The 60,948-nt window shown below is 37.0% G+C and overlaps 4 protein-coding genes across 4 annotated transcripts; 3 read left to right on the top strand and 1 right to left on the bottom strand.

Annotated features, from left to right (window-relative positions):
- The first annotated feature begins 1,617 nt into the window (after positions 1–1,617).
- On the top strand, positions 1,618–4,990 carry pou5f3 (POU domain, class 5, transcription factor 3). Its single transcript, XM_059526089.1, has 5 exons — positions 1,618–2,667; positions 2,745–2,856; positions 2,942–3,072; positions 3,754–3,918; positions 3,990–4,990. The coding sequence occupies exons 1-5, from the start codon at positions 1,924–1,926 to the stop codon at positions 4,251–4,253; spliced, it is 1,416 nt and encodes a 471-aa protein (XP_059382072.1). The 5' UTR covers positions 1,618–1,923; the 3' UTR covers positions 4,254–4,990.
- Positions 4,991–6,042: 1,052 nt separating this feature from the next.
- Positions 6,043–7,482, bottom strand: LOC132117057 (alpha-(1,3)-fucosyltransferase 7-like). The gene has a single exon (XM_059526091.1). The coding sequence runs from the start codon at positions 7,456–7,458 to the stop codon at positions 6,400–6,402; it is 1,059 nt and encodes a 352-aa protein (XP_059382074.1). The 5' UTR covers positions 7,459–7,482; the 3' UTR covers positions 6,043–6,399.
- A 6,548-nt stretch (positions 7,483–14,030) lies between these two features.
- On the top strand, positions 14,031–17,571 carry clic3 (chloride intracellular channel 3). Its single transcript, XM_059526088.1, has 6 exons — positions 14,031–14,425; positions 14,773–14,882; positions 16,002–16,127; positions 16,323–16,429; positions 16,634–16,809; positions 16,942–17,571. The coding sequence occupies exons 1-6, from the start codon at positions 14,390–14,392 to the stop codon at positions 17,104–17,106; spliced, it is 720 nt and encodes a 239-aa protein (XP_059382071.1). The 5' UTR covers positions 14,031–14,389; the 3' UTR covers positions 17,107–17,571.
- A 623-nt stretch (positions 17,572–18,194) lies between these two features.
- On the top strand, positions 18,195–44,605 carry LOC132117054 (patatin-like phospholipase domain-containing protein 7). Its single transcript, XM_059526087.1, has 36 exons — positions 18,195–18,380; positions 18,816–18,862; positions 19,405–19,470; positions 20,198–20,285; positions 20,867–20,946; positions 21,287–21,375; positions 21,505–21,645; positions 21,769–21,928; positions 23,633–23,713; positions 23,797–23,925; positions 24,301–24,381; positions 26,319–26,460; positions 26,814–26,897; positions 27,010–27,095; positions 27,177–27,329; positions 27,435–27,512; positions 27,764–27,969; positions 28,327–28,458; positions 30,903–31,026; positions 33,062–33,175; positions 33,282–33,348; positions 33,461–33,610; positions 33,703–33,766; positions 37,092–37,260; positions 38,120–38,302; positions 39,209–39,327; positions 39,858–40,014; positions 40,662–40,778; positions 40,870–40,939; positions 41,027–41,143; positions 41,569–41,717; positions 42,053–42,205; positions 42,296–42,412; positions 42,501–42,585; positions 42,779–42,894; positions 43,288–44,605. Exons 2-36 carry the CDS (start codon positions 18,818–18,820, stop codon positions 43,423–43,425), a joined length of 4,050 nt encoding a protein of 1,349 aa, XP_059382070.1. The 5' UTR covers positions 18,195–18,380; positions 18,816–18,817; the 3' UTR covers positions 43,426–44,605.
- Positions 44,606–60,948: the final 16,343 nt, after the last annotated feature.

Genomic DNA, 60,948 nt, shown 5'->3' with positions numbered 1-60,948 from the left:
CGGTCGGGGGTGCACAGCTGTATCGATGAGTCTGCAGAGCTCTTCCAAACTCTAAACAATGTGTAATGAAACAAAAAGGCTACGCTACTTCTTAGCCATTATATTTTGTAAATAGCCCAAGCTATGTTATTTTATAGGCTATTAGGCTATTTTAAGACGCCAAAATGATTTAACAAATTTCAACTTTTATTTTTTTTATTAGGTTATACGAGATTCAACGACGTTTTTCAGGGCTGTTAAATATAATTGTATTTTATAATTTTGCCAACAGCTTATTTGAGTATACTTTTTAAAAACACCGCAACTACATTTCTTAAATATGAAGTAGGCTAGATGGATTTTTACAGTGCACCTAAAATACTCATAATTAGGCTAATAAATAAAACCAGACAAAATCTATTTAGATTAGCTTTTATCTCACACTATAGCCTACATTTATACAAATAAAATCAGAGAGAAATGCATTGTAAATTTAGGACTGATTATGTTTAATTTGGGGGGGGGGGGGGGTATTATGAAAATAAGAAGTGATATGGGAGCACACTTCTACATTTGGAGTAGACCTATCAGAGCATAGAAAATGCTAAAAACATAGGTTAATTTAGAATTTCAAACTTTAATAAAAGAAAACGTTTATATATATATATATATATATATATATATATATATATATATATATATATATATATATATATATATATATATATATATATGCCTACATTATCATGTCATTATAATTAATTGTCTGCTGCGATTTGACTTGGTTAAATTTATAAATACAATTTTGTTGAAAGTAGTTTTTGTTAAACGTAAAAAATACCTAAAGCTAAAAGTGAACTAAAATAATGTCATTCCACATCATAGTAGTAAGCTATTGTTGTCTTTATTTTCAAAATACTCTTGCAAGTATAAACGGCTCCTATCAGTGATTCAACAAGCAGCGTGAAGGTGGGAGATGTGACGCTTGTAATCCAATTGCTTATCAGCAACAGACAAACATTTCACCTTTTATTTGTCGCTCTTGGCCAAATACAACAGCGAAAATACACGTGAATGCAGTTTTACTGATTAAACCGTTTTATTAAATATTTTGTATACATTTTATTACGTTAAAAATACTTTTCTTAATGAAATTTGGTGAACCGAGTTTTTAAGTAGTATAAAATACCTCTTGAAACTGTCTGTTCAATTCGTGCACAATAAAATGCATTTTCCCACGGCTGCCGAGAATTACAATATCAAGAAAACTCATTAAGTGTATATTACTGAAACAAAGTTTACTTAATGTGGCATGAATATAAAACACACATGCATACATAGTGCTATTTGCATTGTAAATACACAACACGCATAAGAGAAAGCTGGATTAGCCTATTATGCATTTCATTTTATGAAATACCTATAGTTTTAATTAAGTAATTTTTTTAAGATTAAATGCATGATTTGTGTACTTTTGGAAAAGGCAAATATACAGATACACCTCACATTCCCAAACACGTTCTCCTCACCCAATGAGAAAACCAAGTTCATTCACAAATTCACCGTCAGCTGTGGCTCATTGTCTCAGGTGACCAATAGGAGAGGAGATGGTCAAGACCCCAGCCTCCAACTCCGATTGATTAGGAAAACCTGTGTGGGACAGGATCAGAATTGAGATTGGGAAGAGTTGGTGCGGTGAGTTTCTAGGCCATTCTGAAGGCCTACTTGATGGCCGTCACACAAGGACTGCGCACATTCCACACAGGTTGATATTGGGATGCAATTTGAGGCTTCGAAATCAAATTTGGTTTACAAAGACTGGTATTTCTACAAGAGCATCCTGGCACTGAGATAATGATCGCCGTTTATTGACTATCAAACCAACAGCCTCAACGCTTTCTCGCTTGAAGTTTTTTTTAATCTACAGAACTTTTTTGTGAGAAGATGACGGAGAGACCACAGAGCCCGACAGGAGCGGACTGCAGACCCTACGAGTTCAACAGGGCCATGTACCCTCAAGCCCCGGGCCTGGATGGACTTGGCGGAGCGTCTTTGCAGTTCGCGCATGGCATGCTTCAGGATCCAAGCCTGCTTTTTAACAAAGCCCATTTCAATGGAATCAGCGCTACAACACACCAAACCTTCTTCCCATTTTCAGGCGATTTTAAAACGAACGATCTGCAAGGTAGTGATTTTGCGCAACCCAAACACTGGTACCCGTTTGCTGCAGCCGAGTTCACCGGGCAGGTCGCGGGTGCGACGGCAGCCATCCAGCCGGCGAACATCAGCCCGCCTATCGCTGAAACCAGGGAACAAATCAAGATTACAGCGGTAAAAACCGAAAAGGATGTTGATGAATACACCAACGAAGAAAACAAGCCGACGTCACAATATAATCTCACACCCGGGACATCATCCGTAACCAACGGCGTGAACTACTACACCCCCTGGAACCCCTCTTTTTGGCCTGGACTGCCTCATATTACGGCCTCCACTAATATTTCTCAAGCTCCCCCGACACCCTCCGCATCATCCCCATCGCTGTCTCCATCTCCACCCGGAAATGGGTTCGGAAGCCTGGGGTTTTTCAACGGAGGCTCCGCGCAAAACACCCCTTCGGTTCAGGCGCAGAGCGCACCCAGGAGCAGCGGCTCCTCCAGTGGAGGGTGCAGTGATTCTGAGGAGGAGGTGAGGTTTTTACCTAAACTAAATGTTAATTTATATCTACCTTTTGTTGGTATAATTAAACAACTTTCAATTTTTAGGAGAATCTGACTACTGAGGACTTGGAGCAGTTTGCCAAAGAGCTCAAACACAAGCGCATCACTCTGGGCTTTACGCAGGCGGATGTGGGGCTCGCGCTGGGAAACCTCTATGGTGAGTTTGAGGTGTCTAACCATTCTATAAACTTGCGTATGAAGGAATCGTTTTAAGTTAAATGTTTAAACGTCTCTGTGTCTAGGCAAAATGTTCAGTCAGACGACTATCTGCCGCTTCGAGGCTCTCCAACTCAGTTTCAAGAATATGTGCAAACTGAAGCCGCTGCTCCAGAGGTGGTTGAATGAGGCAGAGAATTCCGAAAACCCTCAGGATGTAAGTACACTTCATTAGCCTACTGTAGAGGGCGCTCAAAAAGGCGACCACTGTTGTTGAACTTGATCGTATTTCGCCTCAGTCACCTGTCTAATTGGACAGGCTGTGACTGTTAAGTATAGAATGCTAGTGTTGTCTTTTAGTGAGTTGAAAATTGAACACCTTATCAGTGTAAAAAACATAGTGTACTGTGAGCTTTTTAAGCTTTTCAGGTGTGTGCTACGTTACACCATTTCACCCTTCACCAGGAATGGTAAAGTTACTTTGGAAATTTAATGGGGTACAGATTACAAGTTACCCAATTTAAAATGTAATGAGTTGTGTAATTATTTTAAGTAGCCTATTAATATAACTGATTACTTTCTGATTATTCTTCTAAAATTCTAATGAAGGTTTTAACCGTTAATCATTTTTATACATAACCAGGCGGAGTTAACATTACTATTTATGGTACTGCATAGAAATATCAGGCTACAAGACGACCTGCAAAATTTGTATTCATGTTCATTATGTAATACGTATTTGACAATTCAATTCAGCGATTGAATTGACTAGTAAGCATAAGATGTTCCAGAAATGCTTGCATAATTGTACATTTAAATCTCTTATTTCAGACATATGTAGAACAAGTGTTTTTTTTTTTTTTTTGTACCTCATTGCCTATTCTTCTATATGTTCCAGATGTACAAAATTGAACGGGTGTTCGTGGACACAAGAAAAAGAAAGCGGAGAACCAGTTTGGAGGGCACCGTCCGTTGTGCTCTGGAGTCGTACTTTATGAAGTGCCCCAAACCCAACACTCTGGAGATCACACACATATCTGATGACCTAGGCTTGGAGAGAGATGTAAGCATGCATCAGTCTTTGGATCCATCATAAGATCCAATTTGACCTAATCTCTGTCCTTTTTTCTTTAGGTAGTACGTGTGTGGTTCTGCAACCGTAGACAAAAGGGAAAACGTCTAGCATTGCCCTTTGATGACGAATGTGCTGAAGCACAGTATTATGAGCAGAGTCCACCACCTCCACCCCACATGGCTGGCACAGCCCACCCAGGGCAAGGCTATCCTGGACCATCCCATCCTGGAGGAGCCCCTGCCCTATACATGCCATCCCTCCACCGACCTGAGGTCTTTAAAAATGCTCTGCACCCTGGACTGGTGGGTCACCTCACCAGCTAAACTTTATAGAAATGCTCCAAGCCAAGCTATGGGTCAGATCAGTCATATGATTTATGTAAACATTGCATTTTGTTTTTTCTTTTTTTTTTCTTTCCATATATTCCTTGGTATGCTCTGATTGCACACTAGTAAGCTGGTGAATCATTGTATGATGGGTGCCTTGTTGAACTAATGCGTTTGCACATGAAGTCATGGGTTCAGATGTGATTTTTATAGTTGGTTTTTATTACTTTTTACTCCTGTATCAATTTTTAATGTACATATTTCATTCAATATTTGATGATTCCCAAAGTATATTTCCATATTGTCTCCATACATTGTTTTTCTCCACCTTTCTGTGTGAACTGGCAGCAAATTCAAGACTTCATTAGTTTAATTACTTGATTTTTAAAGAGATGGATTTTTTTTTTTTTTACTACAATTTGGAGGAGACCTTCTTCAGATGGTTTGCAAAGGACATCAGTCACTGTTCTTTTTCTCTAAATGCTTGCACTCTTCCATCTCCAATTGAAAGTGATTCTAGGTGTAATATCTTTTTATCAGGGTGATTGATGAAATTTGCTGCCAGTTTGAAATCCTCTCTGTGGAGGTCATGTGCCTTATCTTTTTGGTGTTTATCATGCATGCTCATCCCTATGCAATGTAAATGAAAGTCATATTTGATAATTTATTGACGTTTATTGCTCAACACATGCAATATCATTGGGTAGCAATTAAAACATTTCCATTGACAGTCACTTCTTGTTTCTCTCCCTTTTTTTTTTTTTTCCAACAGATGAAGTTCTTGGTTTAAAACTTGTTTAATTTTATATCAATTAAATCTAAACTTATTCACTGCAAAGAAAAAGTTTGATAAGGGGATTGATTTTTATTTTTTTCAAGAACCCACCATTTTTTACAAATTAACTGGTTTAATTTGTTTCACCATAGCCCCAACAGCGTACATCGCAATAGAACCTATGTTTTCGCAGCAAAGGTGAACACCATAAATGGTGTTTATACATCCATGGTGCTGCTGATGCTGTCAATATGAATTCAAATAAATACTGCATTATGGGTTATTCGCACCGAACATGTTTTTGCATTCCACTGCGCTGCTTTCCCATGGAAACATACACTAGATTTTACACATGACAAAATGTACCACAGGTCTAACTTTTAAAAAAGCATATATTTAGACCTTGCATTTTCCTGGTTTTAAATTTAAAAGCATTCGCTTAATGGTCCCTTATAGAGGCTTCTCCCGTAGAACATGTTTTTGCATTTTACTGCACTGCTTTGACCTTTTTCGTTTTTCTTTTTTCATGTCACAGTCCATGTCTTGTGACTCGCATTTCTGCTTTCCGCTGCACTTTTTCCACAGTTTTTTCCACTATTTTAATCATGCCTTATGGCCATATTTGCATTGTAGTTTGCATGAGATAACTTTTAAAAAACGCAGTTTACGTTGCAGAAGACAACATTCGAAAAATGCAGCTTTTTTTCATCCCACTACCCCATAGTGGTTTCGTTTTTTTTTTTGCATGTAAACTGGCACTACATGGATTTTTTTAATTTTGTGCATGCATCTCCAGCCATATCACCCTTTAGCCCAAGACTGGTTGCCCACTTAAGCTAAGCAGGGCTGAGCCTGGTCAGTACCTGTATGGGGAACCTCCTGGAAAAACCAGGTGCTGCTGGAAGAGGTGTTAGTGAGGCCAGCAGGGGGTGCTCACCCTGTGGTCTGTTTGGGTCCTAGCGCCCCAGTATTTTGATGGGGACACCATACTGTTAAAAAAAGCATCGTCCTTCTTATAAGACCAAGGTCCTGACTCTCTGTGGTCTTTAAAAATCCCAGGATGTCCTTCGAAAAAGAGTAGGGGTAAACCCCAGTGTCCTGGCCAAATTTGTCCCTTGGCCTCTGATCATCATGGCCTTCTAACAATCCCCATATTCTGGTTGGCCAATAAGATGGTGTTTGGTGGGTGTTCTGGATCAATATGCCTGCCATCTCATCATCCAGGTGGATGCTGCACACTGGCGGTGGATGAGGAGATCCTCCTCTCACAATGTAAAGCGCTTTGAGTGCCTAGAAAAGCGCTATATGAATTTAAGGAATTATTATCTTTTGCAGCGTTTTAGGTACAAATGTCAGCTGCCTGTTAAGTTACCATTTTGTCCACACTCTCAAATCCTCATAAACCTTTTGAGTTGGAAATTGTCCGTAGATGGGACAGATATTGCAAAGTCTCTCTCTCCAGTCTGTATATAATTTAACTGTATAGTCTTTTCTCCAGGTAAAATATGCATTATACTTTTCTGGATCTTTAGTTAGGCCTCTCAAATACTCAGCCAGGCCCTTAATAGATTTAAAATCATCCACATGGATGAAGGAATTTGGAGGCACCACAGCTTCATAGTCTGTGCGTGGTGGTCCGAGCACCACAGGCACAGTCCCAGCCTGGAAAGCGTTTCTCCAGAGCTTCTCAGTGATATAGTGTGGAGACTGTGTGTTTTCAAAGGCCAGGTAGAAATAACAGCGTGAAATCGTTGGAAGCAGAGCCTCCTTTGGTAGATGTTTGCTGACGGCAAGGCCATACTTTTGCACTTTGAGGTTCTGGTTTAGCTCTTGGAACACTGCACTCCTTTTGTGCCATTTTTGGTAGTTGCTTACCACCCAACAGGCTTCATAACTCTTGTTTTTTGGTATAACAAAGTCTAAATCTGGTTTCCTTCTCTGTAACAGCTTCCCATAGGGCACAGTGATGTCAGCTTGAGGGTGATATGACATGGTGAGGTTGAAAAGGGTGTTGTATTGCGAAAAGTTGCCGTTGTTTTGTGGAGCTTCTAAAGAAAGCCATACCCACCTCTGTTTGGCGGACCGATGGAAATTCACTGGAAGGTGCTGTTTATGCAGCCTTAGCTCAAAGTGATGAAAAACCACTATATCTGCACTATTATAGAGAGTGCGATTGTCCCCTAGCACACATCCAGAGATGCCATAGTCCCTCAGACACACGTCCCCTGAAAGGCTATACCGGGTACCATATGGCCAGTACCACAACAGGATTGAGATATTGTTTGGGAGTGACGCTTTGCTGCCATTGAGATGTTTTCGTTGTTTATCAACCACCTGCAACCACCTGTAGATAACGCTAATGGTCAGGAATAAAACAAAGAGAGTCTTTAGGAGTTGCAGATACCTTTTCTTCACTTTGCAATACATCTTAAGCTGGAGCCCATATGCATGCTGTGGAAGTAGCAGAATTGGTTGTTAATTTTTTTGTTTTGTTATATTTTTGTTATTTGTCATGCAAGTCCTACAACTTTCTCCCTTACTGTAGATGACAAGTGGAGTGACCATTAGACCATCTCTTCATTCAACCAGAATCTGGCTTTCTATATATATCTTTCAGAGAAGAAATTGTAATTCAAAATGTACACTATAGCTCTTCCGGAAATAGCACATTATCTTTCTCCTTTTTTTCTTTGCTAAACGCCTTATATGACGTTATATCTCTGCAAAAAAAAAATAACTTTTGCTACACAAATTGAACAAAATGTACTTTTGAATCACTGTTAGTTTTATTTATACACTATTATAGTATTTATTATATTTCAAATCAGCTTTTATTCTAACACTCAGTTTTCATTTAAGTTTTAGTAATTTGTGCTTTTGTCATTTTTATTTTTAATTTAGTTTTTAATTTAATTTATTTAGTTTTTTTATATTTCTGCTTAGTTTTAATTTATAGCCTATTTATTTTAGTTTTATATCTACTTCTGGAGCTTTCATTTATTTTATTTATTTATTTTGTACCAAGTATGTTGTTTTAGTTAACAATAACGTTTTCTTCTTTTTGTTTTTTCTACAAAATGTTTTAAATCAACTACATTCACATGAGGTAAGGACTACAGTGATAATAGAAGCCTAATAAATCTTCCCCTTTCATCAGAGACAAATTGATGAATTAATAAGGACTGACTGCAACTGCAAATATAGTATTTCTAAAATAGCAATGATAAATGAAAACATTTACTTTTGTGTAATCCACCAACAATTAAATCCCCCTGAAGATATAAAGAAAAACAGAAGTACATTAAAAGATCAAGGTATATTGTAGAATTCTTGCCTGTGTCTTTTGGAAACGTGTCTTGTGTGGAAGACCACAGCTGTCGAGACCCTCTAGAAAGAAAATGTGAAGTGGAGGATAGGTGGTGGGCTGTCCTGTCATTTAATGATGGAAATATTTACTCTGACTTTATGTTCTTCCTCCCTTTCATACCTTCCCCTTCCCCATTTTGCATCGCCCCCATGATTATTAAAACATCAGACTTGACAAAAGCTACATTTCCTCATTAACAGGTCCAGAATGTAGAACTTGATGTAATGCCTTTCAGTGTACCATACCTTCTAATAAATGTCTCCTTGATGTTTACTACCTTACAGGGCATTGAATGTCTCTTAAAGCACTACAAACTATGGCTAAAAGAACAGAACGAATGAGCTTTTTCGATTTTGAATTTATCAGTGCGTGTATCAGTGTCTGACTGTGGTTTCTGAAATACTACAGGAGGAGGAAGTGAGTATTTGCAAAACTCTTCGCCTCATGCTCACAAATTCATCTTCCCCATTATGCTGCCTGTGCTTTTATTTAAAAAGAGAAGTGAAAAGTGACTAGACTTAAAGACAAGAAAACAGACTCAATTCTGTTGACTTAAACAGAACCAGCATAGCATCACAGACCTACTGAAAATGTCAGCTGATATATATATCATCCTCATTACCAGGGCAGTGCACAGACATTTTGAGGGGCAGTGGCCCAAACCAAAAAAGGGGGCACAAGGGGGTGGGTGCTTGTTAATACAAATGATGTAGTTATATAGTACAGAGAATACAGCACACTCTTATAATTTCAGACTTTATTGTAGATGTTTTGATAAGAGTGGGCTCTCCCTCACTCTCTGAGCCTGCTTCTGTCTTATCTTAAATAGAAGTAGAGGAGAGTGGGGTAAGTTGAGCCAGTGGGTAAATTGACCCACCCCGTTTCTTGGCAACTGTACACTTTTACTGTCTTGTGACCTTGTATTTTGGAAGCACCCGTAATTTCCAGACCAGATAAGGATAAACACATGGGGGTGAATGGAGAGCATCCATTTACTTTAAAAACTATAACAAATGTAATGGTTGTTACATCAAAGCAAATTGATCCAGGTTTAAATATATTTATGATACATATAGGTGATTTAGCAACATATAACAGCATGCAAATCATTTAGCTAAGTATTAGCTTGAACAGATAAGCAACAGAGCCATTCTTTTCCAAAATGGCAACTATGGGCAAAGTGAGCCAAATGTTGTTGGGTAAACCAAGTCAGCATTTTAACTTACCCCATCATAAGGCACTGTAGTTAAAGTCATATGACGCAATTTCAATTGTTCCTTTCTCTTTGGAGTGTTACAAGCTCTTGGTGCATTAAGCAGATCTATGAAGTTGCAAAGACTAAAGTCTCAAATCCAAAGAGATGTTCTTTATAAAAGTTAGGACTCGTCCACACCCCCACATGTCTAAGACAAATCTTCCCATAATATGTGGGAAGATTTGCATAACGTGGCCCAGATGTTCACTCAAAGAAAGAATATATATATCACGTTTATAATGGGTTTTATGTTTATGTCCCGTTGCTCCGGCCGGACAAGCATCACAATTTATTAAGAGGCGTAACATTTCCATCACACGCTTGAGGTCAATCACAATGCACTGGATAGCTGGCCAATAACAGCACACCTCGCTTTTCAGAGAGATGAGCCTTGTAGAAATAGAGGAGAAACAATAATGTACAGAATGTGGAAAATAATGTGTTTTTTTAAACCTTACACCTCATAAACACATTTCATTACACCAAATACACAAACTAAAGTTCTTTTTAGCAGCATCATGACCCCTATAAGTTAAATCTCTGAATTATAAACTGGTATTTTAATGTGATATTACTGCTTAAGTTTATCGCATATTTATATAATTTGTTTTTTATTTGATAGGGACAGTGTACAAGGGCACCAATTCCTTCTCTGATGAGAACCAGAAAATGCTTTTCATCGCATTATAACCAGATATAACTTTCCACCTGTAGTACCTAATGGCCAACAAACTCTCTGTTTAGTCTGGTTTTAGGAAGCTACATCTTTGGTGTTCAACATATTGTTTCAAAAACGCAAACAATTAAATATTGAAATTTAAACTGCATTTGGTTGGTTTTATGTTGTTAAAGTTAACTTCATGAAAATAAATATGACTGTTTGTAAAAGGATTTTATGAAATTAATTTATTGATATTATTATTATTATTATTATCATTTATTTCACATGGGTTTGAATCAGATTTGGTCAGAAGGTCATTTTACACCCAGATGGTGCATCTTACCCACTGACTCGACTCGGGTCAACATACCCCTAACCTGGGCCAAACTGAGCCATGGGAACACTTTTTTATAAGAAGCCATATTTTTTTTAACCCCTTGTCATAGATACATTCTGATCATTTAAAATGAGAGGAATCCTTTCATTATTCCTATCTGCAGGCACTGCAGTCATTACAAATCTGTATGACCTAATTTCTTCCACAGAACATGAAAAAACTATTTAGAAAAATGTATTTTTTTGTTGTTGCAGGCCTACATAAAATTAAATTAATATGTTGTATATTACCCCACTTACTTTGCATGGGCTAAAATATTCCTTCATTTTTGCTCAACAGAAGAAAGAATGTCATGTTGTAATGAGGTGACCTCAAAATGTTAAAGGGTTAGTTCACCCCAAAAATGAAAATTCTGTCACTAATTAGTCTACTCACCCTCATGTCGTTCCAGACTCGTAATACCCGCAGTGGTGTAACGTAACAAAGTAAAAATACTTAGTTACAGTACTTAAACTATCCCTTTAAGGACTCGATTTTTAAGTGCCTCAGAGTTACCTCACACAAATTTAACACAAGATGGCAGTGTTTCTTCTTTTTCTTCTTCACGAAAATGACTTTTGAACTCTCATCATCTGATTAAATATAATATTTTCATTCACAAAACAATGCTTTTAAGGTATGATTTACTGTTCAAATCTCAGTGCTGCTGTAAAATTTGTAAGGAATAATTGACGACGGGCTGTTCGCGGAGAGGCCGTTACACCTCGGGTGTGCATTATTTTTCTAATAATTTAACAGCCCGGAGTCAATTATTTCGCTTACGGTTACCACACCTCAAGACATCGATCCGATGATTTATTTAAAGGGATTCGTCCGGTTTTTGTAATTAAATCGCTATTATTAGTAGGACTATTTCTTCCACATCTCGTCCACCCTCTCTTTTGCTAGTCAGGTTACCAAAACGACGTTTTAAAGCTGGTAACGGAGGTTTGAGCCATTGATAGCATTCTACTGCAGTTATAAATGAAGTTATTAGAAAGAGAGCAAGAGAGACAGAGACACAGACAGAGAGAAAAAGCGAGCGAGCTTGTGTGAATTAGTCTAACGTACCTCTGTGCATCTCTAAACACTCATCTGCTGCAGCGTCATGAAAACAGCGCTTACATCTGTTATTACATCGCTAGTGAGAAATGTCATGTGTAGCCTTTAAGTGTCTTAAGTTACACTATATAGGATAACTGATCGCCAGTGCAGCGCTGACTGTAACAACTTTGTGACCGTTATTACTGTTAACTATGTGAAGTGATATGGAAATGTAATGCGGTCAGGAGAGCTGCCTGGAACTACGTTTGCCATGCGTTTCCCAGAACCAGGGCCGTATTAAGAGCTCACTGGGCCCCGGGGCTATGAGATACTGCAGGGCCCCCCCCCACCACTTTAGGTCACCAACTATAGAGAGAGAGAAAAAAACTAATTTTTCTAAAACACTTCTGAAGTTGTTTTACATAAATATAATCTAGAATCATTCAGAATAACCAATTGTTGCCAATTCCTTTACAATATACAATTAAGAAAATAGCTAATTGAAAAACATAAAGCACTGAATAATATGATATTGTATAAAGTAATCAAATATACAATACATAGTTTTCACTATAAATTCAACATTCATTCTTATTTATTTTACAAAAGTGATTGAATCAAGGGCGGTAAAGTACCTTCTTTCTGATGTTTGATTAACATTGACGCAAATGGCGACAGCAGCTTTATTAGCAGCTTCTGTCACTTTAAGACCTCAGGGTCTGAACTCAAGTCAAGTTCACCATGGTCTCAAAACGAGCATCTACAAAATGAATTCTCTCCCGGTGACATGCCCCCACGGAAGAAAATTTTGAAAAATAACCCCTGAAATGATGACTTCTGGTGAATGTTGTGGAAACTAATTGATACATTTAGATAAATATATTTCATACATTATAGCATATTCTAATACAACTTATTAAGCCTATATATTTATAGAATAGCAAAGTAGGCCTAATCAATATACAAGACTGAACCACATAGATGTGGTATAGATAGATATAAAGGCCATCATGATCATTTTGCCAACAATGAACCATGGATTTGTTTAGTTTATAATACATTTTATTTTTAACTTAAACAATTACAACATATAACATTCAAAACTCATCGGCTTAGACTGCATTTGAAGAAAAATAAAATGTTTTCTGTAGCCTTGTGCAAACTTATTCAATAGAATTAGACTTCTAGAATTTTAGTTTTTTTCCACTGCAAAAAATTAAATTTTTAATTTAATTAGACAACATTTTAAGGAAGTGTAGTGAAAATATCTTTATATAATTGATATGATTTATATGGTTTTAGTGTTTTGGTATTTATAATTACCCTGGTAATTTTTGCAAGAGTTGATATCATATTTTTCCAGATTAAAACTGGTTCAGTTGACGTTGTTTTAATTAATTACTAATAGTTAAATGACTCAGACTAATTTAAACAAAGGCTGTGTGGTGATTCAGTACATTCAATCTCTGTGTTAACATGTAGTAGCTTGTGTTTGAAATGGGTGTTTAAATCAAGTATTTTGGTTTCTTCGATGCCTCTTTCGGCTAACAACAAGAAAATAGAGCTTTTAGCTAGTTACCATATTTAAATTCGAAAGAGTTTCACAGATTTCCTCAACAATCAGTGCAGAAAATTTTGTACATTTATTAAAATCATAATATTGGCATAAATCAAGGACATTGGATTAAAGGGTGTCTAACATTTTTGCATTTTTGAAACAGTTGCCATGTTTCTTCTGTGAAAACAAAAAAATGTTGGCGTGGTTACAACATATAATACAAATTAAAACAAGTATTCAAATAACTGATTTGTCATGCACCGCTAAATGGCAGTTGATATGTCACACCTCATACCTGTAGTAAATCACTCTCTCTCGACCCTTTTTTCTACTTTCTTTACCATCAAACACAATGGCGGTCAGGGTTCTTCAAAAGAGATCAAAAATACAGTAATTAAAGTATTGTCACAAAATGTTAACCAAATAACCATATACGTTGAATAAAGCAGAGTGTGCATGAAGCTAATAGTCCATATTAAAATCTGTTATCATTGACTCTTTATTTTTAAGCAAAGTTTAGCAAAATGTCGAATTGTATGGAAAAGTGCAGCGTGAACATACGGTCAAACATCTCCTTCTGTGATCTATGGAAGAAAAAAAAAATCATATGTTTTTGAAACAACATGACACTGCGTAAATGATAACAGAATTCTTGTTTTGGGGTAAACCTAAATGACTATGTTCCTGTACTAGCAGTGGAGGATGATGGGAGTAGGACAGAACAGAGCACTTTTGGAGAGAAATTTTTCTATGACTAAAGCCACAGAGAATGAGGGAAGATACAGGTTGGACAGGTTCGGCCAGTGGGCTGGTATTCCGAACACCCGAGACCGATGGGGTGTGGTGGGAGTTTGGGTTCTAGAAGGGAAACGATAGAAACTGCGGCTGGGAGAGGATGAAGGAAAGGTGCTGCTTTTAGTACCATCAGAACAACTTAATACTTCAGAGGTCAAAGCAGGAGACAAACACATCCAAGTGTGAACACGTGAAGTGAAGTGGATTTCTAAGAAGACTGTGAGACGAATTGATGTAAACCGACCGAGATCCTGGGCAACTGAGACACCGCATAAAGAGAAGGAGGTAGAGGGGGACCAGAGATGGCTGAAGCAGCAAAGATTGAACTATTTGTCAAGGTCAGTGCTTAAACAGTCAAATAGTATCAAATAGTCAATTTGTTGTTGTTAGGCTTAACTCGATTTCTTAAAGATATAGCATGTAAAAGTTTGTCTCTTGCAATCTAACCCTTGCTCAAAATGGTTGTACTTCCAATCATTCCTATGACATAACCCTTGAAAACAACACTGAATTTAATACTAATGATAAGATCTGTAAAATGTCTGAACAAAAGCGAAATTACTTTAAGTAGCAAAAACATGAAAATCTTAATGCTGATGTCAACGTCATATTTTTTCAGGAAGTAGTTCCATGTTTCTACCATTTTAGGACATTTAAAGGTTTACTAACTGAATGTTGTCTTCAGGCAAGCGATGATGGTGAAAGTGTTGGCAACTGCCCGTTTTGTCAGCGGCTCTTCATGATACTCTGGCTTAAGGGGGTCAACTTCACCCTCACCACAGTGGACATGAAGAGGTGAGGGATGCCATCAGGATAACAGTTCTTATCAGATTCTGTCCCTTAGGAAAGAAAAATCACAATGAAATTTCTTTAGATCTCGTTGTTTCACCTAGACAACAAGATTAAATGAGTGCAAATTGTGATCTACAGGAGATATTTTTCTCTGGAGGAAAAAAAAACTCCCTTTAGCAGAGATCTAAACAATGTATCAAACCCAAAAGTCAGAAATATCAGTATAAACGTAAATATTTCTTATCAAACTCAAATGATCTGAGCTGTTAGGTTTTATGGCAGTGTACTTTTACTGTGCGTGATCATTTGTCTCATTAGGGCCCGAGCACTGCAGTGCTCTTCTCTTAAGGAACTGCTGAGAAAAAGTTAGTACAAGCTAAAATGACTTTAGAACTGCGAGCTATGAAATAACTTCTGAGGGATATAATTCCTCTGAGTTTTTTTGAGGGGTGCATGTTTTTTTTTTGTTTTTTTTTCTCGCGATGTTGGAGCCCTCTACAGTTAAAAGGGTGGATTTCACTCTCGTAAATATATCACTGTACAGTGCACAGCTGTAAAATGAATTTGTTGCTGCTGTATTTCTTACCTGCGTACAGCTAGCAGCAAAAACCAGAAGCTAACAGTAAATTAAAATGTATACCTATTAGATTGTGTTTAATTAAATTCTACACCTATCCTAATTCTAAACCTACCCCTTACAATAATGCAAACATAGTAATTAATGATGTACAGTGTGAGAAAAATTATGGTTTATTGATGTGCGCATGCCCAGTAGTTTTGCTGTATCCCTTTTAGCCTTACAAACATATACACTCCCAGAACAGATGTTTGGAGGTAGTGTGAGAGAGAGAAGCATTTTCCCTTATTAGAAGTCAGTCTATCATCAGATTCATTTTCATTTTATAGAGAGAGAGAGGAGAAAAAACTACATACAGGTCTAAAAACTATATAGGTCAGTTTTTATGAGGCATCTCTTAATGCCTTTCGGACTGTTTTTGATTTGTAGCAGAAAAGGTAAATCTACTAGAAATACACTAGAATTTATGGCTTTAACAGCACATCCACTAAACTAATACCAGAAAATGATTAAACTCATGACTATTTATTTTTCTTTATTTCTAGAGCTCCAGAGGTTCTGAAGGACTTGGCTCCAGGTTCTCAGCCCCCTTTCCTCATCTATAACGAAGAGGTCCGTACTGACACCAACAAAATTGAAGAGTTTCTGGAAGAGACCCTTGCTCCCCCACAGTGAGTATGCATTTATTTAGCACCAGACCAAAAATTTCAAGTATTGCGTTCCTGAAATATAAGAATTCCAATATATATATATATATCTTACTGTTTTTAACAAATGCCATAATGTTATAAATTCAACTCATTATGACATGAAATGAAGTTATGCCAGCATCATCAAGTTAACATTTTTGTACCATTGCATTACAGGTATCCAAAGTTATGCTGCCGCTATAAGGAGTCTAACACGGCAGGAGATGACATCTTTCACAAATTCTCAGCATACATTAAAAATCCCAATCCTGGGCTCAATGACAGTAAGGGTCACCCTTAGTTATTTTGGCAGCGAACCTTAGAAAGTCACCTTAAGACTTGAAGCCATTTTATGTTTAAAGTATGAAGGCTGTCACTTCTAAAGCATTTGGGAAAAAATGTTGCTCTAATTGGTTTATAATACACTCAGATAGATTTGAATATCAATTAGGCCTAATTAATGGTATGGTTAAATGTGTACCTTTCAGTGCTGGAGAAGAAATTTCTAAAGAGTTTGATGAAGTTGGATCAATACCTGTTGACTCCCCTTCCTCATGAACTGGACCAGAATCCAGATTCATCCCAATCCACAAGACATTACCTGGATGGAAATGCACTCTCTCTTGCTGACTGCAACCTGCTTCCGAAACTGAACATTGTCAAGGTCCCTTTTCCCCCATTTGGCAAATTAAGTAAATTGTATATTGTAGTGCTGATATTATATGAGGTGAAATCTTCTCTATGGTCATTAAGCTTCATCTTGCTCATAGATTTAAATGTTTTGTTGACTTTATAGGTGGTGTGCAAGAAGTACCGTGGTTTTGAGATCCCTGCAGAGCTAAAAGGCCTCACAAAGTACTTGGACAAAGCATACAAGGATGATGTGTTCCACCTCACCTGCCCCAAAGACAAAGAGATCCTTCTTGCCTACCATTCAGTGGCCAAATATCTCAACAAGTAAAAATGGATTTCAAAGGAGGAGGAGGACAATGATTGCGTGGAATTCATTGTAAAGATTTTTTTTTGTCTGTGTACCCCCAAAACTGCCTTATTATAAATGTTTTCTTAATGGGAATTTTGATTAATGGAGTATTTTATGGGTGGAGGTTGTTTTCGTTCATCATTTAAAAACCACAATTGTGAATACCAGACGCCTGCCTTGTTTGTTTCTGCAATTTTTAGTATTTAAATGTGTCACTTTTGTCTGTGGTTTTAATGGATTATTTTTGTCTGATTGCCACTCATTTAGAAACGTCTGTGAATGTTGTTTTTAACGGCTGAGTGAAATGAGACATGCAACTGGTCTGAAATTCAAGACAAAGCACTATACTAGACAACTGATGTTATTGATGTCAAAGGACACTCTTGAAACTTCCAGAATGTATAAAACGGCTTGCAAACAAATAAAATTCATATGGAAGTAAAATGCTACATTTTGTTGCATTTGGTCAAGAGAACTTAGAGAAACACAAATGTACACTGAATTGTCTCAACACTTTTCCCACAGTCAACAGCACAAAACTTGTAGGCTGTTACATAATTAGCTACATAATTAGACTTAATATTATTATGAAAGTTCCACATACATGGTTTTGAATCAATGGTCTGGCTCATTTTTTTTTATATGCACGACATAATATTATGTTTATATATATATGTATGTATATGTATGTATGTATATATATATGTATGTATATATATGTATATATATGTATATATATATATATATATATATATATATATATATATATATATATATATATATATATATATATATATATATATATATATATATATATATATATATATATAAAAAATTAACGTATGAATAAATTTGAATTGATTATTTTTTTATTATGCACCATAATAACTATGTAAAATTTGTGTTATATTTTACATAGTTATTAATATTATATTATTATTAATATTATTATCTTATGCTGTTTTGCATGTAATAATAATAATAAAAAAAGTCAAACAACAGTGATCCTGATTGGCCCCTTGATGTTCCTCGTAGCCAATGAAACTGCACGTCACTGCTACGTGAAGGACTGTCAAGGCAACGCCAACAGCAGAGATTTGATTTCATGGGGCGAACAGGGAGCGATAAAAGTTTACAGTGCAGTGAAATTTGTGTGGAAATGACAAGAGTGTAACCCAGCCAGCAGTTGTGGCATGAATGAACAGTTTCAAACGGGATTATTTCAGGAGCGGTCTTCAGTCTCGCTGTCTTTAGTAAGTAAGCTACTGTATGCTAGCTAATTAACGTTAGCATAATACTCTTCCACGTATAAACCAGCCGCTTAAGAGGCGTTTTTAAAGATGTTTCAGATGTTTTATTTGATATTTTTGTTCAACGGGTCTAAGCCAAACAGAATTCAACTGTTTTTGTAAGTTGACATTGTTGTTTACAGTTTAAATATCTGCAACGCCCATTACACACACATGCATGCCATCCCTGCTTCAATGACAGCCTAAACACAGCGTCATATTTAACTGGCATGCTTGCTTTTCCATAGGATTAAGCAAAAAAATGTAAACAGAAGTCCTTCTGTCAACACTTTACTCAGAAAAGTTCAGGCTTGTTTTTTTGTTCTCAATCTGTCATGTAAAAAAATGCAAGCTCATGTAAATGCAAGCTCTATAAACTGAGGGATTTTGTGTTTTTAGAAATGGGAGAGAGTGAGAATAAGAATGAAGATCAATGCATGTATCCTGTAAGTATCATGCATCTCACTGTCTCTTTAATTTTTGTTGCAGCTTTTGTTGCATTTGAGTTAGTCATTATCAGTTCACATACTTGATTGTTGATTGTTTGTCCACTCACCATTAAATGTTAAAAATGTACAGTATGGTGTTTGAAAAATGACCACAAACAAGTTTGACATGAGGATGAGTAAGTAATCACAGTGGTTTGAGTTTTTGAGTTTTGGTGAGGAATGTTGGATTAATGGTTGATCAGATTTCCCACCCCTTGTGTTTTTGTGCAAGACAGGAAGTAGCTGAGCAAGCACCGTCCTCTTTGTGAGCTCAACTTCTAAGTCTGAATTAAAAAATAAACAAAGATTTCAAAGAAACCCCATATGAGCTGTTTTTTTTATCAAATTGTATTGTAATTTGGAACAAATGTAAATACATTATAAATACAAATATAAAAGGGTGTTTTATCCTTTTATCCAGAGAGGTTTTTTTTTTTTTTAAACCAAAACATAGACATACTTGTGGCTGTTTGTTTGTATATTGGTGTGTATTTCCTCAGGCTATTGGGAGTGAAATTCGTTCCCGCTTGCAGCAGTTTGTGGAGGAGAGGATGCAGACCACCATGGTACAGAAACTCACCAATATGTTCTCTGAATTAAAGGGATAGTTCACCCAATAATGACAATTCTGTCTCACCCTCATCTCATTCCAAACCCATTAGACCTTCATTCATCTTCAGAACACAAATTAAGATATTTTTGATATTATCTAATTAATGACACAATTTTCATTTCTTTCTGAGTGAAGACCTGTTCACACCAAAAACAATAACTATATTGGTTTCCACACCAGTGCATGGTCATGTTCTGTTTGTTATAAGTAAATGCTGCAGTTTCGTTGTCTGCTGCTTTAAATGCTCAAGCACTTTAATGTCAGGTGGATTCTGATTGGCTGTTAATGTTTTTATCTTTAATCAGTTAAAAGATCAGTTTTCCTTTCGAATTTAGAACTGTTTTTAAAACCATATTTTTATCGTTCTCTGTGTGAACAACAGGCCTTTACTCTGGAAAGCTGTTTTCCCACATCAGTTTTCAGTTTCTCAGATCAGCTGTACAGATTATGTAACGAATTACAGATGTTTAAATTATGTTTGGGTTTAACAGTACACCAATTTTAATGAAATGATTATTTCTTGCAGCAATTTGGCCAATAGTATTTGCTCTATTACTGAAAACACATTTTGATGAAAGTGAAATCAAAAGTTCGGTAGTAGAGGATGATGTTTATCAGTTTTCCTGTAATATCAGATAAATTCCCTTATCATACATTTCTGTGACTTCTGTCTGTTCAAGCTCACGGGTGTATTGATCGGTGCTGTGGTGGCTATGTGTCTGATAGGAATCTCTGTGCTTTTTCTCTACCGCAGATATAAACTGGCAAGTATGTGTCACTTCTGTGCCCAAAACAGATTCTTTCGCACTCTTATTATTCAGTTCAATTCAATTATTAGAGTTTAAGTCCAAAGAACTGCGTACTGATTTGAGCATCATGTTGTTTTTACATTGCTGTTCAGTTCTAATATTTGATTAAGTGTCTTATGGTCACACTGTTAAAAGTTTTGGGGTTGGTAAACTTTTTTTAAAAGATGCTCACCAAGTCTGCATTTTATTTAATGACAATACAGTAAGACTGTGGAATATTATTACTATTGTTTTTTTATTTAAAAAGCTTCTATTTTACTATAGTGAAAAATATAATTTATTTCGGTGATGTAAAGTTGAATTTTCCCCAGCCAATACACTTTATTCTTTAGTGTCACATGATCTTTCAGAAATCTATTTGCTGATTAAAATGCTTAAATGCTGTTTATTTCTATATTATATTTTTATCAATGTTGAAAATTGTTGTGATAATAATAGTGTTCAATTCTTTAAAAAATTCTCACTGACCACCAAACGTGTATGAATGTGTATATCTGATGTACTACTATTCTTTATTTATTTACTTGTGTGTGTTTTAAGATCAACAGTCTGGTGTTCCTCGCTATCGCTTCAGAAAAAGAGATAAAGTGCTTTTTTATGGCAGGAAAATCATGAGAAAGGTGGGTCACGCCTCACTAAAATCCATTTGCTTACCTGTGATTTTGCACCCTGTTTTAGCTGGTGATTAATAATCACATTCACAGCAGTCTATTTGTGCTCCAAGATAAATAGCTGAGTGTTTAGACTCTGACTCTGTTGAGATTTGCTTCAGTACTCATTTTTTTGTGTAATTAAAAGTGACATCAACTAAAACTTCAGTCTTTCTCCACTGGAGGGCAGCATAGAGTGTGCTAAGTGGCATTAGGCTGGCCTGTATTTGTGGCCCCTTGTATGACTAACAGCCTGATATTTTTATTTGCTCTCCATCCTCCACTTGATATTTCCATTTCTATCTTTCAGGTCCAGACCCTGTCCTCGACACCATCCTCCTCTTCAGTGTCTAAGCAGCGCTCTCGGAAGAGGCCTAAAGTTCTTAGTATAGCACGCAGGTATGTTTAGCTACTCGCATACCTAATTGTTACAGAACATGTGGCATCTCGTTTCATCGCCCACACAGTTTAAGTCGGGAGCTGTCTGATCAGTCCTTCTTGTTTGACTCCTGCTATGATGTCATGCAGGATCTTGCGGATCAGGAAGGAGCCGCCCACTTTGCAGCCCAAAGAACCCCCTCCCTCTCTCCTGGAGGCAGATCTCACTGAATTTGACGTGCAGAGCTCAAACCTGCCTTCAGAGGTGCTCTACATGCTCAAGAACGTCAGGTGAACAACCCCTACCCTGTGGGGTCACATGATAGCGGCTGAACTGCATGCTGATCACATGGTACAGTTCAGCCTAATGGAATGTCTGGTGTTCATCTAAAGTCGAATGTTGATCCTTTTCAGGGTACTTGGGCATTTTGAGAAGCCATTGTTTTTGGAGCTGTGTCGGCACATGGTGTTTGTGGAGCTGCAGGAGGGAGAAGGGCTGTTCAAGCCCGGGGATGATGACGATAGCATTTATGTGGTTCAGGATGGAAGGCTGGAGCTTTGCATTCATGAGATTGTAAGGATCAGTTTTAGAAGTAACTTTAGTAGTAATCCATAATAGATTCCAGTTGTTTAGAGAATGTCAGTTGACTCATGCACATGACAATTTGCACAATACACAAGATACAAACTATATGTTACTTAATAGTAAACTTATTATTTAATCTCAGTTAAGGCTACATTTAACCCTAGGATAAGAAAAGTTTCTTACTTTTCTCTGAGTGTAAGTCAGGAAAATACGAAGTCTGTTTATTTATGTGTAAATTATATCAAACATTATGCTGAATAATTAGTATATATAAATATATAATAAAACACACACACAATACATATATACATATATATATAAACTTATATATGTAAACTTATAACATTTTGTATGTCTCCCTATATCTGACACACCCATTTCAGGTCTTTCAGTCTCCACTAATGAGCTGATGAGTTGAATCAGGTGTGATAGATGAGGAAGACATACAAAATGTGCAAGACTGGTATTAAACGATGGTTTACTGAACAAATCGCTTTTTCTTTAAATACATTAAATTACAAAAAGAAATTTCTTGGGGATAAAGATCTACCTCAGCTTCTACTCTAAAATATAGGAAACCCATTTACAATTGACAACAGTGCCCAAAATTCAATTACTATTATTTTTTTTTAAACTATAATTCAAAATTTAAATTTTTTGTTGAAATATAATAAAACATGTACACAGTGGCTGTCTTAACTTGTTTCATAAAATATTTATTTAAACATAAATTAAATAATCAAAACATCACTCTCACGTAAAGTAAAATATAATGAAGTATACAGTCTAATATTTCTCAAAATGAGAAATTCATTACTCATTAAACTTCATTACTCTAGCAAATAACGAGCTGTAGACACTGATGACTTAACTCAGGTAAATGAAATGCTACATGACATTTTGCTTATTAGCTGTTTTTATTGACATCTTTCCGCAATTTAAACACTGATTGAGAAATTACATGAGATGTTTATTCATGCTTAATTTGTGTTAAAACTAGAAGTAAAGAATAAAGGTCCTTGCACACTGACTCTGAAATTTAGAAATTTTAGGACAAAATGCTTGCTACAGATGCTAAAGCCCAGGAAATCAAACCTGATCCAAATTTTTGGAGGCAGTGGTAAACGTGAATGCACAAAGTGAGGTCATATAATTTTTTTTTTTACTTGCGAGACGAGGATTTCGGACTCAGTGTGCAAAGACCTAAAGGCATGATCGCCCTCCACGCTGCCGTAAGAACTGAGGCTTCTAAACAGTGATATGTGGGGCCACATCAAAGAGCACCAAAACGGCATGTATTATCTGAATTTCCTGAAATAATTGAATGATTTGTTCGGTACACATGCGTACTGAACTGAATGTTTGTACCGTTACACCCCTGTTTAAAAAGGCTGTGAGTTTACCATTTTAAGTGTGAAAAGGCAACTAATGAAATAGTGTTTTGTTGGGTTAAGTATCTTAGTGGTTCTAGATCTGGGCTGCTAATGGAAATGTTATGGGTTCGAGCCCCACAGTAACTGATTTATGAACAATCACCATCTTATCCTTGACTAACCTCAGGTTACTTCACCTGGTCCCTGCAAAGTGTAGGTCACTTTGAATAAGAAGTGTCAGCTAAATGGCAAATGAGTAATTAAACTTAGTGCCCTCCCCTAAATGTATTATATTATCTTTTATGTATGTGTCTTTTAGGATGGCACAGAGCCTGTGGTGAAGGACGTGTTGCCCGGGGACAGCGTTCACAGTCTGCTCAGCATTCTAGACATCATTACAGTAAGTACTCTGTCTGCTTTCCTGACGACATATCCAGCTCCAGTGCACTGAGATTAATTTATTTATCTTCCCTTTTCCTCCAGGGTTATCCTGCTCCCTATAAAACTGTGTCTGCTCGTGCGGCGGTTAGGTCTACCATATTGCGTCTGCCTGCCTCAGCTTTCCAGTCAGTGTTTGAGAAATACCCAGAGACGCTAGTGAGAGTCATACAGGTACAGAGGAGCTTGAACTCTAGCATGGCTGTCTGCATCCATGTGACCTCTGTCTTCCTGAACATCTGTCTCAACCACACTGTTTTAATGGGCCATCTTCTACACTCTTTTTTTATTTTTATTTTAAATCCTCTACGTATCTTTAAAGCTCTATTTGAAAGCAAAATACACACTGTAGTAATATTTTTTTATATTTATCCATATAAAAAATATGGATAAATTAACATAGTGATGTGAAAAGTTAGACTACATTGTCTACATTGCATATTAAACATATTTAGTTCAAAAGAGCAAAGAAGTCATTTTACTGCATAGACATTGACATATTTGTGAGGCTGCATACTGTTAATTTGAAGCTTGTTTCTGTCTGTATAGATAATCATGGTGCGTCTGCAGAGAGTCACTTTCCTGGCACTTCACAACTACCTGGGACTGACAACTGAGCTTTTTAATCAGGTTGGAGAAAGAGTATACACGTACATCTCAGCATTATTACTTTTAGGATTACACACATGCACTCTATCACTTCTAAAATATGTGCTTTCCTCACACACACACACTCTTAGTGTTATTTCATGCTACGTTAACCCCCATCGGCGTAATCACTCCTGCGCTGGAGCCGTAAAACTCAGCTCGATTGAATAACATGGATCATAAGATCACGGCTTTTATTTAAAGGACACCGACTTTAACACCCTCTGGGTGGAAATCTCCCATCAGCCATCACTGCATGTCATAGCACAACCCTACACACATGTAACTCTCCCCTCATAGCGTGGACAGGCCGAGGGAGCTGTTCTCGTTTTGATTTAAGAAGTACTTTTGGCTTGTGCTGTGAATTTGAGTGCTCTCCCATCGGCTATAAATAAAATTTAGTCCCAACAGCAGGCAAGATTACGTTACAACACAGCATAAACTCAGTGCAGTTCTCACATTTATCATTTTGTGATGTTATGCTTACCTGGATTCTGTTTTTCAAAAAAAAAAATAAGTGATGAGTTTGAGTAAAAATGAATGAGGTTTAATGATAAAAGAAGGATGTTGAAAAGTAGGACTCCAGACTGCAACCTTTTTTTCTTCTGACGGTGCGAGTAAATTTTGTGCACAGTCGTTGTTTAACTCAAGCTGCCATGTCTGTCGCATATGAGAACCATCAAACGGCAAGCAAAAGCATAACAAAATCGCGTTACTCATTTGAGCTGTGCAGCGTGGACTGTTTATCAGCTCGGACTGCAACGCAAACAAATCCGAGCTTAGAACAGCTTTACTCAGGGACCAAAGTTGATTTTGCGTCACTGTTACTGCACAGCGCTGCAAGATCCAGTGAGAAGCACAATGAATAAAGGTTGCTGCGAGATCAATTGAGAAGCATTCAAATTCTTTTAGTCATTAATTCATACTTTTTCTTTTGTTTTGAAATAATAAAATCACTATTATAAAATATCAAGATTTTCTCAGTTTCGCTCTATTTTTTTTTTATTAAGTAAAAAATGTCACAGAGTGCTTTGAAAAACAAACTTTTCTTCAATTTGCGACAAAATCACACATAAACACTGAAGTTGTTGGTCAGTTTCATTTAAGACTTTAGGAAAATAATGGTACATTTAATAAGAGTACAATATATGTCTTTTCTACATAAAAATTTGATTTTGCATGTTACTGTTGTTAATAAAATACATTTTGTAAGCTTCTTAACTCTCAAGAACATGTAATATTATTAGTAAGTAATTAATGCAAAACAATAGTAATTTTATCATATAGATATATTTGTCATATCTCTCTGAAATGAAAAGAATACTGCACATTGGAATCTCTATGAGTTAAGTCTATTTATTATCAAAGCAATTGTCAGTAATACAGTTAAAATGGGGAAAATATGTGAACGATTGCATTGCAGGCTGATTTAAGGTCTGTTCCTAAAAACTTTTTCAGGGGCTACAGTGTTCCTACTAATAATAGTTAGTCTGGAGCCCTGAAAAGGAAAAATCTAATATTATTATTATTATTTTACATGTTTATAGTTATGTTCCTGTTTGTTTCATGCGGGTTTTTTAAATGTATATTTAGCAAAAGTTATGACGTCAATTTAAGTCAAGCTTTTGTATGGCTTTAGAAGACTTGAAATATAGTGCCAAAGTCATTAAAAGCAATTAAATGATACTTTTCATAGTCTTTTTGGATACTGTTTGCTAATGAAGTAATTAAGAGTCTTTTATTTAACTTGTTTGTTTGAGTTTATCTTTATGTGGAGAAAGACATCAGACAGTCAATGGCTGTTATTTTAGACCAGTACAATTGATGTATGTGTCCTAGATGCTTGTAAGTGTCTTTTCTTAAGATTGTGTGTGTGTGTGTGTGTGTGTGTGTGTGTGTGTGTGTGTGTGTGTGTGTAGGAGAGACAAGCAGTGCCGCTGTTCACAGTCAACAGTGTGCTTACTGAGGGGAGTCCCAGCAGAGTCCCACGCAGAGCCCACTTACAGATACAAACAGAAGACGAGCACCTACAGGGCTCCGGAGAGAACTTGACAGACTCAGGTACATGTTTACATTTTCGTCTATTCTTTTGAGTTTGTTCTTTGCAGTCCAAATAGTTCACAAATTGCTCTGATGTGTGTGTGTGTGCGTGTGTGTGTACACATTCTAATATATAATTAAAATCCTTACCATCCAAGATGAGATCCCTTTAAAAAAAAAAGACTTTCCCTGACTAAAAGAGAAAACAAAAACAAAACTTTGCACTTGCAATATTGACTTTATGTATGAATATATTTAGCTTCTAGTTTTCTTGTCAGATTTAGCTTTCAATCTAAATATTCCTTTTTTTATCAATTCAAAAGGAATATTTCTTTCTGGCTATTTTGAGATTGATAAAATGTCTCATCACTTAGATGGAGGGCAAGCTGGTTCATATGAAAACACGTCCACGGTCGCGCGGAGGTCTCGCTCGGTCTCTATGCCTGTAGAGAGCTCAGGTAACAGATAACCTACCATCTGTCTTGCCACTCTTACTCACTCCACACAGAAATGGCTCCTCTAGTACTAAACTCTGCAAACTTGATCTGTTTTCTATGTGTCCGTATGCAGGAGTGGCAGGAAATGACCTGGACATGGCTTATGAACGAGCCCGTGTCACCATAGATGAATCTCCATCCAGTTCTGTCATTCACAAGGTTTTCATCTCTCTCTCAAAACCTATAGATCTCTACATAATAAAAAAACAAACAATCTTGATGATGCTTTATGTTCTTTAGTCCATTTTGAAGAAGAGTGTGACCATGCAGCATGCTCCGTCCGCTGTGATTCACTACACAGACAATGCACCACACTCTGACGTTCCTCCTAGTAAAGTGGGCACCATTTTCCAGGCCGCCAAGAAGGATCTGCTGGGGATTATTCCGCTGCAGGTCAAAATACATCTCCATTAGTGGGATATGAGTTCATGGTTTATGTATGTTTGGATTGATTTATATGTTTGTGTTGAATATTTTTATTGGGCTGTGTGTGTCCAGGATCCCAGTTTGCTGGAGGGCAGAGTAACGCTCCATCAAGTTAAAGCTGGATCTGTTGTAGCTCGCCAAGGAGATCAGGTCAGGCATCAGAAGATGCATATGAAATGGCTAAAAACCCAGTGAGCTGAATGCCTGTTTGCTGCCTATATTTGTTCACTGACTTTTGCTTCAGGCGACGACCTGTGATGGCCAAAAATGCTGTCTAAATTGGAAGCTCATTAGATTTTAAAACCTAGCCAGTGAGAATAGCTAGACATTTCAGTGGATTTTCTAATATGTTACTCTGTCCAAATGATTTGCTTGACTTTGTGTGGGTGTGTGTCCTTCAGGATGTAAGTGTGCAGTTTGTGATCTCGGGCACGTTGCATGTTCACCAGAGGATGATTGACCGAGAGGTGGACACGTGTCTGTTTGTGGCTCACCCAGGAGAGCTGGTAGGACAGCTGGCTGTATTGACGGGTGAGCCACTTATCTTCTCCGTAAGGGCACATCGGGACTGCAGCTTCCTGTCCATCTCGAAAACACACTTCTATGAGTAGGTTTTCAGTCCACATTTCTAATGTTAGTCTAGATTTTCTTTCTGCACAATCTCTCTTATCTGACATAACACTAATATTGAATAGTTTGGTGTCAATAAGATTTTTTCAAGTAAATGGCATTCTATTGAACTTTCTATTAAAAAATAATCATGAAAAACATTTATCACAATTTGCATGTGAAATGAGTATCACCTGCACCATGTTACAGTAGAATAATATATAGTAATAAATTACTGTTTAATCCGAATTTAAGTGCTTGTTGACATTGGCAGGCAAATAATGAACATAAACTCACTCTGGTTGCTGGTTTTAATGGTTCTCCAACTGACATGTTGATTCGCTCACATATTCAGGATCATGCGAGCTGAGCCCACAGTGGTGCTGAATGTGGCTCATACAGTTGTAAGAAGGATGTCACCTTTCGTCAGACAGATTGATTTTGCCCTTGACTGGATGGCTGTGGAGGCAGGCAGAGCTGTCTACAGGTCCACTTCATTTCCTTACATATTTACTAGTTACATTTTTTCACACTATTTATTTTCTCTCAACTTTCAACCTCTTTACATTTACATTTGGTCATTTAGCAGACGCTTTTATCCAAAGCGACTTACAAATGAGGACAATGAAGCAATCAAATTCAACAGTAGAGCAATGATATGCAAGTGCTATAACAAGTCTCGGTTAGCTTAAGGCTGTACACGTAGCAATAGTTTTTTTACATAATATAATAAATAAAAAGAAAACAGATTGAATAGAAACAGATTAGAGCAAGTTAGTGTTAAAGGTCTTTTTTGCTTTTGTTAATTGTATAATAAAGGAAAAGACAATAGATAAAATTCAAAAAGATTAGAAAGCTAGTTTTTTGGGGGGGATAAGGACTCAGCTACTCGGATTGAGTTGGGCAGGTCATTCCACCAGGAGGAAACATTTAATTTAAAAGTATGTAAAAGTGATTTTGTGCTGCTTTGGGATGGCACAATCAGGCGACGTTCACTTGCAAAATGCAAGCTTCTAGAGGGCACATAAGTCTGAAGTAACAAATTTAGGTAAAAAGGTGCAGAGCCAGTGGTGGTTTTGAAGGCAAACATCAATGCCTTGAATTTTATGTGAGCAGCTGTTGGTAGCCAGTGCAAATTGATAAACAGCAGTGTGATGTGCATTCTTTTTGGCTCATTAAAAATTAATCTTGCTGCCTTGTTTTGGATTAATTGTAAAGATGTGATAGAACATTATAAAAGCATGTTCCGAAAGAAAGGGCCTGGTCTTCTTGATGTTGAATAAAGCAAATCTTCAGGACCGAGCAGTTTTAGCAATGTGGTCTGAGAAAGTCAGCTGATCATCAATCATAACTCCAAGGTTTCTGGTTGTTATTGAAGTAGTTATGGTTGATGTGCCCAACTAGATGGTGAAATTATGATGAAACGATAGTTTTGCTGGAACCACAAGTAGTTCTGTCTGGGCAAGGATGAGTTGAAGGTAATGATCCTTCATCCAGCAAGAAATGTCTGTTAGACAAGCTGAGATGCGAGCAGCTATCGTCAGGATTGAATGAGATTTAGAGTTGAGTGTCATCAGCATAGCAGTGGTATGAAAAGCCATGTTTCTGAGTGACAGAACCTAATGATGCTATGTAGACAGAGAAGAGAAGTGGTCCAGGAACTGAGCCCTGAGGTACCCCAGTAGTTAGATGTTGCGACTTGGACACCTCACCTCTCCAAGATACTTTGAAAGACCTATCTGATGGGTAAGACTCAAACCACTGGAGTGCAGTTCTTGAGATGCCCTTTGCCAGTATGGTTAACAGAAGGAGCTGGCTGTTAACTGTGTCAAAAGCAGTGGACAGAACCAGCAAGATAAGTATTGAAGATTTGGAATTCGCTCTTGACAGTCTTAGGGCTTCAACAACTGAGAGCAAGGCTCTCGATTGAATGTCCACTTTTGAAACCAGACTGGTTGCTGTCAGGAGGTTGTTCTGTGTGAGAAAGGCAGACTTGGTTGAGCACAGCTCGTTCAAGTGTTTTTGCAATGAAAGGAAGAAAGGAAACCGGTCTGTAGTCCTTAAAAGAGATTTAATAATATAAACAAGTATACTTAGTGTGATACTTGGCCAAATGTAACCTTTTAATTACCAGGTATTCATTTTTTAAAAGCAGGTTTTTCATTTATTTCAGCTGCATACATTTGCAGTAAATCTTACAATGAAGACCAACTCTTTATTTACTTTGAAATTATACAGCACCTTTAAAAAAAATTAATAAGAAATATTTTATTTAGCAAGGATGCATGTAATTAATCAAAAGTCACAGTGAAGACATTTAAAATGTTACAGAAGATTTCTATTTCAAATAAATGATGTCCTCTTTAATTTTCTATTCATCAAAAAATCCTGAAAAATATATCATGGTTTCCACAAAAAAAAGTTAAGTGGCATTGAAGACTAGAGTGATGGCTGCTAAAAATTCATATATTAATAAATAAATATAATACAAGTGCTTTTAACTGTATTTTTAATCAAATTAATTAAGCCCTGCTGAATGCAAGAGTTTTTTTTTTTTAGTATTTTTTTTTTAACTTACTGATCTTAAACTTTTGAACTGTAGTATACATTCGATAAGCACCTATAAGTGTGTCATTTACATGTCCTTATAGTTTTGGCTGTGTAGTGTATACATTAATATGAAATGTCCTTCATAACAGTTTTCTAGCTCTTCTTAGAGGAGCTCCCAGATAAACTCTATTGTTAAGATCTTTTTCTCTCCTCTTTTCCTATGTCGCCTCTGTAAGAAATTTGGACAGAATACAATCTAATAAACTTGGCGATTTCTTTTTCTCTTCTGCCCCTCTGGCTGAGACAGATAAGCTTTCTCAGCATTTCATAAATCTTCTATGATAAACGACCTCATCCTTTCTCCCTCTTTTTCTCTCTCAGGCAGGGTGATAAGTCTGACAGTACTTTTATAGTGCTCAGCGGCCGTTTGCGTTCCGTCATCATGAAGGAGGATGGGAAGAAGGAGCTGACTGGAGAGTATGGTAGAGGAGATCTCATTGGAGTGGTGAGCTATTACATTTACATTTACATTAAGTCATTTTGCAGACATGCATATGCACTATATAGCTATTCCACTTGCACAACATATATTTTAATACAATAACTTCTTGTCATAGCAAACTTATTCCTATCTCTCTTCTATTTAGCTCCTTTATTACCATAAAAGCATTTATATTTAGTCAAGATTCTAAAGAGCTGTATAGTCACCAATCTGCATCCGAGATCAGTTTTCATGATTGTACCTTGAGTTTCATAACCTTTCATAACTTTAGATTTTTCTAAGATGACTCAAAGATGAATCAAAGATGAAAAAGAATGATATTTTTCCATGTTACATAATGCTGCATATTGTATGCACTATATAGAAAGTGGCCCTATTGTATGTGCAGCATCTCTTAGAATAGCTTTGGTGACATTTACTGGCGTTGATGTATTCAGTAAATTTGTGCCACCTAATCATGTGAGCATCAGAGAAAATAAAACTCAGTATCTCCCAGGAGATCCCCCTCTCTCGTCATTCATAATGTTTTATTGTGATTGGCTGATGCCTTTTTGCGTCTCTGTGGTGACGCCTATGCTGCTAAGAATACCTGTCCATGTTGATACCATGGTTACATTGCTGGGAGAACAGTGGTGGTTCATTGTCCATGGACGTGAGTGATGTGAATGAAGGCCTGATTTGTAGATCCAAATTTAGTCTCAATCTACGTCATGGAGTTTTATTAGTGCAGATCTTTGCTCTTTTCTGAGCAAAAATATCTTGTCTTAGTAATAAAATATATGTCTAAATAGTGAGATAAATGATAATTCTCTCATCATTAAAGCTGTATTCATTCATTCATTCATTCATTCATTCATTCACTTTATTTATAGAGCACTTTACAACTGCACCTTCAGAACAAAGTGCTGTCTAATCAAAAAACACTTCATTAAAACACACAACTTAAAACAAGACACAACCTATCAGCAGCAAAAACTAACCCACCCTCTCAAGGCTAAAGACAAGAAGTAGTTTTTGACTTCAATTTTAAAAGAGGTGACCTCTCTTAGTTCCTGAGGAAGACTATTCCAGAGCTCGGCCTCGCAACAGCAAAGGCCTGATTTTCTTGTGATCTTATGATTTTCTTTTTGGTGAATAACACGTTTCAGTGTACCTTTGTATGACTAGGATTAGGAATAAGCATATTGCATTATTTTAGTATTATTAATATACTATTATTTATTACTATTTATTAATATTTTGAACTAGCTTTTATTTTATTTTAAGATTTAGTAATGTTGTTTTTGTGAATATATATATATATATATATATATATATATATATATATATATATATATATATATATATATATATATATATATATATATATATATATATATATATATACACACACATCTTTTAATTTATTTTTATGTCAGTTGTAGTTATAGTATTTCAACCTGAACTACTTTTTTTTAAAGTTTAAGCTTTTCAAGTAAAAATTTATACTTAATTTTATTTCAGATTTATTACACTTTTATAACAAACAATTTTGTAATAAAAGTTTCTTTGAACAGTAATTTTATGTTTTTGTTTATATATATATATATGTGTGTGTGTGTGTGTGTGTGTGTGTGTGTATATATATGTATTTACATGTATTTACATATATGTATATGTATGTGTATATATATGTATTTATTTATATATATATATATATATATATATATATATATACATATATATATATATATATATATATGTATATGTATGTATGTATGTGTATAAAGCTTTTAATATATTTTCTTTTCAGTTTAATACTTCAGACTGAACTATTTCTATTTATTTAACATTTCTAATAGTTAAAATTACATAACGCTAGAATCATATGAGCCACCCTATTTTTGGGGATGAAATGTCCCTTCTAAGGTTCTTCACAACAAATATGTGTTAAAAATAAAATTAACACTTTACATTTTTTCTGATGTAATTGCTTCAAAGTCAACCAATGCATTGTTTACATGCATTATTTTGTGAATGTGTGTGTGTGGGAATGCAGGTGGAGGCTCTGACCCATCAGAACAGAGCAACTACTGTTCATGCTGTTCGGGACTCAGAACTGGCTAAACTACCTGAGGGTGCTCTCAGTTCCATCAAGAGAAAATTCCCACAGGTATGTCAGCCGCACTGCATTTGCGTTATAGCCAGAAACTACAGTGATGAGAGTTTCTCTGGGCCTGTATAAAGTCAGTTTTTTTCGCTTTATTTGATCTTATTAGGTAGTCACAAGGCTCATTCACCTGCTTGGACAGAAGATCCTCCAGCAAGTTAATGGACCTCTGACAGGTGTGTGTGTTTGTGTAAAACTATCAGTGTTCTGTCTTCATCTCCTGGATTAAAGTCCAAGTTTCTAGACTGACTATACATAACTACTTTGTGTTTGTTTTTTAATGTCCAGCTCGCAGTTCAGCTCTACACACACCTGGCAGTAAATGGGACGTTGGAAACCCTGCCTCAAACCTGGCCACTGTCACTGTGCTCCCAGTATCTGAGGAGGTTCCTCTGACTGCGTTCACCCTGGAACTTCAGCATGCACTCTTAGCTATCGGTGAGGATGCTGTATTTATATAGGCTTTGTATCAAAAAGGGGAGAAGGTTTACAATTGGAAAAAAGGTTTGAGTCAAATTTATGTCTTCCAGGCCCAACTCTTCTCTTGACTAGTGACATCATCAAACAGCGCCTCGGGTCTGCTGCATTAGACAGGTACGGTATCAAACTGTCATTAGAAAAGAGTTTGCGATGTTTATATGGCATCAAATATTAGTTTATATAAACATGTGGCCTCTTCATCTATCAGAATATGTAAATTCACTGTTAATGCATGTTGATTTTTAGGTAGAGTGTGTTTCGGCTGCCTGAAAAACAACACCACACTCATCTTTATTATTTTCTCACATTAAAGTAGTCGTTTGATGAGCGAGATGAAAGCAGTTTTGTGATATGGAAATGAACAACACAATTAACCCCATAAATAAACAGTCCGCATGAGTCCTGTCCCTCTAACCCAGCATGAGATCTTCCTCTCTGTTGCTGATGTTTGTTTCTGTTCTGGTTTAAGTTTAATTTAGAAAACCTTTAAGTGCCCATACTGGCCTGCTTTTTGTGAAGAATATTGACAAGCTCTCATCCATCACATGTTTATTGGACAGTTTAACAGAAATAGATGGACAGAGAAAAGGATCCAGCACATATTCATCAGTAGCTAGAACAGGACTCTAGACCAGTGCCGCGATGGTATTGTAGGTGGGCCGCCAATTACTAATAAAATAAATAATAATATATTTCATATATATAATTAAATAACAAAAAATAAATATTAAACTGTAACTATGCTTCCACTATTGGAGCTTGCTGATTGGTTTAAGAATAAACCGCCAATTTATCTTAGATATTTTTGCTGCATATGCTACAGAACAACAAATTCAAACATGCATAAATGCTGTCAACATGTTCCCTGACTGCTTGCTCCGCTGACTGTCTACCCGCTGCCGAGCTCTGCCTGGATCTGGTTTTCCCGTTTTGCTGAGCGGTGCCAGTCCGAGTTATTTTCTGTTCATTGCCAGTTCATTCTAGGGCTGTGCGATTAATAGAAATCATCATAAAATAACGATTTGAGCATGCGCGATTTCTAAATCGCTTTATAGCAAGATTTTCCGCAGCTCTGACCTCCCGCATTATGCTATCTGATCCAATCAGAATGCAGCGCCTACTGCGAGAACAGAACAGACTGGGCATATGCTTAACTCCAGGTTCACACACTGTCTGCGATGCGCCTTTTTTCCGAGCCCATGTTGACGGATCAGAGCGTTCACACTGCACGAGGTAAAAGGCTTTAAATAAAAACGTGCAAAAATTAATATCTAGCACATGAGCATAGAGAGAGTTGTGAGTGCACACGACACAGTTTAAGTGTGATGAGAAACGTTTTAAGTGCGCACACTCTCACCGGGTGAGAGCAGCGTGTATCTGAGCAATGGTTTTGTGACAGAGCAAAAGGAAATCTGCGTGCGAGCGGAGAGATTCGCTCTCGTGCATTATTTTAATGTCCTTTCGCGTTACAATAATGCACTCTCTCTGCTGCTTCTGCACCGCACACATAACTGTATATATATTTATATTTTATTTTATTTTTTTGCCATAAGTCTATAAATGTTGTTACACCTTTAGTGATTATTTTGACTTATGTCTGTTCTGAAAGTGAAAGTGAAGTGACATTCAGCCAAGTATGGTGACCCATACTCAGAATTTGTGCTCTGCATTTAACCCATCCGAAATGCACACACACAGAGCAGTGAACACACACACGCACACTGTGAGCACACAGCCAGAGCAGTGGGCAGCCATTTATGCTGCGGCGCCCGGGGAGCAGTTGGGGGTTCGATGCCTTGCTCAAGGGCACCTAAGTCATGGTATTGAAGGTGGAGAGAGAACTGTACATGCACTCCCCCCACCCACAATTCCTGCCGGCCCGGGACTCGAACTCACAACCTTTCGATTGGGAGTCCGACTCTCTAACCATTAGGCCACGACTTCTAGAGACGTTACAACTTTTTGATAAAGCTCTAATTGGTTTTCTTTTGGAAATATGTTTCAAATTCATCCTGAATGCATTTATGACTGTAAAGCATATATGTGTGCATCAAAATTGTGATTAAAATCGAAATATCAAAATTGATCAAAGAAATCGCGATGTTTTTTTCCCCATATCGCACAGCCCTAGTTCATTCAATAAATACAGTTAACAATCTAGCTTCTGAGTACTAAGTTATTAACCGTACAATAGCGGGGTCAGTTATTATTATTTATTTTTTTTTGCAGTGGGCCGCGCAAACATATGTTTGGATGTGTGGGCCGTGAGTTGAAAAAGGTTGGGAACCACTGCTCTAGACTGTAATGCTTGCACATTTGCAAAAATAGGATCTGTATAAAATCTAATCCTCATTAGAAACTCAGACTTTGTAGCAATGCCGTTGTTAAATTTCACATGGTGTCAGATGAAGCAGTTTTTTTTTAGAGTGCATGTCATCATTACATGCACTAACATTCCAAAATTTGGGGTTAGGGTTTTTTTTTGTTGTTTTTTTTTTGGTGTGAAGGAAGTCTCTTAAGCTCACCAAAGCTGCATTTATTTAATCAAAAATAACAACATGCATATTGTCAAATATTATTACAATATATTTTTTTAAATGCTTAAATAACAATTGCAAATAACTGTTTATATTTTAGATATATTATTTATTTACCTTTTGTCGTCATAGCAAAGCTAATTTTTTAGCAGGCATTACTCTAGTCTTCAATGTCACACGATCATTCAGAAATCATTCTATTAGCAGTATTATAATCAATGTTAAAACATTTGATCTACTTAATATTTTTGTGAAAATAGTTCAAAAGTACAGACACACAGGGATGCTATCCACTGTAAACACTCTATATGCTTTGAATAATTTCTCAATTAACCTGAGGGAACTACAGTAGATCCATAACCCACCAACACCCCCCCACAAAAAAAAAAAACCAGGTAAATCAAGGTAGTAATATCTGAAATCAAGGAAATGTTACAATTATATGCCATTGGAAGTCATTTTAGTACAAAAAATCTAGAAAATAATGGAAATGTATATAATACATATTTCACATTTGAGTGCATTCTACTTATTTTGGAAAATCTCTATCAAGTAGTCGCAAATGCTTAAAAGTCATGGATGTGTCATGGATTTTCATTGGGCAAAAGGTGTGGAAACCTGCAGCTTTTCACGTGTTCCATAAATTAAAGTTCCCAAATAACTAAAGATATTTGAAACCTCAATATATCATATTAGTCATTGCTGTCTTATCTTTAGTCTCATTGTCCAACTTCCATCTGTGAGGAATGGAACAATTCTAACCTGACTCTTTGACTGTTTATATAAATGGCATAAGTTTAACAATTTGTTTATCTACATTTTTAGATCTAGGGAACAAATCAGTTTATTTGCAGATACCATGAGAAGTAGCTGAAAATAGTCTCTTTCTCTCTCTACTACAGTGTGCATGAGTACAGGTTGTCGAGTTGGCTTGGGCAGCAGGAAGACATCCACCGCATAGTCCTATATCAGACAGATGTGTCACTCACTCCATGGACTCAGCGCTGCATCAGACAGGCCGATTGCATCATCATCGTGGGACTGGGAGAGCAGGACCCAGCCGTGGGAGAGGTATGATGGTGTTACATCATCACAGAATGAAAAACGCTTACATGAACTGGTGCTAAACTTCAATTACCAAGATTCAGAGTTCCACTGGAAATAGAAGAGTCTTTAATATAAGAGCTCTTCCGAATCAAACAAAATGGGTTTCAAGGCCTGTAATTTATCATTCACTCAGGATGGCAGGTACTTTTATAGGTTGAGCCCAAAATATATGAAGTTGTTTGAACCATAACACACTGAGCTAAAAATGGCTCCTACTCTTCTGTACTGTAAGTCACTGCTGAACTGCTCTGATCACAGGCAGTAATCAACCATGTTGGCGGGACCCCAGTTGAACTGCAGGATTTACTCAGTTCTTTTCCTAGAGAGGGAAAGATTAATCACTTACGTGCGGGAGGGAGAGCGTTTTTTATTATATCCAGTGGTTTTGACGGTCAGGCCTGTGCATTTGAAGTTGGATCAGAGGTCTGGGGTTGAGCAACATTCCTATTCATCATAAATCCTGCAGGCTTTAAAGAGTACGGCCACTGTAGCACTGCTCTTTGAATCAAGGACTCAAAGCTCAGATGTTTTAAGCAAGTCTGAAATGGGTAATTGTACACGCATGAAAAGAATGGAGAGAGTGGATGTGGGTCTTCTCTTAAATGCACATCAGCCCGTCCCAATCAATAATTATTCTTTAGAACAAAATGACCTTCTGAAAGAAATGGATATATTTCTATTACATTACATCTAGGTCTGCATTCAGTGCATTCCATTAAAGAAAATTATTTTATTATTATAATGCATTTGGATGGACTGTTGTCTAGTTTTGAAAGGATGATATTCAGACGTCTCTCTGTCTGTCTGTCTCTTTGTCTCTCAGTTGGAACGTATGTTAGAGGGGAGTGCGGTGAGAGCGCAGAAACAGCTGGTGTTGTTGCACCGCGAGGACGGCCCTCCTCCCAAAGGAACAGCCGAATGGCTCAACATGCGGAGCTGGATCTCCAGGCACCTTCACCTGTCCTGCCCCAGAAGGGTCTTCTCCAGGAGGAGCCTGCCAAAATTGGTGCAGCACTCAATATTACATCATGGTTCACTGAAATAACTGTATCACCCCCTCTTATTTTAATTTTTTTTTTTTTTTTTTTTTTTTTTTTTTTACTTTTTATGCACCATTTTTTCACAGACCCACTTGAGCGAAGAAAAAAATGACATACATTTACATTTTAAAGTATACATTTGTTAGCAATCTATGCATTTCAGACACTTGATATTCCGTGTCAAGTTTCCCAAGCTGCTGCTGGTGTGTCCTTGAGCTCCAATGACTTGTCATAGCAAATCTTAGTCTTGTTCAGGATATAACAAGAAAAGAAACCACAAAGTAAAACTAATTACATACAAATCTTTAACAAAGACCTTGAAGAAATAAAACTGGCCTCTTTTCAATCTGCTTCATAGTTGAGATGGGATATATATTTATTTATTTATGAATAACAACAAAACGATGTTATCAATAAAATGACACTGTTCTAGATTAAGTTCTTAATAATTTCTTTTCCAGTAGTAGCTATCAACTTGAGTTGTGTAGGCAGCTCTATTAATGGTTTGAGAATGTCTGACTCGAGTCCAAGGTCATGTGAGATTGTGAGAGTGTTTTATGGTGAGATTGGCGAATGGAGAGCCATTCCAATTCCAGGATCCACCAATGTTGATATTTTTTTTATTATGAATTGGAATTAGTCGTGATTTCTTTTCTTTTCAGACTTTTCATAACTTGCTATTCTTCAGTCAGTTCCTGAAATACATAAATTAGTCTAATTTGAATCTGAAGAGTACAATTGCAGATTTATTAACCGCTAGGTGGTCAGACTAGACCTTAAGCCAATCTTAACATAGTGGCGAAGCTCAGATAACCAGCCCCTGATATTTGGCATGGTGTTGATCTAAGTTCCTGTGTCATTTGTGTTTTCAGAGAGAAATGTACCAGCGTGTGTTCCAGAAACCCGCAGATCGCCACTCTGATTTTTCACGTCTGGCCCGTGTTCTTACGGGCAATGCCATTGCGCTGGTCCTGGGTGGCGGAGGAGCCAGGTATTCACTTTTTACATCTCGTAAAAAATTAAAATTAAAAAATTTAAGTGAAGAAAAAACACCTCCACTATTTTGTATGCAGATCCTCACTCCCACTCTTGTTGACACTACTGTGCCATTTTCTGTTGAAAGCCCTTTACCACCCCCTCTCGGGCTTTGTTTGACCTCTTTCCTCTGTTGCTCTCTTTCTGTAAATTTAATTTTTTCTGACAGCTTCTGTTTGTCTATTCTGTCTTTTTCGTGGTTGGCAGGAGGTGTTTAAAGGTTGGTTGCTGTTTTCTCCCTTCTTTCCTTTGTGTAGTAACTGTGATAGTTTTAACTCAGCCCAGTTTCTTTTAGGGTTGAAAACCCCTATAGTGTTGTTCAAAAAGAGAACAACACAATGCTCATTCAAGTTGTCAGTTTAATCAAGCCATATTTAATTCTTTTGGACCAATAGAACAGAACAAGAAAGGTTTTGTATAGATTGACCTTGCATCACTGGGTTTATTTGCCCCCTCACTCCCTTCTTCACATCTTCCTTCTTTCAGGGGCTGTTCTCAGGTGGGCATCATTCGAGCATTAAGTGAGGCGGGAATCCCCATTGATCTGGTGGGCGGCACCTCTATCGGATCCATGATGGGCGCGCTGTATGCAGAGGACCGCAGTTACAGCAGTATGAAGATCAGAGCCAGAGAGTGGGCAATGGTGAGAAAGCACTCTAATGTAAAACACTCAAAATCCTGTGATGAACCTTAGCTACTTTTTTCTATTCCCTTTTTAATATCTTTATCCTTTTTCTTTCTTTTGTATTGTTCTCTGTTCCCTTTTCCATTTCAGATTTGCCATTCCTTATCTTTTTTTTATTTTATATTATTTTTTATTTTTCATTTACTTTTATAATTTTTCCCCTATAATTTTTTTGTTTTATTTTTCCTTTTCTTTTCCTTTTCCTATTCTTTATCCTTTTTTCACTGTTTTGTTTTACTAATTTTTAATTTAGTTGCTCATTTACTTTACTACTTTACTACTTTACTACTAATTTCTGCTTAACTATTTCTTTTTTTTCTATTTTCTATTCATTTTTCCCTTTCTTTTCATTACGTTTTTTTTAAATCCTTTCCATATTTTTTTTTATTTCTTGTCCTTTTTATTTTATTTTTCTTATTCCTTGTCATTTCCTTTTCTGTTTCGTGTCCTTTGTTCTTTATTTTTTGCTATTTCTTTTCATGTTCCTTTTCCCTTTCCTTTTTCTATAGATTTTCTTTATTGGTTTCTTTATTTTTCTTGTAATTTAAAAGCCACCTAAATTGGACACAATAAAGCTAACTTTGTTTCCCTTTCCTCCTCTGCAGGAAATGACATCAGTGTTTAAGAAAGTGCTGGACTTGACCTATCCTGTCACTTCAATGTTTTCTGGTGCTTCATTTAACTCTAGCATTAATGCAGTCTTCAAGGACAAACAGATAGAGGTAGCAAAATGGCTCTTTTTGGCTCAAAAACCCTATACTGGATCACAATCTGCCAAATTTAGCATCTTAAATGTGTTTGGCTTGTTTACAGGATCTCTGGATCCCCTATTTCAACATCACCACAGACATCACTGCCTCCACAATGAGAGTGCACACTGATGGTCAGTACTGCCACACAAACCACTTCCATTTATGAGCCTCTGCTTAACCGGGATAAATGTCTGACGTTTCCTGTCCCTCCATCTCAGGCTCCCTGTGGAGGTATGTGCGTTCTAGCATGTCTCTTTCTGGTTACCTGCCCCCACTGTGTGATCCAAAAGATGGACACCTGCTCATGGACGGAGGCTACATCAACAACCTGCCAGGTGTGTAGTAGGACATTAGCTCTTTACCCCCTGACAATCAAATCCCAGTATACCATGACAAACACACTATTTTGAAGATGCATGTGTTAAAATAATGTAGCCAGTTAACTAATGGCATAAAGTCTGGGCCAAGATTATTTGGCTCATTCTGGCCAAGGACCGCCCACTTAGACAGGAAAATCTGTCTGGGGGATGGTTCTAAAAGAGTCGAAACCCCAATAATAAAACTTTTGTGAAACTTCGAGCCATTTTTGTGTGCAATTTCCATATGACATTCAGTGAATAGACTGTGGGAGGACTTGAGTGTGCCAGATATTGCTCAGTCTACTGAGTTTATCAGATCTGAGGAATTGGGTAATTTTGGTCTTTTTGCAATAATGGAGGTTCATTGTTGCTGATGGTGTTGCCTTTTCTTCCCGTTTCAGCGGATGTGGCACGCTCCATGGGTGCTAAAGTGGTTATTGCTATCGATGTAGGCAGCCAAGATGAAACCAACCTCACCAACTACGGGGACGCCCTTTCTGGCTGGTGGCTGCTATGGAAACGGCTCAACCCACTGGCTGAGAAAGTCAAGGTGAGGGAGACATTAGCCAAGTGTAATGTTAACTTAATTAGTTGTGTCTAGTATGTGAGGCAAGCATCACCATTACTATTGCTTGTGCTTGTATCAAAGGTGTGTCAAAGGTTTTACCCGACAGATGATAAAACAGCAAAAATATCCTATAGATTTTCATAAAAAGGGGACCTGAGCCATATATAGAATGTTATTAACTAGCAATCACACTGAAAACATTTGTGGCAACCACTTTTGCATGCACAGACACTTAAATTTTCTTCCGAAAACGTTAAAATCTGTTCTTTTTAAAAAAAAAAATTATTTTATTCAAAAAGTTGTTATTGCTGTTCCAGGTGTTGAATATGACTGAGATCCAGGCCCGGCTGGCTTATGTGTGTTCAGTGAGACAGCTTGAATCTGTTAAGAACAGCGACTACTGTGAATACATCCGACCTCCCATCGACAGATACCGCACACTTGAGTTTGGCAAGTTCGATGAGATCAGCGTGAGTTTTATCTCCTCTGCTTTTTCAGCTTCTCCACTCAAAATATTCTGTCTTTGTTCTGCGCTTATATTGTGTTTGGTGCGCATATAGGAAGTGGGCTACCAGCATGGGAAGACGGTGTTTGATGTGTGGTGCAGGAGTGGCGTGGTGGAGAAGATGATGAAGGACAAACATCAAGAGGAATTCCACAAAACGCAGAGCAACAATGTGAGCCTGGATCACCTGAAAGAGGGACTATTGAATTGTAATGTGTGTTGAAACAGTTCCGCTCTTCAATTTATTGCTGTTTTTGCAGTTTGTGACCTGTCCAAATGCTTCCTTCACTGATCTGGCTGAGATCGTCTCACGGATTGAGCCAGTCAAACCAGCTCTTGTGGATGGTAAATCAATGTTAAACCTTATAAGTTTACCTTTTAAAATCACATTTGGCAGTTGTTTTCTGGGATTTTTGCCATACATTCCCAGCATATTGATCTGTTTTTGGCTTCTGCTTGGATGTCATTTAGTATTGTGTGATTTGTGTACTAACATCATTAGGCTAATGGGTCGGAAATATCTCCATCTTTCCCACAGATGAATCAGACTTTCACACCGACTATGAAGAGGAGATGGCAGAGAGTGCTCTGTCAGACATTGAGCTTTACAACCATTACAGTGAGCACACAGAGGAGGAACTGACCGCAGACACTGTAAGTCTCACACACACACACACCGATTGTTTTCAGCATGGATAATAAGAAATGTTTCGAGCACCAGATCAGCATATTGGAATGATTTCTCATGGATCACGTACTATAAAGACTGGAATAATGGCTAATGTCATAGAAATAAATTACGTACAATTTATTAACAGTAAAAAATGTTCTTTAATTGGTAATAATATTTCACTATTACTGTTTTACTGTATTTTGATCAATTAAATGCAGCCTTGCTGAGCATAAAAACTTCTTTTAAAAACAATTAATTGTACTGACCTCAAACTTTTGAAAGGTTGATGGTCTAAATCAAATGAGAAAAAGTTGAAAAAATCTTAGTCCTATAAAATCTTCAAACTAAACTGATTGATTGATGCTTATGCCCAGGATGAAGAATTCGAGAGGTCTCGAAGGCAGCGTGTGCGTTCTGACGTGGAAATCCTAGGGCCAGTGTCCTCCAAAACACTACAAACCTCTAGTCCCAACAGTCCTCCAACCCTCCACAACCGAAAAACCAAGTATTGAAACCCCTCCATCCCGACCACTGACGCAGATATCAGCATGGCAGTGAACAAACACTGACACTCCTGTGATTTTGTCTATTTACACAAGCCTTTTTCCCCCATCTCATACAAAAATCCAAAGAAAACATCTATTGCACTGCAAGTTTAAGATGAACATGCTGGGTAGCATGGCATGGAGTTGAAATAAAACTGGCCTTGCATCTGAGTAGTAACTCAAGACGATCCAAGAGTCTGTGAAGTTTCATGCTGACTTTGAACTCTTTCGATTGCCATGTGTTATCTTTACTCTGTCTTGAGTTACCGGTTAGTCAATAGAGGAGGAAATTCCACGATTGAGACGATCACCTAAAACATTGTCTTTACAAACAGATTGGATTGCATGGTCAGTTGATTTTTTTCTTCTGTCAATGAAAGTAGCAGAAAAGAGCAAAATAATGATTTAGATTTAGTGATATTGAATGTGAATCCTCTATTTATAAGCTCAGATTACTGATGTTGACGTTTTGTTTCATTTAAACCCTGAAAAACTGTTTGGCAAGTCGATTTGTCCCACAGCTTTGGCTGTTTCGTGCAGGACAGAGACTCCTAGCTCATGATCTATGGACCGTTGAGTGATCGAGTGACCAGTGTTGTATATCATACCGAATGTGTCTGATGAGTTAATCACACCTCATTTAATCAAACAAAACACATCAGAAAAGCAATCCTATCAATGCAATATTTGTTATATTTTTGTTTTGAAAAATTGCCGTTTGATACCTGTAGTGCCTCTTTTAACCTTAATACTATCCATATAAAACAATGGGAGTTTGATAATGGTTCAAAAATATATTAACAGTCTAACCACAATGCCAGTATTGATTATTATGAATGTGTAAGGTATTGTTTGAGTTTTGATGCTGCCGCTATGACTGACATTAATTTGGAGATCTGTGGTAACGCCAATCTTCTGGAACCATTGTAATGTTGTGTGCCAATAGTGTAATTTAAATCTGTCGTAACAAAAGAAAGCATTTATATTGTCAGTGTTGATTGTTTAGGGTCAGTTTGTTCCCAAAGTTAAAGAAACCACAATATGGGCATCTGAGAAACCAAATGAGAATGATTTTCGAATGATGGGAGAATCTAGTGTCACACGTCTTAATATGATGATTCATAATAAACTGCATTTTGCCTTTGTCTTATGAGTTCTAGTGTTCAAAGGCCGTCGAAGCTTTTGAAATATTATTTTTTGTAGCATAATGCAGGACGGCTCACATTTACTCTGTCTGCTGCACGCTGCACTCCAGGAGCCATATGTTCCCGGCGCCGGTGGTAATTATGAGAATGAATTATGGGATTCGGCTGTAGTCTATGGTTTTTTTGCCTAATGGAGACGCTGCCATATTCAATCACTGCTCGGTGCCAACTATGAGTAAAACAGCCTCAGCAGGCCGCTGCACGTGAGATTTAATGCACTCAGACATGTAATGAAGACAAAACACTTCCAAATGAGTTTTGTGAAGTGAGAACTAGGAGATAATCACACATGATGAACGAACGTCTTATGCATCACATGTACCGAGGTGTGCAGCTGCACTAGGTTTTAGGTTTAGTTTGTAAGGTTTTGTAGTATATACAAATTTTGTGACAGAACTTTTTTTTATGTTGCTTTAATTTTGTAATATGCTGCTTTAACACATGAATAAATGACATTTTTAGAATATAAAATAGTCATTTAAAGATTAAGTATTTCACAATATTGTGGTTTTTGTTGTTATTTTGCATTAAAATAAATGCAACTTTGGTGATTATAAGAGGATGATTGGATGAGCTTTAAATAGATAAATTAGACGTTAAAGCCATGTTTTATTGCCTTGCATCCCCTTCTTTTCTTTGTTCTTGTTTTCTAGTTCAGAATCACCTGCGTCTCCTGCATCTTCACCTCGTCGTTGTCATAGAGAAATGATTTCTGGAATCTCAGTGAGTTGTTTAAAGATGGTATGATTCATTTAGTCTTTTCAGATAATATGTATCTTTGTCACCCGTGGTCCACTTCTCACCAGGTGTGCTGTAGACAAATGGGATATTATAATAGACGTCCTGTGTTTCCCAGAACAGCATGAAAATAATTAACTGATTAATGAATGAAACACCCACTGCAGATTTTTTTTTTTTTTTTTTTGGTGAATCACTTTAGCTGGCTCTAGTTTTAAATGTGAATGCATGCTAAAATGTTCATCTGCTCTCAGCCATATTTTATGTATTGTTTAATATATGATAAACGCTCTCAAATGCACATTATTTATGTTGCACTAAGTGATCTAAAGACAAAATTCTTCTGATTACAGGGCCTTTAAAAATCCAAGAGGCTATGTGTCTGTTGCCCTGGCTGGACAGATATTGGGAGCCTGCAGAAGTGCTAAAAGATAGTGAGAGTTGGCACAGTTTGGTTGAAAGGTGAGGAATGTGTCTGGATGTAGGAGAGAAGCCATTAAAGCTGGTCTTTGTTTAAACTGTCAAAACTCTGGGAAAGTTCAGTGCACTGCCAATGACAGTGTGATAGTTATGCATTCTAAAGTGTATGAATCAGGAAAAAAGGTTATTTTTATTCACCTTTGTGTATTTTTATTTTATACTGCATAGCCTACTTTGCGAGATTTTCTCTGCTCTTTTTTTTATTCTCTGCAATTTTCTGCAATTAATTCAGCCTGAACCACTTAATATATAGTATGTGTGTATAGGTAATGTAGTTTGTGTAATTTCAGCCTGTTTTGTTTTTCTTAAAATGTAGACTTAAAAAAAGAAAGAAATTCAAGATTGTATTTTGAAAATCACCCACTGACTCCCAGCATTAGAATGCTCAGCCTTCAAAAATCTAACCAAATATTTGCATGAAGAATTCTACTTTTTTTTCTTATATACTGTATATATATTTATTATTATTATTATTATTATTATTATTATTTATTTATTTTATTATTTTATTATTAATATTGGGGGGGGGGGGGTTGCACAAAGTTAATAGTTTTATTTTTTGCATGGGAAATACTGATATTTTATTTCAGGAAAGGCATATCTAATTCTCACTGATATATTATGAAATAATACATATTATTATTGTTAATGTAGTATATTATTATTAAATTAGCTCTAAAATGTTATTGACCAGTCTAACTTAATCAGATTGTGATTCACTGTGTTTGTCGACCATTAAAGACACTACAAAAATGACTCTGCAAAACTGCAGTTCTGGTCACTTCCTGTATCTTTCACTAGGTGGCGTCGTGTCGCAGCCTGCCCTCCTCGACGCCATGACTTCCTCATGTGGTGATTAGAAGCAGGGAAAGGATGGTTATTTACTCTGTTGTTTAAGGTTTAGCTCCTGTCAGAATGACGAACGAGGTGCCGCCGTGACCTTTCAGCTCTGCTGAAGCAAACTTATATTTTGCCAGTCTTGTTAATTCATTGTCTCGTTCTCCCCCAAGAATAGGCACAAACGTCACCACTAATTAATGAGTTTGTGAGGAGAAATATGGGTCATAGTCTCTGAGAAAGTGAGCGGTTAAAGGAATACTCACCTAAAAATTTTAATTTTGTCAGATTTTCCAAACCTGTTGTTCTGTGGAAAACAATGGGTGAATCCAGGCCACTATATAATGAAAGTGAATGAAGTCTGTCAAGTTCTCAAATGGCAAAGAAGCACCATAAAAGTATTATAAAAGTGAAGCTTATGATGGTTTTGTTTGAGGAACAGAATTATATTCAAGTCATTATTCTTCATAACCGCCTAGTTCTCTTTTCAGTGTTCATAAGAGAAGCAGTGATGTCTTGAAAGTTCATTTGAATCAAATCCTTCCAATGAATCGGATCATCTAGTTCACAAACGGTGGAATCCAAATGGGATATATCACCCTCCGAAGAACACTTCGGAGTGAAAAAATCATGACCGCCATATTGAAGGGTAATTCCAAAGCGAAGTTCTCAAAACTGGCCACTATTAAATTAAAAGGTTAGTTCACCCCAAAATGAAAATTGTCATTAATTATGCCTCATGTTCCAAACCCGTGTTCGGAACACAAATTAAGATTTTTGATGAAATCTGAGAACTCTCTGACACTTCATAGACATCAACACAAAGACTTAAAGGGTTAGTTCACCGAAAAATGAAAATTATGTCATTAATGACTCACCCTCATGTCGTTCCAAACCCGTAAGTCCTCCGTTCATCTTCGGAACACAGTTTAAGAAGAGGGTAAGTTAGAATTTGTTGAAGCATCGAAAATACATTTTAGTCCAAAAATAACAAAAACTTCGACTTTATTCAGGATTGTCTTCTCTCAGGATTGTCTGTTGTGAGTGCGACTGCTGTGACAGTTGACGTACGACGCTCCTGACGTGTTATCTTTGTTATTGGACGCACCAGAAAACACGTCAGCAGTGCAGTGAACGTGCTCACAACAGACCAGGAAGAGAAGACGATGCTGAATAAAGTCGTAATTTATTATTATTATTTTTTTTGGACCAAAATCTATTTTCGATGCTTCAACAAATTCTAACTGACCCTCTGATGTCACATGGACTACTTTGATTATGTTTTTCTTACCTTTCTGGACATGGACAGTATACTGTACATACATTTTCAATGGAGGGACAGAAAACTCTCGGACTAAATCTAAAATATCTTAAACTGTGTTCCGAAGATGAATGGAGGTCTTACGGGTTTGTAACGACATGAGGGTGAGTCATTAATGACATAATTTTCATTTTGGGGTGAACTAACCCTTTAAGGATTTCGAAGGGCACAACTGATGGAGAGTTAGGACGCCATGGTTCTTTGTGCAGATTCTTTGCATGATGGCTTGACTTCAAGAAACCGTTGTTTGGTCCCCTACAGCCTTCAACCCTTCGAATCTCTCACTCCCAAGGGTAAACCCTTTGAAGGGATTATTGGGCATAGGGATGAGCCCTTCCGAATTGAACGCAGGGAAATCAGTCTGAATGATTCGGTCACAAGTCTGACTGACCTTGTTTTGAGTTGATTCAGTCAAAACAGACTTTCAAGGAATAAAAACTTAAATTTAAATCTGTCGCATGGCTTCAGAAGACATAAAAACGACTTTATTGAAATTTTTGGGGTTCTTTTGTGTCTTTCGAAGCTTGACAGTCCCAGTCTTTATTCCCTTACTGTGTATTGAAAAAAGTGGCCTGGATATTCTTCAGAAATTCACCTTTGTGTTCCAAAAATCTGGAATGACGAGGGTGGGTGAATACTGACAGATTTTTCTTGAACTATTCCACTTGTATGTGTGTGAATCATCATATTGGTTGATCTAAGTGGGAGTTTCAACAGGTTCGGATGGATTGAGAGAGTATTTGGTGTAGATTAAAGCAAAAAAATGTATGAGACAGAGAACAGTGTTGCAATTTTTGGCACTTTCAGAAAAAAAATGATTGCGCACAAGCGGACAAATGTAACACTTTGCAGTACATTTAACTGTAATTTTCTTTCTGCCACTCTGGCATAGTGTTACTGTCTGATGCTCTCTCTCTCTCTCTCTCTCACTCTCCTGTTCTCTCAGTCCCTATTCATCTTCTGTCTTTAAAAAGCAATTTAGGTTACAACAGGTAAATGGGTCACTGCACTACAGAAGTCGGATCTCCCTCCTGCTCTGACGCACATGTACACTCACACACCTACGCTAGGAACAGCAGACCACATGGGAGCACAAACTCTTAGAAACAAACAAAACCCTGTGGTGTCTGATGACTTTGAGTAGGCAATGTGAAAAGAGCACGTGCAATAACTGTCCACGGTTTCTGAGAGGGGAACAGATTTTTCTGTGTTAACTAATGACCTTTTATTTCCCCAGGTAATGAGTTTCCACTGAGCTCACTGCACAGCCCATTTACGCAAAACTATTTAGTTTGGTTTTATGCATTTATTTAATACAAACAAGCCATTGTGCTTCTTTAGATTTCCTAGGACCTCTTTCAAAGTTAATCTGTCCCTGTTTCTCATTTGACTATTTTATCTGGGAAATGCATGGGAAAACGTGGACTCATAGGATGGTATGACTGCTATGCTTTGTATATTTTTATTCCACGATGTTTGTTATATTGAAATAGTCTCCTATGCTCACCAAGGCTGCATTTATTTGATCAAAAACAGTATTATTGTGAAATATTATTACACTTTTAAGTTTAATGATTTAATGCATTTTAAAACGTCATTTATTTCTGTGATGGCAAAGCTGAATCTTCAGCATGCATTACTCCAGTCTTCACTGTCACATGATCTTTCGGAAGTCTTTCTAAAATGCTGATTTGATGCTCAAGAAACATTTCCTATTATTATCAGTGTTGATAACAGCTGTGCTGCTAAATATTTTTTAAATATTCCTTGCTCAACAGAAAATTCACAAGAACACTGATTTCTTTAACTTTCTAAAAGCATTTTACTGTCACTTTTGTTACATTTTCTGCATCCTTGCTGAATAAAAGTATTAATTTCTTACTAAATTGAACATTTTTTATTCATTTTTATTCATTATTTTGATAAATGCTTTATATGTACAACCTTCAAATTTCGGCCTTTAAGATTTTGGTCTTGCTTAGTCATCCTTTATTATAAATTCATTTTTTGTTTGTTTTTACCAACTGTGTGGCTGAATCAAACCTTTTATACATTGCAATCGACAGTATCTGTCACATAGAACTTAACATGTTTTGGACCTGGCACCTGGAATTTAGGAGCACAGAGAGGAACATTAACCATGCTTAGATGGTGAACCATAGGACAGAAGATCTACTGGTGTTAGTTTATTATCCCCCAAGCACGCTCATTGAGAAAATAATTTCCGTAGGCTAAAAGAGCAATTTAGGTAAAAATGTGGAGCAATTTTCTTTTCCACATGGCTTCAGGATTATCAGTGAATTATCAGGATTATCATTTAATTTTGGAGCCAGTGCATCATTAGATGTTTTCATTTAAAGCTTTGACATGAGTGGAGATGTTTAAATCAATTTTCGTCAGTGTTCTTTCTGCAAATTAAAAATTTATTTTTGTTCGTTTTAGGTCTAACTTGAAGCAATTCACAGTTTGCTTGAAGCGGGTAATGAAATGTCTGACTTTATTTTGTGTGTTTGTGCCGGTTTTTGCTCAGCAGCCCTTGTTTCCTGTCATGTCTTTAGGTTTCATTCTGATAAATATTCATCAACAAGATGTACCAGTGTTTGTTTACATTTGCATGAATACATACACCCAAATGTGGTTAAACCTTGACTCGTAACCCGTATCAAAAGTAAACAGATGAGGGAATGTAAAACGCCTTGACCTGAATCCTTTCCTCTTTTCACATCCAATTTTCTTTGTCTCAGCAACAGCCTATCGCTCAGATATTCATGTCAACATCTGCTGCATCAATGGATGCTGCTCAGTACTAATAGACACGTTTGTCAAATCTGACATAGTTCTGTCATATTAAGCAATTGTTTGTCTGAGCATCCCGACCAGCGACATTGGCAACCCGTTGTATGAGGATAAATTGCTTTCTTTAAGATGAATTGTTTTATAGAATCACCATCATCTTGCCTGCATGGCCTTTTCTCATGTGACCTATTTCCTTACTATGCTTGATTTCCTGAACCATCTCAATTTATTATTGACCTCGAGTTTTAATTTTGTTAGAGCTGCTGGTTTTGCTTTTAGGGCATTGGTAAGATTTTTTTTTTCTGATTCAGTGGCTTTTGGTTTTTTGTGTTCCTTGTTTACTGTGCTCTTGGGACAAATTAAAGACCTTGAACAAGTGACCTGCTCTGTAGAGTTACAATCATATCAGAAGTTAAGTTTCACAAAAATTGGAATATAATATTGTATGTATTCATGCATGTGACTTGTAGTTTACATCACCCAACAGGGCCACAATATTCTATTCGTTCTACTAATTTGCAGACTAGTTAAGTGTTGGTGTCACATGACCTTTGGTTTTAAGAGTGGCAAACTCTGCCTGGGTCATTCTTGAGCGCTCTCAGTTCGAGGAGAACATGTCCAATCCTGTCAAAGCTTCAAGCTGTGATAAATGAGGGAAATTATAATTAAATTAAAGAAAGAATAATGCGTCTCCTTACTCCCCAGTGTTGACACTGATGAGGAGAAAGCTTCAAGTGGACAAAAAAAATTGCTGCAGACGTGTGTGTATTTAAGTTGCATACACCCACTGGGCCTCTTTCACAAAACACGAGCTGTCTGTGGAAACTGTTTGTAAAACCATTCTTGTTTAAAAATGTGCACTGAATTTGCATAAGAATAGCTTAACAAATGATTTACACAGAAAATGGTTCTTCTTATGTTTTATGAATGAGGCTCCTTGACTTTTAGACAGTGTTGTCATGTTACCTAAATAAAAAAACGACCATTTTTAGTAACTATAAAGCTTAACTAAACTAAATTTTTATATGACAAATCTAAACTTAAGCTTAAATGTTAAAATGTTGAAATGTTGCATTGGTAGTTAAAGTAGTAAAATACAAAAACTGTAATAGTAGTAGTAATTATAGTAATAATGTCAATATTTAGAAAAATAAAATAAAATTAAAGCTATATAGAAATAATAAAAAACTAATAAATTGACAAAAGCACATATCAGAATGACTAAAACTTAAACTAAAATTAAAATGTAAAGCATACAAATAAAAGACAATTTAATTGTATTAAAAATATGTAGATTGAGTAAGACATGCCAAATACAGCTGCAGAAACTTATTTAATAAAAAAACTATGGTATTTTCAGAAATCTTTTAGACCCTTGGGACATCACTGATCTTTTAAAGCAGGGCCTTTGAGTTTTGCTCTTCATCGCGCTCTCTCTGCCTGTGTTTATCTCTGCTGCTCTCTTCTGAGTGTTTAGTCTAGACCAGGGATAGGCAACTCCGGTCCTGGAGGGCCACTATCCTGCAGAGTTTAGCTTCAGCCCTCAAAAAAACTCACCTGCCTGTATCTATCTAGTAATCCCGAAAACACTGATTGCCTTGTTCAGGTGTGTTTAATTAGGGTTGGAGCTAAACTCTGCAGGACAGTGGCCCTCCAGGACCGAAGTTGCCTATCCCTGGTCTAGACTGTGTGTGTGTGTCCAGGGGAGTATGAGGGGCTGTACAAACCATAATTCATTCTGGCACTCTCACATACTTACATTCTCCTTTCACATATATATTCTTGCTTTCACACATTTACATTCTCCTTATATTCTTGCTTTCACACACTTACATTCTCCTTAGACATGCATACCTTTCTACTCTCACACACATAGGGTGAATTACCCTAGTGTGGGAAAATGTGTGCATTTCAGATTTCTGTGACATATTGCAACATTAAATCCACAACTAATACCATTTTAAAAACCATGTATCCCCAGCTTTGTTAACCCAGGGTTTCACTGGCATTCATGTATTTACGGGGGAGCTACAAACACGAAACCTCAAGTGTTCCACATTAGGCAGTCTCCCACTTTAGGGCAAGTCACTCTACATTCTCTTTTCACACATATTTTTGATTTCACGCACATACATTCTCCATTCACATACATATAGTTCTACTCTCACACACACATACATTCTCCATTCACATACATATAGTTCTACTCTCACACACACATACATTCTCCATTCACATACATGTAGTTCTACTCACACACATACATTCTCCTTTCTTACACACACACACACACACACACACACATATAGGTGCTTCTCAATCAATTAGAACTTCGAAGAAAAGTTCATTTATTTCAGTAATCCAACACAAATTGTGAAACTTGTGTATTAAATAAATTCAGTACTTCACACAGACTGAAGTAGCTGAAGTTTTTGGTTCTTTTCATTGTGATGATTTGGCTCACATTTAACAAAAACCCACCAATTCACGATCTCAACAAATTAGAATATGGTGATATGCCAATCAGCTAATGTAACCCCTCTCTCCCGGGTCCTCACCGCCACACCTTGCACTCGCTCCGAGTGGGCATCGAACCCAGGTCTCCAGGAAGGGAGGCGGACACACTAACAGAGAGGCTAAGTGACTGCAGCCACTAGCATGTCTCTTGAGATCAGGGAGTGAGGTTTTACCTGCTTCGCACTTACCCGCTGGCCTCCATTACACTAATCAACACAAAACACCTGCAAAGGTTTCCTGTGCTTTCAAAATGGTCTCTGACAATCATTGATTGTCACAAGGAGTGTAAGCACTGATTTAAACTTAAAATATGTACTTGACAAGAAAACAGGATGACTTTGAATAGCATCATTGTAAAATTTGTGAGGAAGAGCTGAGCAAGTCTTGCACATGTATTTCCTGGTCTGAGAGTGACTTCCTGCTTAAACATTTAGTAATGGATACCAAAAAAAAAGTAGAAATATATGTATGTAGAAGGAGAATGCATGTGTGTGAAAGAAAAAAAAAAGTATGTATGTGTAAGGAGAATGTATGTGTGTGAGAGTGTCAGAATGAATTACTGTATGGCTTGTACGGCCCTTCATAGGGGAGGCGCAAGGAGCGAGAGAGTTGATTGATCTCACTCTAAAGGTTGGAGCATTCGCAGGTCGTTGTGCGTCTGCAGGTTAAATCAGGCAGTTGCTCTATTTTTACAGGTTTGGGACTATTTTTGTGGGCTGTTAAAGGTGGGAACTCAACCCTTGTGAAAGTGCGTCACCCTGCGCATGCAGCTTCTAAAAAAGGATCCACTACACATGTGGCCACGCATGCAGGCAGACACACAACACACCATGTGAGATACTTTAAAAAGAGTAACTGCTATTTTTAATAACAAAAATACCAAACCAGATATTTTCTTAGATAAAAATGGTGCCGACTTCATTGTAAGCACACATTTCATAAAATTTCTGACCTGATTATTTTATGACGCTATTAAGTGTTCATTATAAAATTGCCTGTTGTTTCAGTCTGTGGTGCGAAGTTAGATTCTGGCACAGGTGTATATGCATTCATTTGATTTGTCATTTGCATTACGTTAACATCATTATTCATCTGTCTGGCTTGTTCATCTTCTCCACGGCTGGGTTGTGGAAGAAAGAGTGAAGGAGGAGTTGTGACAGATGTGATCATGAGTGATTTATTATTATGCAAGTAAACACATTTTGGCTACACATTGGGTAATATTCTGAAATTGTTGCTGATTTCTTTTCCTTGCAATTTTGCTACCTCTCTTTATTGCTCTCACTCTCATTTATAAATCAGTCATTCCCCAAACTGTTGCATTCATAACTGGCACTTTTATCCAAATACAATACTACAAAATTGAAAGATGCAGGTTACTAGACTGAAAAGGAAAGAATAATTTGAGTCATGAAAGATTCTTAAGACATCTCAAGTTTGCAAACATTCCATTTATGTATTTACATTGTACACTAGTGGGTGCATCTGGTCCAGCTTTCTTTTCTTCTTTCTTTCTTTCTTATTTACAATGCTAATATTGCAAGATTTGTTGTTTCGAATATATAAAAAAAAAATGACAATTAAGAATTTTGTATTTACCACAAGATTCTTTATTTCTTGTTTGCTAAACAAATAATAATATTAATGTCTTTTTTTTTAATTCAGTTTTTCACTCAGGTGTTATTATGGTGATAATAGAAATTGTAATTAAAATTATTTCAGTTAGAAAAATCACAAACTGGAATCATTTTCTATAGTGTCTCAGACTTTTGGATGGACTTTTATACTTATTTATTTGTGCCTAGATCAAGAATATCCTTATATGAATGGTATAATATGAATAGTATTAGGGATTGTTTATGTATTTATTAATTTATTGCAGTGCATATACCTGGAAATTAATTAGGTTTTAAGATTTTGACATGTAAAACGGAGGAAAGTTACAGTGCAAAATTAAGAAATTAAGATTCTGTGTTTACTAATCAAATAACTATAATAATCTTTTGAAATATACTTTTCACTGAAATGTTGTTATACTGATAATATATTATGCTTTTTAAAATTGTGTATTTGATAAAAAAAAAAGCAAACTACAAAACTTTTCTCTAGGAATCCCACAGTATTAAACCAAATCTTTTCAGTATCTTCTGAAATAATAGTTTGATGTTTAACTGTAAACTGTAAAGTACAAGAAATATCTGTTCTTATGATGACTTATACATCCCTCCAGTTTTGGTTAATTAATAAGGTGAAAGTAGGATAGACACAGTTATTCCCCAAACAGAAGAAGATGAAGGAATTAGAGATTGAGTGTACCATATAACGCTAAGACAGGCAAGATCATGGTCCCATGAGCCATTCGAGCGCATATCTTTGTATTCCCCCTTCTCCTACAGATATGAACATAAAGGGTTATAATGGGGCCTCATTTTTTTTTTCTTTAGCATTTTATCTTCCCAAGGTTTCGTCCGAATGGCAGTTCAAATATGAAAGTCAGTCCCATGATGTCTGCCCTGAGGGCTGCTAGTTGTCAGCTTGTTTTTTGTTTTGTTTTTTTATTTACACTCAAAAAGAGCATTTTTGTAGAGATTTTAAAGAAATACTGTTGCAGCAAAGTGGCCAATTTTTATTCTATTAATTTACATTGTTCATATGTACTATATTGTTTCCACTGTCTTGGGTTCTCTAGTTGTTGAGGTTGTTTTCATCACACCATCACATATTGTCTTCCCTGCGGTGGCCAGATCTTTCTCTTTCAATCTCCCTGTGGCATTCTGAAGTGGATGTGCCATGTCTGAACTTGTTCAGAGAGAGGCAGCAATTTATTACCACCAATCCACTGCTCCTCTGGGTTTGCACTGAGGATGCATCTCTTGCTCCAGTTTATTGAAGAGCCGTGACATCAGGAGCCTGAGGCCCTCATGACAGATAGATAAAATCAATGTGTGAGGTTGTTCTGTCACTGACTAGACATGCTGTTCTTGAACATTTTAAATTGACTGCACTTCTTTGTGTCTACTTGATCATTAGGGCTACTGCATCTGATGTGTAAATTATGTGTTGATCAGTGCAAATGGTGTTGTCGGATTTTATTACTTGTTAATTATATTTTTTGCATATGAAAAATCGCTGTGCGGAACTTATGTTGTCATCATTGCTCTTCATGTTTTATGACATTTAGAAAAGCACTATCCAAAATCACATTTAGCCATTGATTTATCCTAAGCAAAATACAACAGAGGCAAGTTTAAATCTATTGCTCAAGGGCATTGTGAATCTCTTCTTCTGGAGTTTTAACCTGCAAACTTTTGTACAACAACTAACATAAAACATTGCAAGTGTTCTGTGCATCTGTTTTGGATTACACTAAATGTGTTTTTATTGCCACTCATTGGACATTTCAGTTTAAAAGTATTGCAAAATATGAAAAATCATTATATAAATCATATTAATCATTATATTATACATGTTTAAGATATTTACATTAAAGAACAGAGAGAGGTTGGCTTTCAGTGTCCAACTTTTAGGTCTACTTTTAGATGTAAATTGTTTATTTAAAGGTTATACATTTATATAATTTAGTGTAGCATAGCTATGTAGCAAATGGCTAAGTGACAGCCTCCTCTGACTCCACTGTCATATTAAAGAACAGAAAGTGTGTCCTAGCATGGATATGGGTCACCATGGACGTATTTTTTCTTAGTAGGGACATGAGAACAACCTACTGTTCTTAATATCAGAGCAGTCCTCTCTGCACATACAGTACAGACACCCACACAACTGGACATGAAAAGAACACTGTGATCCCAAATGGCTTTGTGTGCATCAAAGCTTGTGTATTTCATGCATGAGCAGGAACACTACAAAGAGTTGTTCACTTACCTAGATGTCTGTAGTTATGCAAGTTAGTGTCTGTAATACCCACACAGAATGGACCTTAAAAGCATTTGGATGCTCATGTTGTTCTTTCAAATTAATTAATGTCACAGCATTACATAACAAGATATCAAACCAAATAGGATTTATTTAAAAATAGCATATCTGTTTGTCAAACTTTCTGGGTTTGCAATGCAATGACATTTATATAATTTTAAGGGTGCTTCAAAGGGATAGTTCACCCCAAAATAAAAATTCGGTCATTAATTACTTACCCTCTTGTTGTTCCAAACCCGTAAGACCCTCTTTCATCTTTGGAACACAAATTGAGATATTTTTTGATGAAATCTGAGAGCTTTCTGAATCTCCATAGACAGCAACGGTTATGTTCAAGACCAAGTAAGATGGTAAGTACTTTGATAAAATAGTTAGGGATATCAGTGGTTCAACCATAATTTTATGAAGCTACAAGAATACTTTTTGCATGCAAAGGAAACCGGGTCAGAAAGCTCTCAGACTTCATAAAAAAAATATCTTAATTTGTGTTCTGTAGGTGAATGTCTTATAGGTTTGGAAACAACATGAGGATGAGAAATTAATAACAGAATTTTTGGGTGAACTATCCCTTTAAGTGTCCAGATACTTTCTGGGGCCTTTGTATGTGTGGAAGAAGCATATACCAAGCAAGACAAACCTTGATGACATCATTAGTAAAGGTATTATAGTGAATCCAGCTGTTTGCTCTGAGGCATGTTTTTCCTTTCTCCCTGTCCCCTCCAGCCTGAATGAGCACACCAAGACTTCTCGTTTGGGAAAACAGAGCTCAATAATTCATCTGTCAGCATACGGGAGAGCTGCCAGGCTTTCATTCACTCCCAGGGCTTGGCAGAGTCAGCATGCTCATCTTCGGGCCCTGCCTCACCTCACAAGTCACATTTAGACAAATGAGTGCAGGCCCATTTCAAATCTCTGAAGGGGAACTGTAAAACAAGAGATGAGGCAGAGAGTGACTGGAGATGAGATAGAGAGGCATAGTAAAAACTAAAGGACAGGCAGGTCAAACTCCAGAAAAGCCTACATTCTCTAGATACTGTAGAGGAGAGATGTCCAAACCTTCTCCAATCTGCCCCAGCACCTGCCTGAAAGATCCCGAAGACTCCAGTCAGCAGGTTCAGTTCTGTTTAATTAGGGTTGTATGTAAACTCTACAGGATGGTAGCCTTCCAGATGAAAAGTTGTCTGCCTCTGCTCTAGTTCCAAACTTAGTTCCTGGAGTACCCCTAACACTGCACATTTTGAATGGCTCCTTTGACAGCCCATTTCAGGTCTTGGAGTCTTAAATGAGCTGATGCATTTAATCAGGTGTGTTTAAGGAGACATGCAAAATGTACAGTGTTGGGGGTACTCCAGGGACATGGTTGGGAACCATTGCTCTAGAGCACTTGTCAAACTGGTGCTGGAGGGCCAGTGTCCTGCAGAGTGTTGCTCCAAATCCCCTGTCTGGAAGATTCTAGTAATCCTGAAGACCTTAATGTGAAGTGCCTGTTACCCTTAAAAGCTCTTGCCACTTTTGCATGCAGTATTTATGAATATGAAACAGTTAGTGAGTAGTCCCATTATTGTTTAACTGGATTTTCATATAATTATTAAAGCAGAGAATGCATAATTCATAAAACTGTATGCAGTTACAATACGTGTACATTAGTATTGAGCACCTTGCCTGTACCCCTCTCCATCTGTCTCCACATACCTTCATGTATCCCCCTCTCCCTACCTCCATTCTATTGTTCCCTCTCTCCCTCCCAGCTGTTCCTTCCCATCTCTCTCCCTCCATGCCAGGAATCTGGTCACGTGGTCACAGCCAACAGCAGGCAGGGGTGAGAGAGTGTAAAGCAATAATTACCCTGCAACATGCATCATTCTCCTAGAGCCTCATCTCAGGGTGAGATACAGGCGGCGGACTGTGTGAATATTCACAGGTGAATCACACACACAATCATGGCACTGTTCGTCACCCTACTATAGTGCTTAGCTACTGCGGTATGTGCCAAGGTGAAACAAGGAGCTGATAGGCATGAGACTCACGTACGGTGTGAGGGCTCCCTCACTCTGGCAGGATAATCCGGCCGGCACTAATGGTGCCTGTCCCGGTGCTGCAACACTGATGACATTGCTGGATTTTTTCAGAACACTTGTGGAGAATAACACATGCTGGACATTTTCGGCAATGTTTGACCTTTGGGGCTTTGGCATGATGAACTGTGGGCATTTAGTCATTTCGTCCTTTTTTTAAGCTGTAAATCGCATTTTAAGATGGCATGTCAGGATTAAAGACTGTATTCTGTTCCATTCTGTTTTCAAAAGAAAAATGCAGACAATAATTTTGAAAGAAAGTGAACATTGTAAAGGGAAAGTGTTGCATGTTGTCTTGAAGGTTGCTGTCTTGTCCTCAAGACTGTAGGATTTCCCATCTTTGATTTTAGGGTTCAGAAGGATGCACTATGTACCCTTGATGCACCCTTTCTCTGATCAAGCACTAGTTCAAACCTCACAGCAAATTGTTACCCAACAGTCTTTGTCTAATTGTCAAGGCTTTGGAGGGACTATATATGCAACTTTGAGGGCAGCAAGTGCCATTTGAAACAGGGCCAATGTTGATGTAAATTGCTGTCTGATGAATTATGACTGCAGAGTACTGATATTATAACTAATCAGAGAAAACAAGGTACTGTTTGTAACATTATGTACGATTATGTACTGGATTTGGTGTGAAATCTTTAAAAGTCATGCAATTGTGTTTTCAATATTGCTGTCACTTCTCATGGCCATCTCTAAAGTAAGCTTGTTAGACTTTAACTTTAGCTTGACAGGTCTTTAATTTAATGTCACAAACACTTTTTTCTTTAGGTAGAATTTGATCTGTGCGTCTGTGTCTACTCTCTGAGAATTGATAAAGGAAGATTGATTTAAAGCTCAGTATCATTATTTGACAGTATCAGTCGATGTGTTAGATCAGGGCTCATAGTCTCCATTATAGAGCACGTTCAGCTTCAAATTGATGCACTTGTAGACCTAGTGCCATAAACTATATGTGACCCTGGACCACAAAACAATTATTATTTCAATTATTTAAAAATCAATAATTTTGACCCATACTATGTTTATTTATTTATTTATTTTGGCTATTACTAAAAATATATATTTTGTGGTCCAGGGTCACGTATGGACATATACAGTAGGTCTCTTTTTTTGGATGTCATTGTAATAGACACAAAATACCAAATCTCTGAGTTTTTTAGTTGGGCAGCTAACTTCGTTTTACTGAGACATTATACATGTACATTCATACATTGAGTGTACCATGAAGTGTAACACTGTGACCATGGAGAATGAGAGTGGCAGTTTGGTTGAGATTTAGATTGTCATTTAGCTGTGCTGAGCTGTACTAAAAATCCCCATAAGTGTAGCAAAAATCCTGACGATATCGACTGGATAGCGCTGGGGTGTGTGCGCAGGTGTATGTGTGCTTTTGCGTGCTTCGCCTTTTGTCAATTTGTCAGTCTGAATCAGCCTGGTGGAGTTTAGTGAATGTGAGAGTTTGACCTTCTCTGAAGTAGACATTGTACTGCTGTCTGGAAGGTTCTTTGTTTTTGTTCTCCACACGGCTCGCTACTTGGCAAAAGGGCATGTAAAAAAGGTAAAGCTAGCTAAATGGTCACCC

Source organism: Carassius carassius, chromosome 36 (assembly GCF_963082965.1).
Source record: "Carassius carassius chromosome 36, fCarCar2.1, whole genome shotgun sequence".
NCBI lineage: Eukaryota > Metazoa > Chordata > Actinopteri > Cypriniformes > Cyprinidae > Carassius > Carassius carassius.
Note: the sequence above shows the minus strand (reverse complement) of the source record. Positions and strands in the feature narration are given on the sequence as shown.

Bases quoted from the DNA above. Each gene is read 5' to 3' on its own strand.
- pou5f3 (XM_059526089.1), top strand. From the start codon at position 1,924: ATGACGGAGAGACCACAGAGCCCGACAGGAGCGGACTGCAGACCCTAC. The intron at 2,857-2,941 runs GTGAGTTTGAGG...CTCTGTGTCTAG, and splicing joins CGCGCTGGGAAACCTCTATG to GCAAAATGTTCAGTCAGACG. The intron at 3,073-3,753 runs GTAAGTACACTT...TATATGTTCCAG, and splicing joins ATTCCGAAAACCCTCAGGAT to ATGTACAAAATTGAACGGGT.
- LOC132117057 (XM_059526091.1), bottom strand. From the start codon at position 7,458: ATGTATTGCAAAGTGAAGAAAAGGTATCTGCAACTCCTAAAGACTCTC.
- clic3 (XM_059526088.1), top strand. From the start codon at position 14,390: ATGGCTGAAGCAGCAAAGATTGAACTATTTGTCAAG. The intron at 14,883-16,001 runs GTGAGGGATGCC...CTTTATTTCTAG, and splicing joins ACCACAGTGGACATGAAGAG to AGCTCCAGAGGTTCTGAAGG. The intron at 16,128-16,322 runs GTGAGTATGCAT...ATTGCATTACAG, and splicing joins GAGACCCTTGCTCCCCCACA to GTATCCAAAGTTATGCTGCC.
- LOC132117054 (XM_059526087.1), top strand. From the start codon at position 18,818: ATGGGAGAGAGTGAGAATAAGAATGAAGATCAATGCATGTATCCT. The intron at 26,898-27,009 runs GTAACAGATAAC...GTCCGTATGCAG, and splicing joins TATGCCTGTAGAGAGCTCAG to GAGTGGCAGGAAATGACCTG. The intron at 27,096-27,176 runs GTTTTCATCTCT...TATGTTCTTTAG, and splicing joins CCAGTTCTGTCATTCACAAG to TCCATTTTGAAGAAGAGTGT.